Genomic DNA, 72089 nt, shown 5'->3' on the forward strand with positions numbered 1-72089 from the left:
TGTTGCTGGGCCCAGGTACTGCCTCCTCAGACATAGCAGCACTGTAGTTTGTCAGTAGTAATCCAAGCTGAATAGCAGGAGCTCTCCCAGTTGCTGACTCGAGGTCTGCCTCACTGTGGTGAATGGGGGTGGGAACTGGCTGCTTCCTGGTTGTGATGTCATCACTGTGCTCGAAATGCGACTTCCTATTTTCCTGATCTCGCGATTTTGCGATCTCGCTTTTTGCGATCTCGCAATTAGCGATATCGCTATTTGCGATATCGCAAATCCGACACGGATGTAGCCGGAAATAGCTATTTTTCTGCGATTATCGAAAATCGCTAACGGCTTTTGCGGCCGCGTGCGAATCGCTTTTTTTTCTTGCAAAACATCATGAATACCGTTCTGCGATTTCTCAATTGCGATTCGCAGTTAATCGCTAATTGAGAATTGCAGAATCCAGTTTTCATGAATCAGGCTGTATGTTCTCGCTTGTTCACTTTGCTTTTTAACCCCAGGGAGCTGCATGTCAGCAGCTTCCTGGGTGTAAAAAGCCATGCCAGTTCCCATAGGAGGTGGGAACCGGCCGGGACTACGGGGGAGTTCAAGCTTCCCCGTGATCCCTTAAGAGATGGCCATGCCCCTGGGGATGGGGTCCCGAAGGCTGAAAATGACCTGAAAGGGGGGCTACATGAAAAGTAAACATTTAAAAAGCAATGGCCATGCACCAGTGCATGGGGTGCAAGGGCCAAAAATGGCCTAGGAGGGGGGCTGCTTGGCTCCCTCCCTTAAAATATAAAATAAAAATTGGCCGGGCCCTGGGGGTTAGGTTCCCCTGGAGCAAAATTGGCCTGGGGAGGGGGGCCCAAGGGGGGCCCCCCTCCCCTTTAAAAAAAAATTATATAAGCAAAGGCCTAGCCCTCGGAGATGAGATCCTTGGGACCAAAATCAGCCTCGGAAAAGGGGCCACACCCCCCTCCCTTTTTGTTTAAAAAAAATGAAAAATGGGTCAGGCCCCAGGGGATAGGGTCCCCAGGCCCAAAAGGGTCAAGGGAAGGGGGGTCATGCAGCTCTCCTTCCTAAAATAAAAGAAAGAAAGCCAGCAACTCGCCTCATGCTCCGCCCCCTTTCCTCATTCGCTCTTGGTTAGAGGATGAAGTTCCCTTCGCTGCTGAGCGTTCCACTGTGTGCTGCATACCTTCAGTAAGCCGCACACAGTGGAATTGCTGAAAGATGGTCAGAGGCCATGCTCCTTTTACCATCACTATGCAAAAGCAACTCTTGACACACTGCTGGTGGGACGATGAGGTCCCCTTGTGTCCCGAGGACCTCAGGAGTAAGGTGGACTTCATCCCCCAAGCAGAAGAGCACCAGGAGGCATGTTTGCAGAATGGTGTAGAAAGGGGGCGTGGCCTCTGACCATCTTTCAACAATCCAGCTGTGTGGGGCTACTAGAGGTAACAGGGGGCTTGTTGGCCCCAGGGAACCTCAAGCAGCAAGGGGACTTCATCCCCCACCCAAGGATGCACCAGGAGGTGCGTTTGCAGAGTTTTGGAGAAGGGGGGCATGGCCTGCGTCCACCTCTCAGCTATCCTGCTGTGTAGGACTTACTGGAGGTAATAGGAGGGGTACTTGGCCCCTAAGGATGCCCTTGATGGCCAAGTACACTTCCTGTCTCCTCCAGTAAGTCCCACATAGTGGGATTGCTTAAAGGTCTTTGGAGACCATACCCCCTTACTCCACCACTCTGCAAATGCGCCTCCCGGTGCACTACTGGTTGGGGGATGAAGTCCACTTTATTCCTGAGGGACCTTGGGGTCCAAGAAGCCCTTTTGGTATCTCCTGTAAGTCCTAAGCAGTGGAATTCCAGAGGGCTGGTTGGAGGCCCAGGCCCCTTTCTCCACCACTCTACAAACGCAACTACTAGTCAAACAAGCATTTACAATGCAATAGGCCTCGCATTTGAGAGAGTTAGGGCTAATGGCGTTGTAAATGTAAAAGTTTTTTAACAATGTTTTTTGGAGTGGAGTGGATGTATGTTGTGTGTAGTGGAATTATGGGGTATGTTGTGCACTGAAATTATGTGGATACAAAGTATGTGGTATTTAGTGTATAGGAATTATAAGGAGTGGGACTGTTTGTTATGGAAAGTAATTATGTGGGGTGGTAACCTCAGGTTTAGTTTTCCTAGTTTCCATAGAGGCTAAACTATAAACTCAATAAAACACACAAAAAAGCAACCACAGAGGAGCGTTTCTGGACCTAGTCAGAGGTATGAGCGGGGCCACTGGAATTATGTGAATGCTCAGCCGCGCCGATTTTCGCATAGTTATACATTTTTAGCATTTGCCACATAATCCATCATCTGCTGCATAATCTGCAGATTTGAACCAAAAACCTTGGGGCATATTACCAAGCAATAGCGATAATTATCGCTATTGCTTGGTTAGAGACAAAAATATACCGCTGAGCTGCGGCGATTTTTATCGCAGATAAACCTTGGTATTACCAAGGTTTATCGCAAATGCGATAAAAATCCGCCGCAATGCCTGAATATCGCTGAAAAGTCAGCGATATTCATGCATTACCGAGCTAATGCTCTTAGCCATGTTATCCACCTCCCATTGGATAACATGGCTAAGAACTGCTCAGGGCGGCAGGTGTTAGCTTTTTGGAGATATTCGCGCTTAGCGCGAATATCTCCAAAAGTTGGTAATAGGAGATAGCGATGTTAGCGACTGGTTACAGTCGCTAACATCTTGGCACGCCCACTTTGCATATCATTAGTGATAAATATCCCTGACATGCAAAGTGGGGCCCAAGATGGTCGCTATCTCCTACTAGCTGTCGCTAACTGGTGTTAGCGACAGCTAGGTAATAGGGAGATCATTTTATCTCCGCTTTCTTGGCTTTTAAAGCCAAAAAAGCGGAGATAAACCCCCTTGATAATATGCCGCCTTGTTTCTAGCACAAACTTTCCCAAAAATGCAGCCACATATGTTACAGTGTGGTGGAAGGCCCTTTGCAAAGCTGGAACGGTCACTTGTCACTTACTGCTAAATGTGGTACTAATGGTGCGCAACCATTTGCAAAGCAATAGGGCTTGCATTGGTTAAATGTTGAGCTATTGCTTTGCAAACGCAAAACAAATGTGTCAAGCGCCTTCCTTTGTTTTTCTATTTACTGACTTTTATAGCAATAGCTGCACTCCACTCTTTAGATGTTTAAAGCTAAAGCGCAGTGAGTCGCCATAGCCACAAATGTCAATGAAGTTTCGGGCAGGGGAGTATGGCATGCAGCAGGAAGGATGTCAGAAATTTTGTGAGGGAGGGGGGGTAAGCAGAAGAGGCAACAGATGGCCCCCCAAAAAATATAATTAGTAAAGTCTGCTGGGAGGTACCCAGTTACACAAAGGTGGGGCAGACGGCTGACTGCTGCAGTGCTCCGCTCCGTTCCCGTTCTCGAGTGCCTGAGCTGGTCTTACGCGGCTCGCTATCATGAATTCTTAGCATTATTACGAATAGCTAAACAACTATACTATAGCCAAAGACAAAATTTTCGAACAATTCTTGCGCACATCTTGCCTGTTGTTACTTGCGGGCTTTCGGATACCACGGACTACACAGCTGCGCTCCGATGTGTGTTGACGAAGGCGTTCACCGCAGTACTGGGAGAGGGAGTTCCGAGGCCGGCAGTGGTGAACACCCTACGAGCAGGCAGCGCGCACCTGAGCTGCTGCACTGGAGACAGGCCGCCCTGGAGCTCCGTAGGAACAGGCGGTTACGGAGCCTCCGTGGAGACTCCCATTCAAGCTACACGAGCCGAGGCAGTAAGGGCGTGTATGCTCCCAGTGTTACACCGTGCCTTTCTACAGCGGATTTCTCCACTAGGTCACACGTAAGTGCATCGCTCGAGGAGGAGGATGAAGCCAGCTGCGACAGCGTCTATAAGGTAAAAGGCAAGAGTGGTGGGTGTGAATTGAGAGCCACAAACCTACCCCCCGGCTGCATGAATGCTGCAGAGCCTGACAAGAACCATAAAGGTAAAAGCGCAGCGAAGAGCCTGGAGAGGGCTAGTGCTTCCCGCAAAAGGAGGGGTAAAGGTGTTCTGTTAACTTCAGGGGAGAAGCTAGTAAGGGAGATAACAGAGGCTTCAGAGAGCTCCCAAAACTCCGCCAAAGTATCCCCTGACCTGAAGGCCCCGAGAACATCCTCATATCTTTCTACCGAAGTAAAAGCAAAGAGGGGAAGAAAACGTAACAAGGCAAAGCCTCTTCCTGTCCCCATCCCTAAAATTACCCCATCCCTGCGCTCTTACTTCAAAGTTATCCCACAAGTGCTGGAAATTGGACAAGAACATCAACGGAGGGATAGTACTTCAATTGAATTCAATCCAGGGACCAGTAATATGGCGTCAGTCGAGCATGACTTAGCCTCAGCCTCAGCGCTCACTAATCCTATAGACAGCATAGTCCAGCATGAAGAATTTGACTCTGATTTTGCATTACATTCTGCAGTACATCCCTGTTTGGGGGGAGACGGAGATCCACACAACACTCAGACCGGACAAGCAGGTCCAGTTGTTGAAGACACCGCTTCACGATCAGAGAAAGTTTTTGTTATAACATCGCTTGTTGCGTCCTCACTTTCAGAGAGTAGTTGCGAAGACCCTCCCAGTAATATAGCTTCGGATAACACTGAAAATAACTTGGAAGTGGGAGTACTTTCAGAGCCTTTTTTGGCTCCCAATCCTGCTTCTAATTCTGCTGATGGCGATCTACTTCCTCGTTTGGAAGTTAATGGAGCTTTAGACTCCAACTTAGCACCCATCTCAGTCGCCTCGTTGCAACAGATGTTTGCATCACTATCTGCTGAGATTAAACAAGGTTTTGTAGAGTCGGCCTCAAACCAAAGAGAAATCAGGAATTTTTGCGAGTCTCTAGATGAAAAGATAGTTAGTCTGTCGGTAAGAACTCAAGCCTTGGAAGAAACAGTGGGACAAATCTCTTTGCGAGCTGAGGGCACCCAGGAAGACATTTTGAAATTAAAAAGGGAAGATCTGGCCTTATCTGAGAGAATGGAGGTTTTGGAAAATAACGCCAGGCGCAGTAACATACGCATCCTGAACGTTCCTGAAGGTAGCGAAGGCACTGATATCAAGAGCTTCATTATCTCGTTACTAAAAGAATCTCTTAATCTCCTGCACTCTAATGAGGATTTAGCAACAGATATACAACGAATCCACAGGGACCCATTCAGGCGCAATCCGCAGATGGCTAAGCCGAGAAAAATTCTCGTTAACTTTCACACTTACTCCTTGAAGGAGCATATCTTGAACCTAGCCTTAAAGCAAAAATAACTAACAGGCAAAGGTTTTAACTTCCAAATACGTTCCGACCTGTCCAGATTCACCCTTGATAAACAGTGGGAGCTAGGCAGAAGAATGGACGCCTTTCGCAAAGTGGGTGCAACGGTGCAGATGGGCTTCCCCGCATCTCTTAAGATTATGTTGGACAATAAAATGCACAATATTCGATCAGTGCAGGCTGCAGACGAACTTTTAATGTCTTTAGGCAACAGGAAGGAGAAGGGGGCTAGCTGAGTGGTAAAAGATGCTTTATTCTCCAATCAATAAAAACTTCTCCCTAATGTAATTCCCCACTATTATAGGCTCAGGTTCAGGCTCAGGCTTAATCAACATAGCAGTAGGGGAAGGATTTTTTTTTTTTTTTAAAAACATAAATACTCACAGCATAAAAAAAAAAAGGAAGACTATAATATAGGTGTAGGCCTTTCTCTTAGATGTGATATTAAAAACAATAACCTATTAAAAATGAGGAAAAAAACCAAAAAAAACCCAAAAACATACACACAAAAATATATGCAAAATACATAATAATAATATTTGTAAGGCGAGTTATTGCGATATATTGAGAGGCACATGAGGCGGGGACGGGAAGAGCAAGGGGCACTTACTTCCGGAAACTTCCGGATAGTGAGTTCAAGGGTTTCCCATGGGAGGGGGGGGTTCAGGGGTCACTGGGGGGTGAAGGGGCGCAATAAAAATAGAAAAAAATATCCATTCTTGATAGAGCTCCAATCTTCGTATTTTTGTAAGTTTTTTCTCCCAATCTTTCTTACTTCTTGCTGGCAGAGAAACATGGAACTTTACAAACTGGCAGTCTTTCAATGTAGCCCCTATTCCCAGAACTATGAGTAGGCTCAGGATTTTATCCTGGAACGTCAATGGTCTCCGCACCAGACCCCGTGCTAATAAAATCATGCAGTACCTTCGAGACGCTGATGCCGAGATCATTATACTCCAGGAGACACACTTAATTCAAAGCGAAATGCTTGAACTAGCTAAGAGGAATAGGTGGATAGAATTTTTAATCTCAACATCTCAATCACTTAACACGCGGGGGGTTTCTATTTTTTTCAAAAAACCTACGAATTTGAAAATTTTACAGCAGAAAGTAGACTCCGGAGGGAGATGGGCCATTGCAGCAGTAGAGACAGGAGGTACGGCAATAACATTAGCAGGCTATTATGGACCCAACTGCGACGATCCTTCTGCACTAGAATCTCTATTTCAACACCTTTTAAGATTTCCAGAGCCAGTGATTATAACCGGTGATTTCAACATCACCTTGAACCCTCTACTGGATAAATCTCCTAATAGTAGACAACAAGCTTCCTCCAAATCTAGAAACTGCCTATTAGGTTTAATGAATCAATACGGATACGTCGATATTTGGAGGCTTAGAGAGGGCCAGAGGCAGGGTTTTTCGTTTAGAAATCTCAAGTATAGACACAGATCAAGAATAGATTTTATCCTAACTAGTAGAGCTTTGGTCAATTCCATCATCTTAGTAGACTATATTCCATCGCACCTATCAGACCATTCCGCGATGAAGCTGGAACTGGAGTGGGGTGGTAAGCCTCCCACTAGATTGTGGTCCTTTGATAGATCATTCCTCACATCAACGGATGATATAGAGTTTCTTCAATCAGAAGCGCGTGAGTTCTTCATTATCAACATGGACACAGCCCCAGAAGGTATAGTTTGGGACGCTTTTAAGTGCACACTTAGAGGTATCGTTAAGAATAGGGCGGCTCATAGAAGAAGGCAGTACATGGAAGAAGTATCTTCCATTGAGAATAGCATGTCTGCCGTTCAGTCCGACATTGATACCGGTAGAACTGTAGACAATCACGACTTATCTCTGAAACTTGCAGAGTTAGACGGACTAAAGAGTAGCTTGTCATCGGTCCTAGAGAAGCGTGTCTTACAGAAATGGGAGGCAAGCAAACTCTCTCACTTCCAGTACGGTGAAGGGGCAGGAAGATTACTGGCCTGGAAAGTCAAATCAGACCGGGTTCGAAATGACATTGCCTCCGTCACATCAGAAAAGGGCACCTTTTCAAGTGATGCAGAAATCAGGGAAACTTTCAAAACATTCTTTCAATCAATCTATCACGAAGATCTCAATGTCACACCTAATGACATTACGTGCTGGTTAGATGATATCTCCCTACCATCCTTGTCACTTGAACAGAGTAGGTTTTTGGAAGAGGAAATAAGTATTGCTGAAGTAGAGCAGGCTATAAGGGGAGCAAAAGGGGGCAAGGTCCCCAATTTTAGCGGCTTTATTTAACCAAATATTGAGGGATGGAGAAGTACCACCTGCTTCTTGGGACAACGCCTCAATAACCCTCATTTTGAAGCCAGGGAAGCCTCCCTCTGATTGTGGCTCGTATCGGCCTATTTCAATCTTAAATGCCGACTACAAAATTTTTGCCACTATATTGGCCAAACGGCTTGGCCAGGTTGCGCCTGACATATTACACTCCAACCAAAAAGGCTTTATAAGAGGGAGACAGTTATATGAGCTCACTTATGAACTGGTAGGATCCAAAGATGTGGCCATAAAAGAAGTTCTTCCCCTATCTATTCTCACGTTGGATGCCACCAAGGCCTTCGACAGGGTGAACTGGCTGTACCTGTTGGAGGCCTTGAAAAAATTTAACGTCGGAGATAAATTCCGCAGAGCAATCGACCTGCTATATTGCAGTCCTTCAGCTTCAATCTTGATCAACCGGGGCCTCACGGCGCCATTTAGGGTAACCAGAGGAACCCGACAGGGCTGTCCCCTGTCTCCCCTCCTTTTCGATTTATATATAGAGCCCTTCGCGCAAATACTAAGAGACAGCACACTTATCAAACCTTTTGCCTTTGGAGACTGGGAAAAAAAAGTGGCACTTTATGCTGATGATATAATGATTTTTACGACAGATATTATTGCAGCATATCCAGAAGTTGTAGACTTAGCTCTCAAATTTGGTAACATCTCAGGATACGAAGTGAACGCCTCTAAAACAGAGTCAATGTCTTGGAATGTCAACTTAATTACACACAATGAAACATCAAGACCTCAACTACGATATCTGGGGATAAATATTGTTAAAGACATAGACTTGATTGCCTCTTTAAATTTTGCCAAAATAGCAGCGCAGTGCCGGAAACATATGAGAGATTGGTCACACCTTCCGCTCACTATCTTAGGTAAGGTTAATTTGGTAAAGATGTGTATTCTGCCAAAGATCTCGTTTTTATTCAATTCAATTCCACTTTTTTTTATCCTAAGTTAATTTCAAAGCTGCAAAGCGCGATTTCTACTTTTATTTGGAATAGTAAGAGCCCAAGAATCTCTTGAAAGAAAATAAGACGCCGCAGAGAAAAGGGAGGGCTGGCGGGACCAGATCTTCAGGTCTACGCATGGGCGTTTCAGCTCACATTCTCGCATGTTAATAAAAACACCAGTAGTAACAGGGGTAGGCCACATGTTCTCTACTTTACTGAATTGTGAGGGAGTAGGACAGGGCAGTTTTTTGTTTAAATTCAAAGACCCCAAATTAAAAAAAATAAATAAATTGAAGGTATTGCAGGGGATAGCTTCCACGTGGTATAGAGTGAGGCACGCGATCAAATTGGGGTATTATTCAGAGAATGCTCCTATATGGGACCTACCCACTCCCCCAGCTTGGGCAGAAGACGCACTAACACAACCACTAAGAGAGGCCGGAATCATCACCTGGGGAGACCTGTTTATGGATGGATCTCTACTTCCTTGGGACTACATAACCAACAAAGTTGGGCCAAGCCTGTCGAGATTCAAATACATACAAATATCAAGCTGGTCTCAGACCTATAATGTACATCCAACTCGGATCAGCAGCTTACCTATAGGTGGCTACAGCGAACTAGTGATGTGCCTGTTGGACAGTCCCCCTGCAAAGAAGGAAATATCACTCTAGTACAATAAGATCATAGAGGAAACAGACAGTAAATTTTGCCTTCCGACATCATTATGGGCTGATTCAATGCCAGGAATAGACGTGGAGGAGCTTTGGTCAGCTTCTTGTGTGGTATTATGGGACTTGGTTAAATCTGCTTGGCTCCGTAGGAACCATCTTTTCACACTACACAGGGCTTACTATTCCCCGCAGAGGCTGTGAAAGTTCTCTTCGACAGGCCCGGTCTCATGCCCAAGGTGTGGACTAGCTGCTGCATCCGACATGCATATGTTTTACGAATGCCCAAAAATAACTTCATTCTGGGACTCTATAGGAAACAAACTGTCCTTGTCACTGGGTTCTCACATTTCTATTGATCTTGCCCTAGTTATTTTCGGCCTGAGGGGCAAAGCCCGTAATGCTGCTTCTAACTTGTTGTTTTATTCTATTCTGGCGGCGCGCAGGGAGATCTGTAGACACTGGAAAGACGCCCAGCCGCCCACCATACACGAATGGCGGTCTTCGGTCCTCCAGATCTCAAAACTTGATCTAGCCAGGGGTGGAAATCCAAGCAGGAGAGCTTTTTGGACACAGTTAGAGCAGTCGTACTGAGCCCGGGGTTTTTTTTTTTCCCCCAGGTCCTATGATTAATGCGGGCATTGCTTACCCTTGTTTCTATGGCAAGGAGCCATGGTGCTTATGGGGCCTCGGTATCTCGGGCACTATCTACCAACGAATAGCCCTAAGCAAGATTTTTTTAAGGCTTACGTGTATGTGCTGTTGGGAACTGGCCACCCCCCTCTCCTACGACATCCCTGCCAGCTAACGCTGAGGCAGTACAGTAGCACAGCCTGATTTCCTGCTCTGTGGCAATTTCTTGTCTTGATAGATTGGAGCCATGCACGCAAATGAGGATATAAAAAATTTTTTTTTTAAAAAGGTGGGGCAGATGGACAGTTTTGATCAACCAGCGTAAAGGAATATAGAAAGGCAGGCCAACAAACCGGATCACTGACATAATATCGACAGTCAAAATATCGAGTTGCAAAAATTTCGAGGTAGAATGCCAGAATATCGACTTCCTATCTACAAACAGGTAAGTACAAAAATATCAACTCCAAAATATCGATAGGAAAAAATATAGACAGGCAAAATATCGAATTTTTTAAATATCTTAAAAGTAATTTAAAAGTAATATAATAATAAATATAATTAATTTAAACATACTTAAAATACTTAAATAAACGTAAAATTAATAAATAATTAATTTAACTTAAAAAAAATAATATTAATTAATTTTAAAACACATATATATAAATATATGTATATATATACATTACCTACTGGCGGTCGCCAGTAGGTAGTTATAGTTAGGATTTTTTTCAATGCAAAATCTCAAAATTCTATTGTGAATAACTTTGGCGGCGGTTGACGAATCTGCCTGAAAATTTCCTCAAATTTGCCTCACGGAGCTCCGGTCCTTCCCTGAAAGTTTCGGGGGGATTCGTCAAGCGGGGGCCGAGATAAAAGGGGGGTCCTAAAACGTGTTTTCCCCATGTTAATTTCCATAGGGCGGCGACCTCACTTTTAGCCCGAAAGGCTGAATGGATTTCCACCAAACTTGGCAAAATTGTAGGGACTGGTAGCCCGATGTGCCTTTGCTATGTCTCAAGATATGTGCTCCAGTGGTTTTTACAAAAATTAACTTTGAAAAAATATATATTGGGCTACATTGGGCTATATATATATGTTAGAGCCTAAATGTAGCCCAATGTAGCTCAATATAGCCCAAAGATGGCCACCAGAGACAAAAAAAAACAAATGTAGCCCAAATATCAGCCAGATGTAGCCCAACTATAGCCCAATGACAGAATGTCCCAGAGTGTTCTAAAGAACAACTAGAGCGCTAACAGTCTTACTTATGACAAAAGTATGGCACACCTGAAGTCATCTTGATTGGAATAAAGTGGTAACACTTAATACATTTAATTTGAAAAGGAACAAAATGAGGGATATATATATATATATATATATATATATATATATATATATTACCTACTGGCTATCGCCAGTAGGTATATATAGTTAGGATTTTTTCCCTATGGGATTTTTGAAAATTCTATGTCTAATAACTTTGGCGTTTGTGGACGGAATCGGCTGAAATTTTCAGGAAAATGGCACATTTTGTTTCTGAGCAGCCCTTGAAAATTTGGGGGGTTTTTGTCGAGGGGGGCCGAGAAAAAAGGGGGTCCCAAAACACGTTTTTCCCATGTTAATTTCCATAGGGCGGTGGGACTCACTTTTAGCTCGAACGGCTGAATGGATTTGCACGAAACTTGGCAAAATTGTAGGGACTGTTAGCCCGATGTGCCTTTGCTAGGTCTCAATATATGTGCTCCAGTAGTTTTTGAGAAATTAACGTTTAAAACAAGATATATATCTGTAACAGCGCTCCAGGCTGCGCTCCGGTTCGCTTACTTTTCGCGAAACGGAACTTTGAGCGCAGAAAGCTGATTGGCTCTCCGGTGTCTGTCAACATTCTAAACAGTCCGGAGCGGCCGCCATCTTATCTCTCGGTAGGATCGAGAGAGAAGAAGAGGTGAAAAACGAAGGGGGAATTTAATGAAAGGGGGCAAGGTATACCCCTCTTGACCCCCTAGGAATGTTGTTGGGGTTATTAAAGGGTCCCTTGAGGAAAATAAAAAAAAAAATGATTTTTCACGGTAGAAGCGCTTCACGGGCCGCGAACTGGGCCGCAAACTGGTAGCGAAACGGGAATTCGCCATTTTGTGCTTCGTTTTAATTAAATTACTAGGTATAAGGGGGTGCGGGAGACGTATCCTAATCCCCTATGTTTCATGAGGGTGGCTGAGGAGGCTCATATATGTTGATACATCTCTTCCAGCGGCTGTGCGTGAGCTTTTTATTTTTTTTTGCTGAGTGACGTCTGTTAACGTTCGATTCGATGGAAATCAGGAAGTGTTGACCGCCAATTTGTCACTGCGATAAAATATTTTGTTATAAATGAATCCTTATTGATAAACATTGTCTGCGCCATCTTGCCTTTTTTCCAATGCCACAATTTTGTCGTGCACGGCAGCCATTTTAGATGCCAGGCTGGTCCCAGGCTATCACCTACCCCTGCGGATGTAGTTTATGGCCCCAGCTGTAGAGAATCCAGACATGCCAACCCTCCCGATTCAGGCGTGAGACTACTGATTTCAGTGCTAGTCTCCCGCCTCCCGATTTCTGCAAGCAAAAACCCGGGGGCATATTACCAACAACTAGCGATAATTTTTGTCTCTAACTTGTTTAGAGACAAAAATTATCGCCGCACATCGGCGATTTTTATCGCAGATAAACCTTGCTATTAGCAAGGTTTATCGCAAATGCGATAAAAAACGGCCGCAATGCATGAATATCGCTGAAAAGTCAGCGATATTCATGTATTATCGAGCAAATGCTCTTAGCCATGTTATCCACCTCCCATTGGATAACATGGCTAAGAACTGCTCAGGGCACTATCACTGACATGCAAAGCGGGGCCCACGATGGTCGCTATCTCCTTTTAGCTGTCACTAACTGGTGTTAGCGACAGCTTGGTAATAGGGAGATAATTTTATCTCCGCTTTCTTGGCTTTTAAAGCCAAAAAAGCGGAGATAAACCCCCTTGATAATATGCCCCATGATTCCTCGGGGGTTTCAGCTGACAGGGCTTGGTATTGTGTTACGTGGTAATTCTTCCAGGAAACGTCAGAGGGTCGATGCAGGGGTTCTAGAAGGGGTGATAAACCATTTAAGCCTCATAAACAAGCGCATGGTCTTTTAAAGATCTGTGAAGTACTCGGGGCGGCGGTGTGTGTGTGTCCTCTTTCAGGAGCGGGCGGGTGGGGGGGGGGGCAATGCCAGCAACTTCCAGGCTAGGCAGTGTTCAACACTTGCATCACCCTTTCTCTGCCTGCTATTGCGCTCCATGCTTCGGAAAGGTAAGAAAAAGAACGTGCATTTGAGTTTGAAATGTCCGATCCTGTAGCAGTACACTTGCAAAGCCCACACATGACAATAACCCGATTCAAGGCCCCATTCACCCGTTTTAAAAAAAATATATAACACTCCAACAAAGTAACATTATAAAACTTTATTAACTTTTAAATATAATGAACGGAACAAAAACTGTAAAAACATTTAAACATTTTTCACCCAAAAAAGCAACAATTGTCAGAAGCTGTCTTTTGTGCGAATAGTCCCAAGGCAGCACAACGTGCTGAGTTCTGGACGGCACCCAGGTGATGTCGCCTGGGTGCCGCACTGGTTTTGGTATCCTACAATGCTGCTCCGAAAATTGGCGTGGGGCGTCCCGGGTGGTGCGGGGGGAGGCCTCGTCAGTAGCGGTCTGTTGTGCGAATAGTCCCAAGGCAGCAGAACGCGCTGAGATGTTGATGGCACCCAGGTGATGTCCAGTAAACTGCCGCACTGGTTTTGGTATCCTACAATGCTGCTCCGAAAATTGGCGTGGGGCGGCCCGGGGGGGGGGGCGTGGGGGAGGCGGCGTGAACGGGCCTCCCCAGGTGGCGGCCATCCAGCTGAGTTGCGCCCGCTCTTGCGGCTACAGCGTCTCGCTCACCATGTTGTTGAGTTGCTCCCACTCTTGCAGTGCAGTGATAGGCGGCTGCCACATGACTCTTAAAATGGCGGACGGCTCTTCGGTTTTGGGCCTGGTCCACTAAAATGGCCCTGGGACACCTTGGAACTCGGACGCTTGCCTGCTAGGGCTTGGGCTCCATTCTCGAAAAGCTTCCCCTCAGCCGTGAAGATTCTACAAAAGTCTTGGGGGCCCTCGACTCCCGCAGGCTTCCGGTGGGGAGTGGCTGCCATGATTGCTCGCGGAATGACCACGACGGAGCCACGAGATGGTGGTGCTCTCATGCTGACGCCAGCTTCAGTCTGAAACATCCAGAAACAAGGTGGGGCTTTCATCGTTTGGGAAAAAAAAATGTTCTAAACCAATGAAAAGTGTTATTTTTAGGTCATATGACCAAGCCTTCCATCTTTAGGAAACCAAAAGTAAAATGAACCAATGAAAAGTTTTATAAACAAGTCACATGACCTGTTATGCGGCATAGGGCTACAAAAAGCGTAGAAAATCCGTTGGCACGTGAGGCGGCGTCAGTAGCGGACCGATGTGCGAATAGGCCGAAGGCAGCACAACGCGCTGAGATCCGGATGGCAACGAGGTGGTGTCCAGCAAATTGCCGCACTGGTGTGGCCATCCTACAATGCTGCGCCGAAAGTCGGCGTGGGGCGCCCCGTTGGCCTGTGAGGTCGCGTCAGTCAGTGGGGGCTGTGCGTCTCCCCCAAGATGGAGGCTCCTCGGCTGCAGTGCGGCGCCCCTTAGCGTTTCACTCGCCGTCCAACTGAGTTGCGTCCGCACTTGCGGCTACAGTAGGCCGAAGGCAGCACAACGCACCGAGATCCGGATGGCACCGAGGTGGTGTCCAGCAAATTGCCGCACTGGTGTGGCCATCCTACAATGCTGCGCCGAAAGACGGCGTGTCCAGCTGAGTTGCGGTCACTCTTGCGGTACAGTGACTCGAACGCGCCGAGATCCGGATGGCACCGAGGTGGTGTCCAGCAAGTTGCCGCACTGGTGTGGCCATCCTACAATGCTGCGCCGAAAGTCGGCGTGGGGTGCCCCGTTGGCTTATGAGGTGATGTCAGTAGTGGACCGATGTGTAAATAGGTCGGAACCAGCACAAGGCGCCAAGATCCGAATGGCAAGTCCTGGATGTTGAGTGCCATAGTTGAGAGTTCTGAGCAGTGCTTGTAAGACTGTCTGAAGCTTATTTGCACCTGCTGCAGCTTCACTTTTGCCCTGGTGTGGCCAAAGGTCGCACATGACATAGGCGGCCGGCTCCCGAGGTCCGGCGGAACTTTTTTCCTTTTCTTTTCTGCTTCTTGTCCTACAATCCGTTTCATCTGAAAACACGACCAGGTCCCTGAATGTGTGCAGGGGGACGCTATTGAGTGAATGAAAATGGCGGCTTGACACAAAGCTGACTCACGCGTTGCTGTTGATGCTATACAGACAAAAATTTGTTTTCAGTTTGTACATTCTTCAGGATTTTTTTTCCATCCAAGGCTGATTGAGAGTTTGTAGAAAAATGGCTTCAGATTTTCCACATACTACTCTTCAACATTCTTCCTAAATGTAACAATGTGAAACTCACTAGGAGAACGGCTGTTTATGTTTCCTTTCAAAATGCTGCCAATAATATTTTCTGAATGGAAGACACCATCTTGTAGCATAAAGGGCCGAAAGGGGTTCTGGTCTGGCCGATGGTTGGTGGAGACATTTTGACTATATCTTGGACCTGCCCGGCCTCGCCCAAAATGGTGCCGGTATAAATGGGACTCGTAACTCCTTGTTGTGTACTGGTTGAACAACCTTGATATCACGAGATATGAATGCAGTTTTGATGCTCATGGCGGGCGGGGACGAGAATTGATTGAATATTTCGACATCCCTATTGATATTAAGTTCTGATGTGTTATTGATTACTGTACTATTGAAAGTTCGAATTAACGTCACCCATGGTACTTGCACGCAAATGTATATCTAGATAACTTTTTTGTAAGTGGCCCTGTCGTATTTTAATTACAAAATGTACGTCCACCGATTCCGCAACTGTTAGACACCTTAGTTCTTGCAACCTAATGGCTCGTTCGTTACGTTCCTCCATAATGTAAATGTCTCCTCATCATATACGATTCCAGTTTGCTCCGTGGCCGGCCCACGTGGTTATAGGCCCGTATTTGTATACTGACATTTTCACAATAAAGGTTTTTAAAACAAAACATGGTAGTAGTATTTACATTGGTAAAGTTTTTACTTTTAGTCACTGTTTTCGAATCAGTAAAAGGCAAGTGAAATAAAGTAGTCCAATTACATGACGTATAAAAGGTATAATATGTAGGAACGCAGTAAAGATAAATGGTCAAGGGCAGTTGTGTTTTTCATTTCTGCAACATAAAGTGATCGATAAGAATCTGATAATCAGGCGTATCGGCGACTAAGACAGCAGGCCGAGTCTCTTTTACTCAACGGCTCCGTCATGGAACGAAGAAACGCCCTTTTTCTCGAAAAAGGAATATATTTTACTTGCAGGACAGTTGTAAATTTTCCGGGAAAGTACATTAGCCTGGAATATTATAACATATGTTTAAAAAAAAATAATGTTCGAAAACAATAAAAAGCGTAATTTTTAGGTCATATGACCAAGCTTTTCATCATTAAAATAACAAAAGTAAAATGAACCAATGAAAATTTTTATTAACAAGTCACATGACCTGTTATGCTTACGTTACGCGCTGCGCGCCGCGCCTCGGATCACTTCCGGGTGCGCTAACGCGGCGTGTCATATAACGCATTACGCGACAACGTAGGTCAAGAATATAGTCAAAATGTCTCCACCAACCAGCGTTCGGAACACAACCCCTTTCAGCAGTCCAAAAAGTTCTGTTAAATGACAACAGAGGGGACAGGCAACAAGAACCATCAGTCAAAGAGGGGAGGGCAAGTTCTTCTCTTCCGGGTCATGTTGGGGCGCTACCGGAACTGATCGAATTGGTAGTCTACAGTGTTTCTGGATGTTTCAGACTAAAGCTGGCGTCAGCATGAGAGCACTACCATCTCGTAGCTCCGTCGTGGCCATTCCACGAGCAGACATGGCAGCCGCTCCCCACCAGAAGCTTGCGGGAGTCGGGGGCCCCCAAGACTTTTGTAGAATCTTCACGGCTGAGGGGACGCTTTCGAGAATGGGACCCAAGCCCTATCAGGGAAGCGTCCGAGTTCAAAGGTGTCCCAGGGCCATTTTAGTGGACCAGGCCCAAAACCGAAGAGCCGGCCGCCATTTTGAGAGTCCTGTGGCAGCCGCCTATCGCTGCACCGCAAGAGCGGGAGCAACTCAACTACATGGTGAGCGAGACGCTGTAGTCACAAGAGCAGGCGGTAAACAGCTGAATGGCGGAAGAGGCACAGTGTTGCAAAAGCGGGCGGAATGGCAACTGAAACGGTAAAGGGGCGCCCCACTACAGCGTGTCTTCAGGTCAAACGGATTGTGGGACAAGGTCCAGAATAGAAGAGTCATCAAAAGGCAAAAAGTTCCGCCGGACCCCGAGAGCCGGCCGCCTATGTCGGGGGCGATCTCAGGCTACACCGGTGCTATAAGACTTGGGGAGGGGGTCGGAGCCAAGTGTCTTCTCCGAGTCCATGGCCATCACACCGCCCCTCGGGGGCCTCCGTCAAGCTGTTTAGGAAGGTTTCATATCACATTGTTTTCAAATGCAGTCAGGTCCACAAACGACACTCACTTACTTTGAGAATAGTGAAGCTGCAGTAGGTGGAAATAAGCTTCAGACAGTGTTACAAGCGCTGCTCAGAACTCTGAACTATGGCACCCAACATCCAGAACTTATGCCATTTGAGAATGGCAGTGACATTGAAGCAACTCAGGGACCAAAACCATTAACGTACTTTCACGTATGAAAATCTTACTTGGGGAGGGGGCAGGAGCGAAGCGCCCCCTCCCAGTCCGCGCCACCACACCGTATGTAGAAAATCTGAAGCCATCGTTCTACAAAGTCAACCAACCTTGGATTGAAAAATCTAGAAAAATGTACAAACTGAAAACCAGTTTTGGTCTGCATAGCATCAGTAGCAACGCTTGCTATCAGAGTGCATGAGTTTCATGCTCGATCGATTGAGCTAGCCGGATCGGGCAATAAAAAGTATAAAATAGTTATGTAAATAGTTATTTAATAAAATGTTTTACCCTGTTTCTTTGCTGGTGTGTTGTCTATATTTTTAATATTTGCATAGGGTTTGTCGTTATTTTGGGCGGGGTGGGTGACGGAGTCGAGCTGTCTTGCAGCCCTCATGGTGTGGAGCTAAGTTCATCTCACTATTTTCGTATTTCTCATGAAGGGTTGTTCCTAATATTTCTATTTTAGCGAGGTCAAAAAGAGATCCAATTAGTGGCCTACTGATTTTGCTCGATTACTTTTATTTTTTTACACGATTTTTCACTATCTGCAAAGACTAAACAGAGTATTGCGACTTTGTGCTTGTTTGTAAATAGAGAATGAACCAAAGAGAATCAATTGTAAAACAGTAAATGCTTGGATAACAATCAATCAAATGGAGAGACAAGCAGGTACGACGGATTACAACGGGGGTAAAGGTCTGCGTTAACTACCGTTCACTATCTGCAAAGAGAGAGTACTACTAAGAGAAAAGAGGGGAGGGGGGGGGTGCAGCGTTCAAAGCACATCAGCGTGCATAAATACGAAAATGTTTTTATCTATCACGTACTTGACATTTTAAAGCTTTTCATATTTGCTATTAAAAAACCATTGAAATTCACTGAAAAAACCATAGGTTATAGTCGATATATAGTTAGGAATTTGCATTTACAAAACCTTGAAAATTCAATGAAAAAACCATTGGTTTTAGGCCATATATAGTTAGGGATTTGCATTTACAAAACCTTATTTTACTCGCATAAAACCATTGAAATTCCATATATAGTTAGATGCGCTAACTATATATCGCGCACCCGCAATCCACTGCTGATGATGTCACATATTACATCATTCATGACATGGTCAGTGACATCACTGATGACATCACTGATGACAACTCAAATGACATCACTGATGACATCTCAAATGACATCACTGATGACATCACTGATGACAACTCAAATGACATCACTGACAACATCACAGATGACATCATTCATGTGTTAATACGATGAACCTCTACAGACTCTGATATATCCTTAGATACACTCAGTGAAAACAGACACTCACAGACTGTCACTCATCCATGGAGTTACTCATACACCTAGACAGTCATGCAAAGAATCAAACACACCTCCAATTCCTCAACTATACAGTTATACACACCTTACTTATTGAAACATATACTAACACATATTTACTCTCTTATACAATCCTTGATACATGTTCACAATGATCCATACAGCCACTCACACATTCACTGGCTCTTATGCACAGTTATTTATATATGTTAACTCTCACATGTACTGTGTTTTACATATGTACTTACTTTGACATGTAGCACTGAGATATCCATTCACTCACCAATACACTCATGCACACAGTCAACCGCCCATATAGCTGTTTCCACATGCACTCTTGAACTCATACACCTAGTGAATCAACTGCTTACACATCTATGCACAGAGTCACACACCTCCCAGCCACCCACACACATACTCAGTCTCCCATACAAATACTTGAGCAACCAATCAATAACCCATATAGTTATTCATATAGCTACTGATCAACACATGCAGCAGTTTACAGAACAACAGATATAATGATGCACAAATTAATACAGTTTAATCACTAACCCATGCACTCAGTGAGACACATTTAATCACTCCCTCATACAATCAGTCATGCACCTACTAAATCCTTCATCCAGACATTTATACATCCACTCATTCTTCAATATGTAAGACATATTTTAACTTTACAGAAACATACAGTCACTGGATGTTGTCATCAGTGATGTCATTTGAGTTGTCATCAGTGATGTCATCAGTGATGTCACTGACCATGTCATGAATGATGTAATATGTGACATCATCAGCAGTGTATTGCGGGTGCGCGATATATAGTTAGCGCATCTAACTATATATGGAATTTCAATGGTTTTATGCGAGTAAAATAAGGTTTTGTAAATGCAAATCCCTAACTATATATGGCCTAAAACCAATGGTTTTTTCATTGAATATATATATATATATATATATATATATATATATATATATATATATATATATATATATATATATATATTCACTGAAAAAACCATAGGTTAGAGACCATATATAGTTAGCTGGACATTTTATTGACAAAAAACCAATGAAATTCCATATATAGTTAGTTGCACTAACTATATATCGCGCACCCGCAATCCACTGCTGATGATGTCACATATTACATCATTCATGACATGGTCAGTGACATCACTGATGACATCACTGATGACATCTCAAATGACATCACTGATGACATCACTGATGACATCTCAAATGACATCACTGATGACATCATCTAGTGTCTGTGTGTTTTTGTAAAGTTTAAATATGTTTTACATATTGAAGAATGAGTGGATGTATGGAAGACTGAGTGTGTGTGTGGCTGGCTGGGAGGTGTGTGACTCTGTGCATATCAATGTGTACTTGTATCAGTGATTGTATAAGAGAGTAAGTATGTGTTAGTATATGTGTGAAAAGTATGGTGTTCTGTGTTTAACTGTATAGATGAGGAAATCGAAGTGTGATTGATTCTTCACAGGACTGACTAGGTGTATGAGTGCATATGATAGTGTTGTAATAATGAGTGACTGTATGTATGAGTGATTGTATGGGTGAATGAGTGAATGTGTGTGTAGACGTAGGAATCAGTGAGTGCGTATGTAGTAACTGGTATTGGTGTGTCATGATGTCATCAGTGATGTCATTTGAGATGTCATCAGTGATGTCATTTGAGATGTCATCAGTGATGTCATCAGCGATGTCACTGAAGTATGGTGTTCTGTGTTTAACTGTATAGATGAGGAAATGGAAGTGTGATTGATTATTTACAGGACTGACTAGGTGTGTGAGTAACTCCATGGATGAGTGGCAGTGTGTGAGTGTCTGCATAGGTGTATGAGTGCATATGATAGTGTAATAATGAGTGACTGTATGTATGAGTGATTGTATGGGTGAATGAGTGAATGTGTGTGTAGACGTAGGAATCAGTGAGTGCGTATGTAGTAACTGGTATTGGTGTGTCATGATGTCATCACTGATGTCATTTGAGATGTCATCAGTGATGTCATCAGTGATGTCATTTGAGATGTCATCAGTGATGTCATCAGTGATGTCACTGACCATGTCATGAATGATGTAATATGTGACATCATCAGCAGTGGATTGCGGGTGCGCGATATATAGTTAGTGCAACTAACTATATATGGAATTTCATTGGTTTTTTGTCAATAAAATGTCCAGCTAACTATATATGGTCTCTAACCTATGGTTTTTTCAGTGAATTTTCAAGGTTTTGTAAATGCAAATTCCTAACTATATATGGTCTATAACCTATGGTTTTTTCAGTGAATTTCATTGGTTTTTTAAAAGCTAATATCTATAGCTGTAAAATATATTCTTTATTACGTGACGTATCACGTAGCCACGTGAGACGCCTCATGACGCGTCGCATAACCGTGACGTATCGGTTCTGCAGCGCAAACAAAACCCGTAACGTAAGCGTGCCGGAGCACGCTTACAGATATATATATTTTTTTTAACTTTAATTAGACAAAATCCACACGTGCACATATCTTGAGGCCTTGCAAAGGCACATCAAACAAACAGTCCCTACAATTTTGCCAAGTTTGCTGGAAATCTATTCCCTTAATTTTTTTTTTACTGTTTCTCTTGGTTTTCCCCTTGTTACGCTTACCGGGACGCTACCCGGTACGTGAACCGGACGCTCCAAAAACACAAGATGGCGGACTCCCGTTACGCTGCCGGTTAGCTGCCCAGTTCGCGTACCGGGAAGCGCCTCTACCGCGAAAAATCGCGGGGACTTTAATATCCCCCTCATAAATCCTAGGGGGTCAGGAGGGGTTTACCTTGCCCCCTTTCCTTCATTTCCCCCTTCTTTTTTCACCACATCTTGTCTCTCGAACCTACCGAGAGACAAGATGGCGGCCGCTCCGGACTGTTTACAATGTTGACAGCTACGCTGCCGGTTAGCTGCCCGGTTAGCTGCCCGGTGAGCTGCCCGGTTCGCGTACCGGGACGCGCCTCTACGGCGTAAAATCGCAAAATTTTTTGCCCCGCGGGGCACTTTAATATCCCCCTCATCAATCCTAGGGGGTCAGGAGTGGTCTACCTTGCCCCCTTTCCTTCATTTCCCCCTTCGTTTTTCACCACATCTTGTCTCTTGATCGTACCGAGAGACAAGATGGCGGCCGCTCCGGTTTGTTTAGAATGTTGACAGACACCGGAGAGCCAATCAGATTCGCTTCGCGAAGTTCCGTTACGCGTCAGGTACGCGAACCGGGGCGCTAACCGGAGCGCTGTCACAGATATATATATTTTTTTAAACGTTAATTTCTCAAAATCCACTGGAGCACATATATTGAGACATAGCAAAGGCACGTCGGGCAAACCATATCTACAATTTTGCCAAGTTTCATGTAAATCTATTCAGCCGTTCGAGCTAAAAGTGAGTCCAACCGCCCTATGGAAAAATGAATGGGAAAAACGCGTTTTGGGACCCCCCTTTGTTCTCGGCCCCCCCTTGACGAAACCCCACCAAATTTTCAGGGGCTGCTCAGAAAAAAAATGTGCCATTTTCCTGAAAATTTCAGCCAATTCCGTCCACAAACGCCAAAGTTATTAGACATAGAATTTTCAGAAATCCCATAGAGAAAAAATCCTAACTATATATACCCACTGGCTATCGCCAGTAGGTAATATACATATATAAACATATGTAATCTGCATATCTATATAAATATAAATGCATGCATACATATACATATATGCATACATATGCATGTTATTTACATGAAAGTTTTAAAAACACTAATAAAAGCAAAGCTAAAAAGCCACCTCATTACAAACAGAATGGCTTTAACTTAAACGAGGGCGAGATCTATTGCATTTTCAATGCTTGTTTACTTTGGTTCTATCAAGAAGGCATTCAGATGTGTCACACATTTGCCATAAATTCTGAATGTTAGCACTCTAGTTGCTCATTAGATCACTGTAGTAAAGCTAGTGCTCACCAGGGAAGTCTGCTGCTAATCATGGTTTGCAGCCATTTTCCCGCATTTTTTATCCCGCAGACTTTCAGTCCGCATACCATTATCCCGCAAGGTCATTGAGCTCGCATACCATTATCCCGCATTTTTTCAAAACGCATGTGCATTTATCGCGCATGCCTTTACAAAGAATTACGTTTTAAAGGCATGTATGGTAAATGCATTTGCGTTGTGAAAACCACGATGACGAGAGAGGTAAGTGGGTTTGTGTTAATTTTTTCGTGGGTTAGTGATTGTGTAGTGTAGTGTAGTGTTGTGTAGTGTAGTGTTGTGTTAGTGTAGTGTAGAGTTGTGGTGGTTGTTTAGTGTAGGGTCATGCTGGGGGTAGTGTTTTAGGGTTTAGGGTTGTGTTGTAGTGTTTGCGTAGTGTAGGGTCATGCTGGGGGTAGTGTTTTAGGGTTCAGGGTAGTGTTGTAGTGTTTGCGTAGTGTAGGGTCATGCTGGGGGTAGTGTTTTAGGGTTTAGGGTTGTGTTGTAGTGTTTGCGTAGTGTAGGGTCATGCTGGGGCTAGTGTTTTAGGGTTTTGGGTAGTGTTGTAGTGTTTGCGTAGTGTAGGGTCATGCTGGGCGTAGTGTTTTAGGGTTTAGGATAGTGTTGTAGTGTTTGCGTAGTGTAGGGTCATGCTGGGGGTAGTGTTTTAGGGTTTTGGGTAGTGTTGTAGTGTTTGCGTAGTGTAGGGGCATGCTGGGGTGTAGTGTTTTAGGGTTTAGGGTAGTGTTGTAGTGTTTGCGTAGTGTAGGGTCATGCTGGGTGTAGTGTTTTAGGGTTTTGGGTAGTGTTGTAGTGTTTGCGTAGTGTAGGGTCATGCTGGGGGTAGTGTTTTAGGGTTTTGGGTAGTGTTGTAGTGTTTGCGTAGTGTAGGGTCATGCTGGGGGTAGTGTTTTAGGGTTTTGGGTAGTGTTGTAGTGTTTGCGTAGTGTAGGGTCATGCTGGGGGGTAGTGTTTTAGGGTTTTGGGTAGTGTTGTAGTGTTTGCGTAGTGTGGGGTCATGCTGGGGGTAGTGTTTTAGGGTTTTGGGTAGTGTTGTAGTGTTTGCGTAGTGTGGGGTCATGCTGAGGGTAGTGTTTTAGGGTTTAGGGTAGTGTTGTAGTGTTTGCGTAGTGTGGGGTCATGCTGGGGGTAGTGTTTTAGGGTTTAGGGTAGTGTTGTAGTGTTTGCGTAGTGTAGGGTCATGCTGGGGGTAGTGTTTTAGGGTTTAGGGTAGTGTTGTAGTGTTTGCGTAGTGTAGGGTCATGCTGGGGGTAGTGTTTTAGGGTTTAGGGTAGTGTTGTAGTGTTTGCGTAGTGTAGGGTCATGCTGGGGTGTAGTGTTTTAGGGTTTTGGGTAGTGTTTGCGTAGTGTAGGGTCATGCTGGGGGTAGTGTTTTAGGGTTTAGGGTAGTGTTGTAGTGTTTGCGTAGTGTAGGGTCATGCTGGGGTGTAGTGTTTTAGGGTTTTGGGTAGTGTTGTAGTGTTTGCGTAGTGTAGGGTCATGCTGGGGGTAGTGTTTTAGGGTTTTGGGTAGTGTTGTAGTGTTTGCGTAGTGTAGGGTCATGCTGGGGGGTAGTGTTTTAGGGTTTTGGGTAGTGTTGTAGTGTTTGGGTAGTGTAGGGTCATGCTGAGGGTAGTGTTTTAGGGTTTAGGGTAGTGTTGTAGTGTTTGCGTAGTGTAGGGTCATGCTGGGGGTAGTGTTTTAGGGTTTAGGGTAGTGTTGTAGTGTTTGCGTAGTGTAGGGTCATGCTGGGGGTAGTGTTTTAGGGTTTAGGGTAGTGTTGTAGTGTTTGCGTAGTGTAGGGTCATGCTGGGGGTAGTGTTTTAGGGTTTAGGGTAGTGTTGTAGTGTTTGCGTAGTGTAGGATCATGCTGGGGGTAGTGTTTTAGGGTTTAGGGTAGTGTTGTAGTGTTTGCGTAGTGTAGGGTCATGCTGGGGTGTAGTGTTTTAGGGTATTGGGTAGTGTTGTAGTGTTTGCGTAGTGTAGGGTCATGCTGGGGGTAGTGTTTTAGGGTTTAGGGTAGTGTTGTAGTGTTTGCGTAGTGTAGGGTCATGCTGGGGTGTAGTGTTGTAGGGTTTTGGGTAGTGTTGTAGTGTTTGCGTAGTGTAGGGTCATGCTGGGGGTAGTGTTTTAGGATTTAGGTTAGTGTTGTAGTGTTTGCGTAGTGTAGGGTCATGCTGGGGGTAGTGTTTTAGGGTTTAGGGTTGTGTTGTAGTGTTTGCGTAGTGTAGGGTCATGCTGGGGGTAGTGTTTTAGGGTTTAGGGTTGTGTTGTAGTGTTTGTGTAGTGTAGGGTCATGCTGGGGGTAGTGTTTTAGGGTTTAGGGTAGTGTTGTAGTGTTTGCGTAGTGCAGGGTCATGCTGGGGTGTAGTGTTTTAGGGTTTTGGGTAGTGTTGTAGTGTTTGCGTAGTGTAGGGTCATGCTGGGGGTAGTGTTTTAGGGTTTAGGGTAGTGTTGTAGTGTTTGTGTAGTGTAGGGTCATGCTGGGGGTAGTGTTTTAGGGTTTAGGGTAGTGTTGTAGTGTTTGTGTAGTGTAGGGTCATGCTGGGGGTAGTGTTTTAGGGTTTAGGGTAGTGTTGTAGTGTTTGTGTAGTGTAGGGTCATGCTGGGGGTAGTGTTTTAGGGTTTAGGGTAGTGTTGTACTGTTTGTGTAGTGTAGGGTCATGCTGGGGGTAGTGTTTTAGGGTTTAGGGTAGTTTAGTTGTTTAGTGTATGCTAAAGGCATATTCGTTCTAAAAGTTTTCGTTATTTTAATTTGCGGCCTAATAGTACATGCGGGATTTTTTTTGCGGACTGATGGTATGCGGGATTTCGTCATATATTCGCTAATCATACTTTCTATGGCAAAATGAACCCCCTCATTTTGTTCCTTTTTAAATTAAATGTTTTAAGAGTTACCACTTTATTCCAATCAAGATGGCTTCAGATGTGCCATACCTTTGTAATAAGTAGGACTGTTAGCACTCTAGTTGTTCTTTAGAACACTCTGGGACAATCTGTCATTGGGCTATAGTTGGGCTACATCTGGCTGATATTTGGGCTACATTTGGTTTTTTGTCTCTGGTGGCCATCTTTGGGCTACATTGGGCTACATTGGGCTACATTTGGGCTCCAACATATATATAGCCCAATGTAGCCCAATTTATATTTTTCAAAGTTAATTTTCGTAAAAAACACTGGAGCCTATATCTTGAGACATAGCAAAGGCACATCGGGCTACCAGTCCCTACAATTTTGCCAAGTTTGGTGTAAATCCATTCAGCCGTTCAGGCTAAAAGTGAGGCCAACCGCCCTATGGAAAATTGCATGGGAAAAACACGTTTTGGGACCCCCCTTTTTTCTCGGCCCCCCCTTGACGAAAACCCCCCAAATTTCCAGGGGCTGCTCAGAAACAAAATGTTCCATTTTCCTGAAAATTTCAGCCAATTCTGTCCTCATAAGCCAAAGTTATTCAACATAGAATTTTCAAAAATCCCATAGGAAAAAAATCCTAACTATATATACCTACTGGCTATCGCCAGTAGGTAATATATATATATATATATATATATATATATATATATATATATATATTCACTGAAAAAACCATAGGTTTCACACCAGTTATAGTTAGGAATTAGCATTTAAAAAACCTACTAAATTATACCAGTTATATTTAGGTGGAAATTTTACTCGCATAAAACCATTGAAATTCCCACGTTATAGTTAGTTGGACTCACTATAACTTGCGCGTGCAATGCACTGCTGATGATGTCACATATTACATCACTCATGACATGGTCAGTGACATCACTCATGACATTACTGATGACATCTCAAATGACATCACTGATGACATCATCCAGTGAATGTGTATCTTTCTGAAAATAAATATTTTTTATATATGTATATCTAAAGGTTGATGGAAGAATTAATGGGTAAATAAATGTCTAAATGGATGTTTTTTGTGTGTAAAATTGATTGGTTAACTGACTTATCAAATGTATCTTAGTGAATACATATATTAGCGAGTAATGTTTAAATATTTAAATATCTGTGTCTGTGTCTCACTTTGTGTATAAGTGGCTGCATGGGTTGGTGAGTTGCTACATGAGTGTGTATATGGGTTATTAGTTGTTTTTTTGAGTATCAGTATCAGTGTCTGTATGGTTCGGTGGGGGATATTACTTAGAGCACAGATGCATGAATGAGTGACTCACTATTTGTATGTATTTTGAAGACAGCATGTGTGCAAGACTGTATGGGTGGATGATTGTGTGTATGGGTGGGTTTGTGAGTATGTGTTTTTATAATTGATTGTTTAAGAGAGTAAATATGTTTCCGTTTCTGTAGAAGTATGTGTAGTGGTGTGTATATAGCAGTATAATCAAGTAAATGTTTTTTTTTTTTGTAAAATTTTTATTTTGCATAGAACAAAAAGAACATAGAAGAGAAGCACCGAGGTGCCGCACATGTCCCCACGCAGGGGGAATAAACCAAATTAAAATGATGGTGATGCCACACCGCAAAGAGAAAACCAAGCCAATCAGTCCAGGTACCTGCGGGAAGAAGAGCAATAGGTAAACAAGCAGCCCTCGGCGCTGAGCCTTATGAAGTCAGGATGTCCCATAGCAAGCAGGTCTGCAGGCTATTACAAACCATTCAAATGCACCAATCGGCTCGGACGAGCATCTCGGTGTCAAAGGAGAAAGAAAAAGAGGAAAGAAAAATGCAACTCCCAATCCCCCCCCCCCAATGACGGTGACACACACTTACCACATTCATTCAGAAGCTGCTCTAAATTTGGAAGAGGTGCAGAGATCTCAAAGATGCTGGGCAAACAGCCGACGGCAGGCCTTTAGATAGGAAGGCAACCAAGGGACCCCACACATGTGTGAAATTCTTGTAATTACCAAGGAAGATGTCCGCCATTCTTTCTAAGCTTAAAAGCTTCCAAAGCCTTGCGTGCCAAAGAGATATCGCTGGTGCCTCCTTTCGCTTCCACGCTGCTGCCAACGTGAGCTTGGCCGCCCCTAAGCACAACCATAGAATCTTTTTATCAGAGCGCGTCTGGTGTTCAAGACCGGGGTCTCGCAGACCCAACAGCACTGAGGCCACAGAGGGATATATGATGTTACAACGCATACTACTACAACGCATACCGTTACAACGCATCTTTTACAACGCGAATACTGTTACAACGCATGTTTTTACAACGAGTACTATTACAACGCACAATAGTACTTAATTAGCAAAAATACCATTACAACGCAACATAAAACAACGTATACCATTACAACGCATATATATATATATATTTATTCTTTGTAAAATAAAATCTGGCACGGGATGCAGGGAAAACAGGGGTTTTGGGTGGGGAAGTGTATTAAAAATCGGCAAGAAAAACTACCATATTATTACGAATGCCAATTAATTATTTAATAAATTATTACTCGAGTATTAAATAACGCATATATATATATAATTTTTTTTTTTTCCTTTGTAAAATAAAACCTGGCACGGGATGCAGGGAATATAGGGGTTTAGGGTGGGTAAGTGTATTAAAAATCGGTAAGAAAAACTACCATATTATTACGAATGCCAATTAATTATTTAATAAATTATTACTCGAGTATTAAATAACGCGTATATATATATATATTTTTTTTCCTTTGTAAAATAAAATCTGGCACGGGATGCAGGGAAAACAGGGGTTTTGGGTGGGGAAGTGTATTAAAAATCGGCAAGAAAAACTACCATATTATTACGAATGCCAATTAATTATTTAATAAATTATTACTCGAGTATAAAATAATGCATATATATATATATATATTTTTTTTTCCTTTGTAAAATAAAACCTGGCACAGGATGCAGGGAAAATAGGGGTTTAGGGTGGGTAAGTGTATTAAAAATCGGTAAGAAAAACTACCATATTATTACGAATGCCAATTAATTATTTAATAAATTATTACTCGAGTATTAAATAACGCATATATATATATATATATTTTTTTCCTTTATAAAATAAAACCTGGCACGGGATGCAGGGAAAATAGGGGTTTAGGGTGGGTAAGTGTATTAAAAATCGGTAAGAAAAACTACCATATTATTACGAATGCCAATTAATTATTTAATAAATTATTACTCGAGTATTAAAATTAATACTCAAATACTTACATTAATACTCCGACTGATAAAAATTATATCATTTTACATAATTACATTTTTTAAAACTAAAACAAACGTACCTTTATTAATATACACGATATATAATTTTCTAGATATTACAAACAGATATATTGGATTCATGGACGCCATTTTGAAAAGGTATAACGAAATTTAGTCCTACTATTATTTCAATGAATAAATACCACAACACATTAGCCGAAATGGATGCCAAAATGGCTGACATAACGCTATATAAAGTACTTATAATTAATTTTTAAATTATACGTTTACACAGAAATAAATGTACAATTAAAACTAATTCTAGCGCATATTTTTACAATTAAATTAGAGTTACTAAACCAAACTTATAAATAGTAGCCAGACACCATTTTGAAACTAGTTGATCCTCAACTACCAGAGAGAGCAGACGTGCAATCTGATCCTCTGACCTTTTCACCCTGTCATACCAGTTAAACTAACTGACCTACTGAGTAAAACGATTTACAACGATTTACAAGTAAGTAACGTTTACCGAAAACGTTAACTAAATAACTACTTTTAATTATAAATGAATATAGAACAAAATATTAATAACTATCTTTATTATTTAAAATATAATTAGATGTTATGAAAAAATTACTGAGAATTAATAGACATAAACGAGAAAGAAATACATTTCATTAAAATACGACCAATATATATTGTCACATAGAATTACATTAAATAAGTTGCAAAATAAAACGTCATTTTATTTAATTACGATAATAATAAATTAATATTTATTAATTATATTTCTCATAGAATTCACTTTAAAACCGGAGAAAACGAGACACCTAAAAATTACATTTTTTTTGAAAAAACGAACCGTTTTTCAAAGTTAGAAGAAGGTACATCATCATTATTCATTAAACAACTTTATCATTCATTACTTGAAAAAGGTCGCATTACAAATAAATATTGCAATTTTTTGTTGACAGAACTATTACTTCTAAATTACATTCCGGATCATAAGTGCCCCAAAAAAGTTTTTCGACATCCTTTAAAAAGGTAATAAAAATATTTTCGTAACAAAGCAAATACAGCATTTTGATTCCAAAATAAATGCACTAGAAACGAAAAAAATATATATTATTTTTTGTATGTTTCAGATAGAAAAACCAAATCTTGAAAAATAATTAGAAACAAACTCCAAACTGTGAAGAAACGTATATCAAAACCATCATATTAAAAGGTAAATTCGAAATATTGCTAAAAAATATATGTTATATATGTAAAATATGTTGAGTGTGTAACATTGAACAACATTAAATCTATTTAGATACTCAAAAAATGTAATTTACTATTCCAACTCCGGATAAGTGCAGCAGTAGGGAAAGTGCAGGATAATCCAGAGGTAGAAATTACTATCCCAACTCCATGTAAGTGCAGCAGTATGGAAAGTGCTGGATAGTCTAGACATGTAAATTACTATTACAACTCCATGTAAGTGCAGCAGTAGGGAAAGTGCTGTTTAATCTTTAAGAGTAAATTACTATTCCTACTCCGGGTAAGTGCAGCAGTATGGAAAGTGCTGGATAGTCTAGACATGTAAATTACTATTACAACTCCATGTAAGTGCAGCAGTAGGGAAAGTGCTGATTAATCTTTAAGAGTAAATTACTATTCCTACTCCGGGTAAGTGCAGCAGTAGGGAAAGTGCTGGATAGTCTAGAGATGTAAATTACTATTACAAGTCCATGTAAGTGCAGCAGTAGGGAAGTGCTGGATAATCTTGAAGAGTAAATTACTATTCCTACTCCGGGTAAGTGCAGCAGTAGAGAAAGTGCAGGATAATCCACAGGTGTAATTTAGTATTACTACTCCGGGTAAGTGCTGCAGTAGGGAAAGTGCAGGAAAGTGTCGAAGTGTAAATTACTATTCCTACTCTAGGTATGTGCTACAGTAGGGAAAGTGCAGGATAGTCTACAGGTGTAAATTGCTTTTCCAACTCCTGGTAAATGCTGCAGTAGGGAAAGTACTGGACAGTCAAGAAACATGTAAAATAATATACCAACTCCTGGTAAGTGCTGCAGTAGATAAAGTGCAGGATAGTCTAGAGGTTTAATTTACTATTCCAACTCCATGTAAGTGCAGTAGTAGGGAAAATGTTGGATAATCCACAGGTGTAAATTACTATTCCTACTCTGGGAAAGTGCTGCAGTAGGGAAAGTGCAGAAAAAGTGCAAAAGTGTGCATTATTTCTTGAATTAAAAAACATTTAAACTTTAATGAAATAAAAAGTCACTTTCTTCTCAAGTTATAACTCACACATTTTTTACCATACATTTCTTTTTAAAGGACACAGCCCAGCAAGATCTTCCAAAAGATATACTAAAACTAACAAGAAGATCAGACACCCATTTCAGCAAAGAAAACATCCAATTCGAAAAGTAAGTGAAAATCAGTTTTCATTATACACATATGAATAAAGCATGAACACAAATAAATGCAGTATAGTGTAAAGATAATGATAACTATTCCAACTCCGGATAAGTGCAGCAGTAGGGAAAGTGCAAGATAGTCTAGAGGTGTAAATTACTATTCCAACTCCTGGTAAGTGTAGCAGTAGGGAAAGTGCTGGATAATCTTGAAGAGTAAATTACTATTCCAACTCCGGGTAAGTGCAGCAGTAGAGAAAGTGCAGGATAATCCACAGGTGTAATTTAGTATTACTACTCCGGGTAAGTGCTGCAGTAGGGAAAGTGCAGGAAAGTGTCGAAGTGTAAATTACTATTCCTACTCTAGGTAAGTGCTACAGTAGAGAAAGTGCAGGATAGTCTAGAGGTGTAAATTACTATTCCAACTCCAGGTAAATGCTGCAGTAGGGAAAGTACTGGACAGTCAAGAAACATGTAAAATAATATACCAACTCCTGGTAAGTGCTGCAGTAGGTAAAGTGCAGGATAGTCTAGAGGTTTAATTTACTATTCCAACTCCATGTAAGTGCAGTAGTAGGGAAAATGCTGGATAATCCACAGGTGTAAATTACTATTCCTACTCTGGGTAAGTGCTGCAGTAGGGAAAGTGCAGAAAAAGTGCAAAAGTGTGCATTATTTCTATTTTTCTTGAATTAAAAAACATTTAAACTTTAATGAAATAAAAAGTCACTTTCTTCACAAGTTATAACTCACACATTTTTTACCATACATTTCTTTTTAAAGGACACAGCCCAGCAAGATCTTCCAAAAGATATACTAAAACTAACAAGAAGATCAGACACCCATTTCAGCAAAGAAAACATCCAATTCGAAAAGTAAGTGAAAATCAGTTTTCATTATACACATACGAATAAAGCATGAACACAAATAAATGCAGTATAGTGTAAAGATAATGATAACTATTCCAACTCCGGATAAGTGCAGCAGTAGGGAAAGTGCAAGATAGTCTAGAGGTGTAAATTACTATTCCAACTCCTGGTAAGTGTAGCAGTAGGGAAAGTGCTGGATAATCCACAGGTGTAAATTACTATTCCTACTCTGCGTAAATGCTGCAGTAGGGAAAGTGCAGGGTAGTATACAGGTGTAAATTACTATTCCAACTCCAGATAAATGCAACAGTAGGGAAAGTGCTGGATAGTCAAGAAAGATGTAAAATAAAATTCCAACTCCTGGTAAGTGCTGCAGTAATTAAAGTGCAGGATAATCTAGAGGTTTAATTTACTATTCCAACTCCATGTAAGTGCAGCAGTAGAGAAAGTGCTAGATAATCCACAGGTATAAATTACTATTCCTACTCTGGGTAACTGCTGCAGTAGGGGAAGTGCAGGAAATGTGCAAAAGTGTGCATTATTTCTATGTTACTTGAATTAAAAAACATTTAAACTTTAACGAAATAAAAAGTCACTTTCTTCACAAGTTATAACTCACACATTTTTTACCATACATTTCTTTTTAAAGGACACAGCCCAGCAACATCTTCAAAAAGATATACTAAAACCAACAAGAAGACCAGACACCCATTTCAGCAAAGAAAACATCCAATTCGAAAAGTAAGTGAAAATCAGTTTTCAATATACACATATGAATAAAGCATGAACACAAATAAATGCAGTATAGTGTAAAGATAATGATAACTATTCCAACTCCGGATAAGTGCAGCAGTAGGGAAAGTGCTAGATAATGCACAGGTGTAAATTACTATTCCAACACCAGGTAAGTGCAACAGTAAGGAAAGTGCTGGATAGTCAAGAAACATGTAAAATAATATTCCAACTCCTAATAAGTGCTGCAGTAGAGAAAGTGCAGGATAGTGTAAAGGTGTAAATTACTATTCCAACTCCTGGTAAGTGCAGCAGTAAAAAAAGTAGAGGATAGTCTACAGGTGTAAATTACTATTCTAACTCCAGTTAAGTGCAGCAGTAGGGAAAGTGCTTGAAAATCCACAGGTGTAAATTACTATTCCAACTCTAGATAAGTGCAGCAGTAGGGAAAGTGCAGGATAGTGTAGAGGTGTAAATTACTATTCCAACTCCTGGTAAGTGCTGCAGTAGGGAAAGTGCAGGATAGTGTAGAGGTGTAAAATAATATTCCAACTCCTGGTAAGTGCTGCAGTAGGTAAAGTGCAGGATAGTGTAGAGGTGTAAATTACTATTCCAACTCAATGTAAGTGCAGCAGTAGGAAAAGTGCTGGATAATCCACAGATGTAATTTACTATTCCAACTCTAGGTAAGTGCAGCAGTAGGGAAAGTGCTAGGTAATCCACAGGTGTAAATAACTATTCCAACTCCTGATAATTGGAGCAGTAGGAAAAGTGCAGGATAGTGTACAAGTGTAAATTACTATTCCTACTCCAGGTAAGTGTAACAGTAGGGAAAGTGCTGGATAGTCAAGAAACATGTAAAATAATATTCCAACTCCTGATAAGTGCTGCAGTAGAGAAAGTGCAGGATAGTGTAAAGGTGCAAATTACTATTCCAACTCCTGGTAAGTGCATCAGTAAGAAAAGTAGAGGATAGTCTACAGGTGTAAATTACTATTCCAACTCTAGATAAGTGCAGCAGTAGGGAAAGTGCAGGATAGTGTAGAGGTGTAAATTACTATTCCAACTCCTGGTAAGTGCTGCAGTAGGGAAAGTGCAGGATAGTGTAGAGGTGTAAAATAATATTCCAACTCCTGGTAAGTGCTGCAGTAGGTAAAGTGCAGGATAGTGTAGAGGTGTAAATTACTATTCCAACTCCATGTAAGTGCAGCAGTAGGGAAAGTGCTGGATAATCCACAGATGTAATTTACTATTCCAACTCCAGGTAAGTGCAGCAGTAGGGAAAGTGCTAGGTAATCCACAGGTGTAAATAACTATTCCAACTCCTGATAAGTGGAGCAGTAGGAAAAGTGCAGGATAGTGTACAAGTGTAAATTAATATTCCAACACCAGGTAAGTGCAACAGTAAGGAAAGTGCTGGATAGTCAAGAAACATGTAAAATAATATTCCAACTCCTGATAAGTGCTGCAGTATAGAAAGTGCAGGATAGTGTAAAGGTGTAAATTACTATTCCAACTCCTGGTAAGTGCAGCAGTAAGAAAAGTAGAGGATAGTCTAGAGGTTTAATTTACTATTCCAACTCCATGTAAGTGCAGCAGTAGAGAAAGTGCTAGATAATCCACAGGTATAAATTACTATTGCTACTCTGGGTAAGTGCTGCAGTAGGGAAAGTGCAGGAAATATGCAAAAGTGTGCATTATTTCTATGTTACTTAAATTAAAAAACATTTAAACTTTAACGAAATAAAAAGTCACTTTGTTCAGAAGTTATAACTCACACATTTTTTACCATACATTTCTTTTTAAAGGACACAGCCCAGCAACATCTTCAAAAAGATATATTAAAACCAACAAGAAGATCAGACACCCATTTCAGCAAAGAAAACATCCAATTCAAAGGTTCAAAGGTTCAAAATATACTTTATTCGATATTCAGCAAAGAAATATCATATAAGCGTAAAAGTTCATAAAATATCATACAAACATACAATTACAGAAATAATTTAAAACAAGCAATATGGTCAATTCATTAAAATAAGTAAATGGCAACCATTTAAAAAAAGCAAGATCTGGAGAGCCAATCTTTAGAGTGATTAAGAGTTAATTAGAAAAGGAGCAATCAATTAGGCCTTGATGCATAAGGAAAAATAACATAGCATGTACGACAAGATACATATATACAATTGTTAAGAGCATAATTGGCTTTTTCCATTTTACATGTCTGGGTATAAGAATGATAAACACCTGGTGGCCAGAGTCCCCTTTCACCAAGTGTTATTGTTCATTACTCTGGGGCCCGGGTAAAAATCAAACAAGTCCCAAGTAGAAATAGGGCCGTGACCGGTTTTTGGTTGGGAAAGTCTTAAAAAGGGGACAATGTTCCTGTGTATAAATCTGATCAATATCAGGTCTCCCGAAATGTCTTTAGGCAATCTGCCTAACCACCCCACCCTCCTGACGCTCACAATTCCGCCATCTAGGGTGGGCGGCAGCGGTCTGTTGTTGTTAAGCCAAAAGATGGTCTTATTTAGCAGCTCCTCGCTTGTTTCGTGATTGCCCTGACCAAGTTCGGGCACCCCGGAAAGAACGGACACGTAGGGGGCAGCTTCAGGGGGTAAATTAATTCTATGCCTTCTTGGCTGTGGATATCTAGAGGCTTTAAAAGGAGCACTATTATGGTTAGGAGTGTTATTATGGCCCCTTGGGAAGGGTATACTCAGGGCAGGGTCAATTGTTCGTGCTTTTCTGAGTTCAGTAGGAATTGGCTTGTCCGGGTTTATACAGAGCGTAGAACGTGGGGAGACAGCCGAATTTACAGTTGGTGGGTGAGTCATTTTTACTATTTGTTCCACACTGGACAACCTGTCTCCCAACTCCTTAATTTTAGTGACCAGGGGTAACAGAGCAGCATTCAACAATCGTTCAAATTCGGCCAATAGGGTCGATTGAAGGGGGGAAACAGGATTATTTAATGTAGACCCTGGTTTATGTGGCGTTAAAACAATTGGATTGGCAGGGAGGGATGAGGAGCTACAACACATTAGATTGGCATTTGAAGGAGTTTCCTCGTTGTTAAACAGGATTAAATCAGGGGATACAGGAACAGCTTGGGTGGTACAGGTTATGAGATCAGTGTCTTTGCCCACTCTGGGGGGGGTTAATATATCAGGGACATAGTTAGTGCCGCACACGGCATTAAGCTCTTCCCAAAAAGACATCATGGGAGGACTATGTAGGGCCCGATGACGACGCTGGACGATTGAACATAAATATGTATACGGTATTATGTCTCTGTACCTCTTATGTTGGAACCAAGTGGGGTGGCCCGCCCCGTCCTCCTCAGGTCCTCTGAGGGCCACAGAGGGCCCGCCCTTTGCCCAGGCTTAGCCCGGCGGTCCCGCGCGCGTCCCGCGGGGACAGGAGGTGTTCCGCTGTTTGTAGGCGCCTCCTGGCGCAGGCAGTCACGTCCCAGGTGCGCCTCTGCGACCGGGGCACCTGGGAATTGTAGTCTGGGTCTTGGATTGCCGCTCCCTCACGGCGCTCGGTGGGGTGTGTGCTCCTGAGGGCGTGTGAGTGCCCCGGGAGTCTGCTTGTCCGCCTCCCTTCAGCCACAGGTCAGAGATGTCCCCCACGGAGCTGTCGGTGCTCCGCTGTTTGTAGGCGCCTCCTGGCGCAGGCAGCCACGTCCCAGGTGCGCCTCTGCCACCGGGGCACCTGGGAATTGTAGTCTGGGTCTTGGATTGCCGCTCCCTCACGGCGCTCGGTGGGGTGTGTGCTCCTGAGGGCGTGTGAGTGCCCCGGGAGTCTGCTGGTCCACCTCCCTTCAGCCACAGGTCAGAGATGTCCCCCACGGAGCTGTTGGTGCTCCGCTGTTTGTAGGCGCCTCCTGGCGCAGGCAGTCACGTCCCAGGTGCGCCTCTGCCACCGGGGCACCTGGGAATTGTAGTCTGGGTCTTGGATTGCCGCTCCCTCACGGCGCTCGGTGGGGTGTGTGCTCCTGAGGGCGTGTGAGTGCCCCGGGAGTCTGCTGGTCCGCCTCCCTTCAGCCACAGGTCAGAGATGTCCCCCACGGAGCTGTCGGTGCTCCGCTGTTTGTAGGCGCCTCCTGGCGCAGGCAGTCACGTCCCAGGTGCGCCTCTGCCACCGGGGCACCTGGGAATTGTAGTCTGGGTCTTGGATTGCCGCTCCCTCACGGCGCTCGGTGGGGTGTGTGCTCCTGAGGGCGTGTGAGTGCCCAGGGAGTCTGCTGGTCCGCCTCCCTTCAGCCACAGGTCAGAGATGTCACCCACGGAGCTGTCGGTGCTCCGCTGTTTGTAGGCGCCTCCTGGCGCAGGCAGTCACGTCCCAGGTGCGCCTCTGCCACCGGGGCACCTGGGAATTGTAGTCTGGGTCTTGGATTGCCGCTCCCTCACGGCGCTCGGTGGGGTGTGTGCTCCTGAGGGCGTGTGAGTGCCCCCGGAGTTTGCTAGTCCGCCTCCCTTCAGCCACAGGTCAGAGATGTCCCCCCATTCGAAAAGTAAGTGAAAATCAGTTTTCAATATACACATATGAATAAAACATGAACACAAATAAATGCAGTATAGTGTAAAAATAATGATAACTATTCCAACTCGGGATAAGTGCAGCAGTAGGGAAAGTGCTGGATAATGCACAGGTGTAAATTACTATTCCAACACCAGGTAAGTGCAACAGTAAGGAAAGTGCTGGATAGTCAAGAAACATGTAAAATAATATTCCAACTCCTGATAAGTGCTGCAGTAGAGAAAGAGCAGGATAGTGTAAAGGTGTAAATTACTATTCCTACTCCTGGTAAGTGGAGCAGTAAGAAAAGTAGAGGATAGTCTACAGGTGTAAATTACTATTCTAACTCCAGGTAAGTGCAGCAGTAGGGAAAGTGCTTGAAAATCCACAGGTGTAAATTACTATTCCAAATCTAGATAAGTGCAGCAGTAGGTAAAGTGCAGGATAGTGTAGAGGTGTAAATTACTATTCCAACTCCTGGTAAGTGCTGCAGTAGGGAAAGTGCAGGATAGTGTAGAGGTGTAATATAATATTCCAACTCCTGGTAAGTGCTGCAGTAGGTAAAGTGCAGGATAGTGTAGAGGTGTAAATTACTATTTCAACTCCATATAAGTGCAGCAGTAGGAAAAGTGCTGGATAATCCACAGATTTAATTTACTATTCCAACTCCAGGTAAGTGCAGCAGTAGGGAAAGTGCTAGGTAATCCACAGGTGTAAATAATTATTCCAACTCCAGGTAAGTGGAGCAGTAGGAAAAGTGCAGGATAGTGTACCAGTGTAAATTACTATTCCTACTCCAGGTAAGTGTAACAGTAGGGAAAGTGCTGGATAGTCAAGAAACATGTAAAATAATATTCCAACTCCTGATAAGTGCTGCAGTACAGAAAGTGCAGGATAGTGTAAAGGTGTAAATTACTATTCCAACTCCATGTAAGTGCAGCAGTAGGGAAAGTGCTGGATAATATAGAGTTTAACAATAATATTAGTGATGCAATAGGAAAAGTACATACAAATCTTGTGGATACATTTTTTTAATCAAAAACGAAATATTTTTTTATCTTTCTTTTCAGAAAATGTCTACACATCCAACAGCAAAATATATCTCTTCCAGGAAAGGAAACCAATTACTTAATCACGCAGGTTACATTTATTGTAAGGATAGGTTAAGTAATCCACGGATTCATTGGAGATGTGTGCAATACCATACAACTCGTTGCAGCGGCAGAGCGGTTACGGTCAATGATATTATTGTAAGAACAACTGACCATAACCACTCTGCCTCTGCAATGGAAGTTGATGTTAGAGAAACAGTTAATGAAATGAAAGCTATTGCAAGCACCTCCAATGAATCCACAGGATCTATTTTAAGACAGGTTGCACAACATGTCCCTACTCATGTGGCTAGTAATATTCCAACTATTCATAATTTGCGAAGAATTATACAACGTCAAAATCAGGCAAGTAATACTGTAGTAAATACACCACATAACTTTTCTGATATCAATATTCCTCACGAACTTACTATTTCTTTTGCTAATGAACCTTTTCTTCTGCATGATAACGAAAACCCTCTGAAGCGTATTTTAATTTTTAGTACACCACGTAACCTTGTGAAGCTTGAAACTAGTGAAATTTGGATGATGGATGGGACGTTTAAAAGCACGCCCCATCCATTCACCCAAATTTATACTATTCACGCAAAAATTAACAACAGTATAATACCCCTAGTGTATAGTTTGCTGCCTGATAAGACTTCTGCAACTTACACAGAATTTTTAACTGTGATTAAGTCCAAAACTAAACAAAGCCCTAGGAAAATAATAATGGATTTCGAATTCAGCATGATCAATGTGATCACCAAAATGTACACGGATACCCAAATTCAAGGGTGTTTTTTCCACTTTTCCCAGGCATTCTGGCGTAAATTACAGAAAACACCCTTAGTTACAGAATACTCAACGGACAGCAAACTTCAAGTAGAATTAAAAAAATTAACAGCTCTTTGTTTTGTCCCTCCTGAAAGTGTAGACGAGTACTACACTGCCATTACAGAATCTGATTATTATTTAGCAAACGAAGATAAATTGGCACCAATTCTAAATTATATGGAAGACACATGGATTGGACACCTAGGCAGATCGGGTCGCAGGAGGAAGCCACGTTTCCATGTGGAGTGGTGGAATTGTTATTCGAGTTGCCTACAGGGAGAGGCTAAAACAAATAATGCCATTGAGGGATGGCATAACTCCTTCAATCATTTAATTGGAAAACCCCACCCTAATTTCTATTCATTTCTTGAAACTTTGAAGAAGGAGCAAAGCTTTCAAGAAATGAGACTTTCACAAACTCTCACAGGTAGTCTAAACTCACGGATTACTCAAAGAACAAAGGATATGTCAGAACGACTATTGGGACTTTTACAACAGTTTTCGTTGTGTGTGGCTCTAGATTACCTTGAGAATCTTGCTAACATCCTTTCTTTTTAAACTGTTCTTCACATTACTTTCCTGCTTTTATCCAAATGTAATCTCTTTTTAAATTAAATTGGCAATTAATATTTTTTCTTAAAAATGTTTCTAAATTTGATATTGGGTCACCTTTTTTCGAATTTAAGTAATTTTTTATCACCTATTTTTTATTAAACGCCTTACATAAATGTAATATTTTTTAAATAATTTTATTAAAACTTTTTGATAATTTGCAAAATAAATATTTGCAACCCTCATTTTTTCACATTTTTACTAATTATTTGGAAATTACTTTGCAAATGTAATAAATGCATTTTATTAACTTTCAAAACTCTTCTTTCTAAACTACTCCATAAATTTGTTGATAAAACTATGTATTTAAATAAAATATTGATATTTCCATGAAATTACAAATAAGTGCTAAATCTTATTTCATAATGTTCAGAATTTTTATTTTAAATTCTTCTTTATTGACACGAAAATACATCATACATATATTAATCTCCTTAATTTTCTACAACAAAAGAAACACAATCTGGCCTTTTCAATATTAAAATCCAATCTAACCAGATTTTCTAAATCCAAGTATAATAACTCCAACAAAAACCATCTATATATACACTTCACCTTATTTTTTTATTAACCGTGAACATTAATTCTGCCTTTATATATAATAAAGCAAAAAAGAAAGAAATGTGGTTTCATTTGCTTTAAATTTAACAATTGCCAGACAAAACAGAATTATAATTAAATTTTTATTTCCAAAATAAATAGTAAACAATATAACCAATCAAAATATCACTTTTTCGCAAATCTTTCAAAACTTTGAATCTCCAAGAAATACAATTTTTTCCCAAAAAAGACGAATAAAACATTGGAAATATCACTGTTTACATTCGTATAAGGTTCCAACCAACACAATTTTTTCCCAAAAAAGACGAATAAAAAATTGGAAATATCACTGTTTACATTCGTATAATGTTACAACAAAGAGAATTTTTTTCTAAAAAGCACGAATAAAACTTTGGAAATATCACTATTTACATTCGTATAATGTTTTATCAACAATTACGTAAACTAACTTTCTCAAACTCTATTTTTCTAAACGTTAATTTCACTCGAAAATGCATTTAAATACATTTCATACAAAATAATATGTTTTGTTTATTAGATACAATATAAAACACTTTTACATCATTAAATTAAACTAATTATTTCATTAATGTAATTACCGATCTTCCCCACGCCCTCCGACCCAACATAGGAATATTCTAAAAATACGAGTAGCGACATGTTGTTTTAATAACATTTTTTTCAATTCCAGCAACCTCTACTTAACTTATCCTTACAATAAATGTTAATCTTTATTTAATTTACAATATTATTTAATATTTAAGTGGTTTCCTACCTGATCAGCGTCCTGCTGCTTCCTGCTGCTTCCTGCTCCGGTACTCCACAAAATGGCCGATGACGCACGCGTATCCGTAAAGACGTCAGAATATGCTGCAACAATAAAGAAAGGACTACTGTAGATTTACAATTAATATATTTTTTGCAATAAAGTGATTTATGTTATATATTTACATATATATTAAAAATGATCAAAAATATACATTACATTTCCAAAAAACAGAAGTTTTTTTTAATATATTTTTTGAAAAATAAAATAAAATTTTTACTTACTAAAGCACTGTTTGTTCGTTTTTATTTAATTAATGCATTGCATATTATCATTAATAATTTCATGTAAAAATTGTACTGTCTTTTCTTACCTGTTTTCTTCTTTCATTTCCGTTTTTTTCTGTTTCTTTCCTTTGCTTTCCTTTCCTTTGATTCCGGACCGCAATACATATATCAAGGTATCATGAAAATGAATGTAGGACAAATGAATCCATTGAAAACAATGTTAAACCGTGGGAACCATAACATTATAATAATTGTTTCTCAAATATATTATTTAAATTAAATTTCTAATTATAAACTTATTAAATATTAAACATTTTCTTATATACCCAATATAATTTTATTTAATTTTAATCTGTATACTTTTTAAATAAATATATTTATATATATTAAAATTCTATAATACCTTTTTAAATACTTAAATTAATTATACATGCAATAAATATTTTATTTATACATAAAATATATTTTTTAAATAATTTTTACATATTTAAATTACTTGTATAATACCCAAATTAATACTCAAAAAATTAAAAATATTAACTTGATTAAATGTTTTATTTACTAATTTTTTAAAAAATAAATTAAAACTATAATACCCATATTAATACTCAAAATTAATATGAATACAATAAAATTATTAAATAACTTTTTAATAATGTAATTAATTATTTTAAACCCAAATTTATACTCACATTTATAACTAATATTAATATTTTATATTTCACATAATTATATTTATACTCAATTTACATTTACCATATTAATTACTAATAACAAAAATAATTATAAATACTCAAATAATTTATATTTATTTAAATTAATACTACATAAAAACATTTTTTCTTTTTATTACTTACTAATAAAAAAATAATAATATTAAATTAAAATATATATTACTAAATAACTTTATAATTAATAAAAATCTATAATAATAAAATTAATACTCATATTATTTATACATACAATAAATTTATTTATTATACATACAATATAATTATTAATTAATTATTACATATTTGAATTAGTACTATAATACCCAAATTAATACTCAAAGTAATAATTTATATTAACTTAATAAAATAAAACTCTATTAAAATAAACACATCTTTTATTAACTTATTTTACCATATTTAAATTAATACTATAAAACCCAAAATAATACTCAAAATAATTAATTAATTAATTATATTTTATACTACATTATTAATAATTATATTATTATTAATACAATAAAATTAATAATTAATTTTTACATCTTTTAAAAATAATTTTTACATATTTAATTTTGATCTTCAAATAATTATAAATACTATATTTATATATATTTATATATATATATATATTTTTTTTTTATATATTTTAACAAACTAATACTACATAAAAACATTAAAAAAATACAAACATATTCAAAATGCGTTGTAAAAGTACCTGCGTTGTAACAGTACCTGCGTTGTAACAGTATGAGTTGTAAAAGTATGCGTTGTAATAGTATCTGCGTTGTAAAAGATGTGTTGTAACAGTACTGCGTTGTAAAAAATGCGTTGTAACAGGTGTATACCCCACAGAGTCCTCTATAGGGTATTGAAGGATATCTTTGATATGTGAGAGAATTTCGTCCCAGTAAGGCCTAATCACCGGGCAATCCCACCAAATATGGCGGAAGTCCCCCAGGAGTCCACATCCCCTCCAGCACTTATCCGAGGTAGCCGGATAGATACGGTGGAGCCTAGTCGGGCATAAATACCATTGAGTGAGAGTCTTTAAGTGAGCCTCCCTAAGATGAATCGAGTGGTTAAATTGGGTCATATCCCTCCAAAGCGCTGACCATTCATTGTCGGTAACATCTCTCCCCACTATCTCCTCCCACTGCTCCATATAACGTGGTCTAGGTGACTGTTCGGATTTAAGCAGCAATTGATTTAGGAAGGAGATGACTCCCTTCATGGTAGACATCCGCAGCAAGAAAGCCTTGAACGCCGATGGAGGTCTTGTAGCTGCCTCCAGCACCCCTGCAGACGTGGCCCAGTGTAGCAATTGGACATGCCGATACCTATCAGTCTGTGGCACCTGATAGTCCCTTATACAGTTAGCAAAGGTCCAAGGGTCAGAGCCATGAAACAGGTGAGTTAGTGCCCTACATCCACCCTCCCTCCATGCGTCAAAGGGCCCCTCACTAAGCGCCGGCGGAAAAGGCCGGATTGAAATTCAAGGGCGTGAACAGAGATGGGAAGGTCGTCCACCGCTCATCAGTAGCCAGGGTATCCCAGACCTTCAGCGTAGTACCCGTGGGAGTACTAATGTAGGCGTTCAAGGGGCGATCCCTCTTCGGTTTCCAGGCCAGATCCCAAATGGACCGGCCAGCCACACTCCGGTCCATATGCAACCAATGTTTTTTTGAAAACTGCTGCGACCATTCCACCATTACCCTCAATTGGGCAGCCTTATAATAGAGATGCAGGTCCGGCAGACCCACTCCACCCTCCGACCTAGGCCGGCGTAAGACTGTGAAAGAGAGGCGGGCGCGGCCCCCTTGCCAGACAAAGCGCAGTATCTGCGTTTTAAGCTGCCGGAAGTAGGCGCTATCCAGCGGAATAGGCAGGGCCTGGAACAGGTACAAATATTTGGGGAGAAGGACCATCTTGATCGCGTGTATCCTACCTAGCCAGGACAGGAATTTAGGTTTCCACCTCTCCAATTCGGCCCGGGTCTTCGTCAGGAGGGGTGGGAAGTTGTCCGCAAACCGTTTGCCCACCGTCGGAGTCAGGTGGACTCCCAGATAAACAATCGATCCAGTTGCCCATGCCAATGGTGTCAACGTCCGCACATGAGCCACGTCAGTTTGTGAGAGAGTCAAATTCAAGATATATGATTTGCCATAATTCACTTTAAATCCCGCCACTTCCTCAAATTCAAGTAGAATTTCCCTAATGCAAGGCAAGGAACCTGCCGGGTCCACCACCGAAAACAGGATGTCGTCCGCGAAGAGCGAGATCTTGTGTTGCTCTCTTGTGAACGGTATGCCTCTCACGCCTTCATGTTCCCTCACCGCCACCGCTAGAGGCTCAATACTGAGCGCGAACAGCAGGGGGGAGAGGGGACATCCCTGTCTTGTGGCCCTCGAGTGTGGGAAGAAGGCCGACAACTGGCCATTCACTGCCACTCTCGATTGTGGGTTGCAAAAATTAGCCTTTACCATAGTGATGAATTTGTCAGAAAAGCCAAAAGCCGTCAGCGTATTAAACAAAAAGCCCCAATCAACTCAGTCAAAGGCCTTCTCCGCGTCCAGGCCCACAAGCACAGCCGGAATACGGAACCTGTCTGCCTTTTCGATGAGATGAACCACTGTACGAGTATTATCGTGGGTCTGGCGCCCTTTAATAAAGCCAGACTGGTCTGGGTGGATGATCGCCGGCATCAAATCCTGTAAGCGGCATGCCAGGATCGCTGAATATAATTTTGTGTCGATGTTAAGTAAGGCTATGGGGCAAAAGGAAGCACAGTGCGCTGGATCCTTTCCCGGTTTCGGCAGGACCGTGATCACCGCCTCGGCCAGAGTCCCTGTGGAGGTTCCGGACGACGCCATATTGTTAAAGAGAGCCACTAGAAAGTCACACAGCTCAGTAGCATATGTCTTGTAAAAAACTGCGGTGTAACCATCCGGACCCGGGGCCTTGTGTCACTTCAGATTTTTGATAGCGGAGAGAACTTCCTCTCTAGAAATTGGCGCCTCCAATAGTGCATTCCATTCTTTAGAGATTCAAGGTAAAGGCAAACGCTGCAGGAACTCTCTTTGTGTTTCTGCTCCCAAGTTATGTCCCGTGTACAACTCGGCGTAAAAGCGTCCAAAAATGTCCGCTTTCGTTTCGTCCCGATGTTGCAGCACACCTGCAGTGTCTCTGATCCCTCCTATATATTCTCGCTCTCTCCTATCTCGCAGTTGCCGCGCCAAGTGCCTGCCCACCTTGTTCCCGCATGAATAGGATTGTCGCCCCAGTCTCAAGAGCATAAGCTCGGCCCTATTGGCGTAGTGCGCCTTTAATTTGCCCCTCACCGCCGTCAGCGGATGGAGGGTCACCCTCGAGGGGTTGAGTTTGTGAGCTTGTTCGAGCTCGACCACCTCAGCCTCCAGGGCCTCACGTTCCTTCCTCCGCAAGGTGTTGAGCTGCGAGTTGAGGCCCAGACACGTGCCCCTGATCGACACCTTAAAGGCGTCCCACGTGTCCTGAGGGAGCGGTTTGGCTCTAAAAGTGCTGCAGAAGTCCCCCTGGCATAGCGGAGTGGTTTGGTGCTGTCGGTGGAGCGGAGAGGCATCAGGGACGACCACGAGACCGACTGAACTATGAGGCCTGCAAGACCTCGGTCTCGCTTGGTTCCTGGCGGCCGCTATTGGAAGAGGGCAGGCCTCCTGAGATCCCACCCAGGACCGCCAACGCTGATTGAAAGTAGAGAAACGCTCCATGCCGGCGAAGCGGTCGATCTAGCTTCCGGTGCGACTCGGAGTGCTCGACGTTTCTGGCCTGTGGCGTGGAGCGAGTCCTCGAGGCATCGAGGCGGAGGTTCAACGGCGCCCAGCAGAGATCATCGAGGGGAGGCCCGGTGACGCCCGAGTACCGGCGGGGCTGCACACGCTGAGTGCGGCTGTGAAGAATCGGCAACAGGTGGGGCCCCGAGCTTGACTGGTGGTGGAGAGTGGTGCCAGACCAGCGGTGGTGACCGGTGGGCCCGGGCGAGAGCGGATTGCTTGTGACGAGGACGCGGCCTATGTGATAGCAGCGACATTCCTGCCTGGCCGCCACGGGACTCGGGCCATCAGTACACTTGTGCATCAGCCTAGGCGCCCGTGAGCCTACAAGCACATGCGGAACGGAGGCCTGGGCCGCTGTGTGGGTCGTGTGAGTAATTCGGAAGCTCGGAAGAGCGTCTTACTCCGCCGCCATCTTGGCCACGCCCCGAGTAAATGGTTTTTTGATAGTTTATTTGAATGTGTGAATTTGTGTGTGAGTAACTATATGGATGAGTATTAGTGTGTAACAGGATGTATAGGTGTATGAGTACATATGATGAGTAAGTACATGCATGAGTGACTATATAGAACTGTTGGTGAATGAGTGGATGTGTATTTAGATGTTGGAATTACCTAATAAGCTGTTGTAATTGCTATTGGTTTCTCCTTTTTTAAGAAAATGTTAGTTTCTATTTTTGAATGTGTGTGTCAAAAGGTTATTTTATGCTGATAGGAGGTCTGCCACTTTGTCACAAGGATGTTGTCATCAGTAATGTCATTTGAGATGTCATCAGTGATGTCATGAGTGATGTCACTGACCATGTCATGAGTGATGTAATATGTGACGTCATCAGCAGTGCATTGCACGCGCAAGTTATAGTGAGTCCAACTAACTATAACGTGGGAATTTCAATGGTTTTATGCGAGTAAAATTTCCACCTAACTATAACTGGTGTGAAACCTATGGTTTTTTCAGTGAATATATATATATATACATATATATATATATATATATATATATATATATATATATATATACATATTATTAACAAAACATATACAATATTTTTTGCTTAGGATAGCGAGAGGGTTACATTTACTATTCACACTCCAGAGAGTGCAACAGTAGGAAAAGCGTTGGATAGCGTAGGGGCAAAAATTACTATTCCCACTCAAGAGAGTGCAACAGTAGGGAAAGCGTTGGATAGCGTAGGGGTAAAAATTACTATTCCCACTCCAGTGAGTGCAACAGTAGGGAAAGTGATGGATAGCGTAGGGGTAGAAATTACTATTCCAACTACAGAGAGTGCAACAGTGGGGCAAGCGTTGGATAGTGAGAGGGTAAAAATTACTATTACAACTCCAGAGAGAGCAACAGTGAGGAAAGCGCTGGATAGTGTAGGGGTAAAAATTACTATTCCCACTCAAGAGGGCTCAACAGTAGGGAAAGCATTGGATAGCGTAGGGGTAAAAATAACTATTCCCACTCCAGAGAGTGCAACAGTAGGAAAAGCGTTGGATAGCGTAGGAGTAAAAATTACTATTCCCACTCCAGTGAGTGCAACAGTAGGGAAAGCGTTGGATAGCGTAGGGGTAAAAATTACTATTCCAACTCTAGGGAGTGCATCAGTAGGGAAAGCGTTGGATAGCGTAGGGGTAAAAATTACTATTCCCACTCCAGTGACTGCAATAGTAGGGAAAGTAAATACTTCATATATACATATAAATAACATAAATATTAATACCAATTACAAAATAATTAAAGTAATTTACAATTTTATAAAACATATTAATTAATCATTTAAAATTACAAATAAAAATTAAATATTAATAAAAATTACCTAGTAATACTAATTATTTACCAATTACCAATAAACTAATTTACAATATAAAAATAAATAAAAATTAGACATAAAAAAATATTTACAAAATGTAATTACTTACAATTAAATTACTTCCCAAGCTATTCCCCTATAAACACACAACCCACTACAGAAAATAAGTAATAAAATTAACATATTTATCAATTAATCAATTACAATAAATTACCAATTATATTTTAATTAATTACCAATTAATAATTAACAATTAATTTCAAATAAATACCAATAAATAAATTAACATATTTAATTAACTATAATTAAATTACTTCCCCCCTATTCCCCTATAAACCCACACCCCGCTACAGAAAATAAATTCCTAAAATTAACATATTTATCAATTAATCGATTAATATTAATTACCAATTATATTTTAATTAATTACCAATTATTAATAAATTAACAATTAATGCTAAATAAATACTAATAAATAAATTAACATATTTAATTAATTATAATTAAATTACTTCCCACCCTATTCCCCTATAAACCCACAACCCGGTACAGAAAATAAATTACTACAATTAACATATTTACTAATTAATCAATTAAAATTAATTACCAATTATATTTTAATTAATTACCAATTAATAATTAATTAAGAATTAATTCTAAATAAATACCAATAAATAAATTAACATATTTAATTAATTATAATTAAATTACTTCCCACCCTATTCCCCTATAAACCCACAAACCGCTACAGAAAATAAATTACTAAAATTAACATATTTACTAATTAATCAATTACAATTAATTACCAATTATATTTTAATTAATTAACAATTAATAATTAATTAACAATTAATTCTAAATAAAAACCAATAAATAAAATAACATATTCAATTATTATATTTAAATTACTTCCCACCCTATTCCCCTATAAACCCACAACCCGCTACAGAATTATATTACACAACAATTAAAAATTAATATTAACTTACCTTAAATTTGATATTTTTGTTGTCTATGTTATGTCTAGTCGATATTATGACCATTCTATAGTTTTTGATTCGATATTATGTCCATTCTATTCGATATTAAAATTTTCTAGTCGATATTTTGGTTGTCTATATTATGTCTAGTCAATATTTTGTCTATTCTATATTTTTTACTCAATATCATGTCTAGTCGATTATTAAAACTCAATACCCAACAAACAAACTAAAAGCCCTGGTCATGTTGAATGACCATTTTCTGAATACAGCATGTCTTGAAGAGACAGCAGAAGCGCTGCTTAGGCAAGACCCAAAAAGGGCAAGGTGTCTGGTACCTAGTACACAAGAAAAATGTGGGGTACCTACGGACTTCTGTCCTATAAGGCTAGGTATACCCAGGGTTTGGGAACATACATATTAGAAACAGGCTCTACCTGTGTGATGCTTCCAGGATGTACACAGTAATCCGAGCTTTGGAAAAGATTAAATATTTAGAAATGTCAATAAAACATTACATCACATGAATAGACGTCACCAACAGTAAGGATGTCATGTAAACATGAGCAGGAGTCCAAGTTACATGGAAGGCAGGGGTACAATGAACTGAAATGGAAAAGAAGAACAAAAGAAGAATCCCTGAGCTGGTTAAAATAACCCACTGGCACTGTATGGAGCTAAAAGCAAAACAGAATTTAATTGATTACAGAGCTGGTGCACAGACTCCCTGAAAACCTACAGTGAGACTCTACAACCAAAAACAAAGAAGGAAAAAGTGCAGTGTGTGGGACAGAAATGAGAATACTAGGAGCTGATAATGAAAAGTGAACGCACAGGGTGACTGATGTAGGATGGGATGGCAGCGGCACAGAAAGAAGCAAGTGAGGCACAGAAAGAGACAAGAGAAGTGCAGAAGGAAGCAAGAGAGGTGCAGAAAGAGGCAAGAGAGGAGCAGAAAGAGGAAGAAAGGTACCGAAAGAAGCAAGAGAAGTTCAGAAAGAAGCAAGAGAGGTGCAGAAAGAAGCAGGAGAGGCGTAGAAAGAAGAAGAAAGGTACAGAAAGAGGCAAGAGAAGTACAGAAAGAGGCACTTCTCTGACGTCTATCTGCGCCTCTCTTGATTCTTTCTGAACCTCACTCTCTTCTTTCTGTATCTCTCTTGCTTCTTTCTGTACCTCTCTTGCTTCTTTTTGCACCTCACTCTCTTCTTTCTACACCTTTCTTGCTTCTTTCTGCACCTCTCCTGCTTCTTTCTTTACTTCTCATCATTCTTTCTGAGCCTTTTTTCCTCTTTCTGCACCTTTCTTCCTCTTACAGCACCTTTCTTCCCCTTTCAGCACCTTTCTTCCTCTTTCTGAACTTCTTTTGCCTCTTCCTGTACCTATCTTGCCTCTTTCTGTACCTCTCTTGCTTCTTTCTGCACCTCTCTTGCTTCATTCTGCACCTCTCTTGCTTTTTATTGCATCTCTCTTACTATTTCTGCACCTTTCTTCTTCTAACTGCACTCTTCTTGCCTCTCTGTGCACCTCTTTTGCTTCTTTCTGTACCTCTCTAGACTCTTTCTGGGCTTCTAATGCATCTTTCTGTACTTCTCTCACCTCTTTCTGTACTTCTATTGCCTCTTTCCACAATTCTCTTGCTTCTTTCTGCACCATTCTTCCTCTTTCTGCACTTCTCTTGCTTCTTTCTGCATCTCTCTTGCCTCTTTCTGCACCTCACTTGCTTCTTCTATACCTCACTCTCTTCTTTCTGCACCTCTTGCTTCTTTCTGCACCTCTCTTGCTTCTTTCTGCACTTCTCTTACTTCTTTCTGCACCTTTCTTCCTCTTACAGCACCTTTCTTCCTCTTTCAGCACCTTTCTTCCTCTTTCTGAAGTTCTCTTGCCTCTTTCTGTACCTCTCTTGTCTCTTTCTGCACCTCTCTTGCTTCTATCTGCATTTTTCTTGCTTCTTTCTGTACTTCTCATGCTTCTTTCTGTACCTCTCATGCTTCTTTTCACACCTTTATTCCTCTATATGCATGTCTCTTGCCTCTTTCTGTACTTCTCTTGTCTCTTTCTGCACTTCTCTTGCTTCTGTGCTTCTCTTGTCTCTTTCTGCACTTCTCTTGCTTCTTTCTGTATTTCTCTACTGTCTTTCTGCACCTCTCTTGCTTTTTTTGCATCTCTCTTACTATTTCTGCACCTTTCTTCTTCTAACTGCACTTCTCTTGCCTCTCTCTGTACCTCTTTTGCTTCTTTCTGTAACTCTCTTGACTCTTGATGTGCTTCTCATGCATCTTTCTGCACTTCTATTACCTCTTTATGGACTTCTATTGCCTCTTTCTACACTTATCTTGCTTCTTTCTACACCATTCTTCCTCTTTCTGTACTTCTCTTGCTTCTTTCTGCACCTTTTATGCTTCTTTCTGCACCTCACTTGCTGCTTCTATACCTCACTCTCTTCTTTCTGCACCTCTTGCTTCTTTCTGTACCTCTCTTGCTTCTTTCTGCACTTCTCTTACTTCTCCCAGCACCTTTCTTCCTCTTTCAGTACGGATCCCTTCCCCTTTAGGAATGGTTGTAAAACATTTTCTAAGTGAAGACAGTGGTCCCAGGGACCACTGCCTGCTCTTAAAAAATGAAAAGAAAACTCTAAGGAAAACGAGCTGCATCTAAAAAATAAAAGATTGCTTTATTTAAAAGCAATCACAGACCTGGTGGTCTGGTGGGGTCAACCGACCACCATGTCCATGATTTCTTCTAAATAAAAATGTTGCGATTCCTAGACGGTCACAAATTGATATCAACCTCATTACTATTAACGAGGTAGGTTGATTTGCGATCCCCTAAGAATCGGTATATGGAGTTTCATACATTAGAAATTGCCATTACCTAATTGCGATAACATTTCAAGTAGGTAATCACAATTTCCAATTCTGCTACATGTGACTGTTAGAAATGGGATTTCTAGTTGGCTAGGGTTTGCGTCTAAGCCAGACAGCAACCACCACTCTAGTCAGGGTAATGGAGTTACACGCTGAAGATAACCCCTGCTCACCCCATTGGTAGCTTAGCAACAGCAGTCAGGCTTATCCCAGAGGCAATGTGTAAAGCGTTTGCTCAACACACACACACACAGCAGTGACACACTAGGCACACCACAAAAGAAACTCCACACAAGGTTCTATAAAAAATAGCCTTTGTATTTCTCATAAAACACATTAGAATGTAATCACATATATACACTGTGCCACCTGGCCATTAGTATGACTTTACAGGGATTATATACATTACAGGGCCCTTCAATGATGACATCTCAAATGACATCACTGATGACATCATCCAGTCAATATGGTTTGCTTTGTTATTTAAATATGCATTATAAATATAGCAATTTGCATTGAAGAATGAGTGGATATATATAAATAAATATTTGGATGGAGTATTTAGTAGCAGTGTAATGACTGTTTACTTGACCAATTTATAGTGTCTCACTAAATATAGTGGATAGTGACTAAACATCTCCATCACTTTGTTAGTTGTTGTGTAAACTGGTTCTTAATTGGTTACTAGCTATGTGAAAGTCTATACTAGTTATTGATTAGTTAACTGAGTATTTGTATGCGAGAGTGAAAGTGTGTGTGGTTCGGTGGGGGGTGTGTGACTGTCCAAAGATATGTGAATAGTTGATTTAGTAGATATATGAAGTTAAAACTTCATGTTCTAACAGTTGTTTGGGTGAGTGAATCTCTTTATGGGTGTGGTGATGAGCAAATATATTTCTCAATGGTACATGTCCAACAAACTAGAAAAATAAAAGGCAGTGTATGTGTCAATTGTTGTATATAAATAAGTATACATAAGACTCAATGATTGTGTGAGTGACTGTATGGATAACTGTATACTTGTAATAATGATTTTATAATTCACTAAGTATGACTTACTACATGAATGAATAGATGAAGTGATGTTTGTATAAGTGTGTAGCTAAGTAAATATATAAGTATGATCCATTGTTTGCATAAGAGAGTAGGATGACTTCATATGTGAATAGGATGTGTGCTGGTGTGTAATGTCGATATAGGTGTATAAGTATTTTTGATAGTGTTCTATTGTTCATTGACAGCATGTATGAGTGAATCTACAGGTAAGTGATTAGATGTATGTATGCATCTATGAAGCACTGAGTGGGTTTTTTGATACTTGTATTGCTGTGACAATAGATTCAAATATGATATTCTGTATTTTACAAAGAGTGATGAAAGATTTTACTAGTGTATGAAAAGGTGTATGGGATTGTCACGTGGATGATGTCATCAGTGATGTCATTTGAGATGTCATCAGTGATATCACTGACCATGTCATGAATGATCTAATATGTAACATCATCAGCAGTGGATTGATGGTGCGCGAAATATAGTTAGTACAACTAACCATATAGGAGCAATTTCAATGTTTTGTATGAGTGAAATGTCCAGATAACTATAACACCCCTAAAGCTGATAGTTTTTTAAGTGAATTTCAAAGGTTTTTTAAATGCTAATTCCTAACTATATAAGGCCTGAAACCTATGGTTTTTTCAGTGAATTTCAAAGGTTTTTTAAATGCTAATTCCTAACTATATAAGGCCTGAAACCTATGGTGTTTTCAGTGAATTTGCAAAGTTTTTTAAATGCTAATTCCTAACTATATAAGGCCTGAAACCTATGGTTTTTTTCAGTGAATTTGCAAGGTTTTTTAAATGCTAATTCCTAACTATATAAGGCCTGAAACATATGTTTTTTTCAGTGAATTTCAAAGGTTTTTTAAATGCTAATTCCTAACTATATAAGGCCTGAAACCTATGGTTTTTTAAAAAGAATTTGCAAAGTTTTTTAAATGCTAATTCCTAACTATATAAGGCCTGAAACCTATGGTTTTTTCAGTGAATTTGCAAGGTTTTTTAAATGATAATTCCTAACTATATAAGGCCTGAAACCTATTTTTTTTAGTGAATTTTAATGGGTTTTTTAAATGCTAATTCCTAACTATATAAGGTCTGAAACCTATGTTTTTTTCAGTGAATTTGCAAGGTTTTTTAAATGCTAATTCCTAACAATATAAGGCTTGAAACCTATGTTTTTTTCAGTGAATTTCAAAGGTTTTTTAATGCTAATTCCTAACTATATAAGGCCTGAAACCTATGTTTTTTTTTAGTGAATTTCAATGGTTTTTTAAATGCTAATTCCTAACTATATCAGGCCAGACACCTATGGTTTTTCATTTAATTTCAAAGGTTTTTTAAATGACAATTTTTAAATCTATTAATTGTTATGTTTTTTTATACTGATTTACTACATTTTTGCAGACAGGTGTTCAGAGGGCACGCCCCCTTTTTACAACACTCTGCAGCGCAACCCCTGGCGCATTTGCAGAGGAGGAACTAACTTGCATACAGGTGGTCCCTGGGGGACAACTAGCCCACCAGGAGCCTCCAGTATAAGCCAGTGGGCTGCATTGCAGAGAGGTGTAATGAGGCCACACCCTTTTTTACACCTTTCTGCAACGCAGCCCCCGGGCATGTTTGCAGAGGGGAAACTAATTCCCCTTGCATACTGGGGTCCCTGGGGGGCAACTAGCCCACCAGGAGCCTCCAGTATGAGCCAGGTAGCTGCTTTGCTTTGCCCCGGTGGGGAGCAGTCCCCGGGGCAGTGTGGGGGGGGATTGGGCACCCCCCACACTTCTTTATCAATATGCCCCCGCGATTTGGTCCCCCTGGGGGGTTATTTTTAAATAAACATACCGGGTTTTTAAAAAAAAACATTTTTGGCCTTGGGGCTCCTTGTGGGACCCCCTGAGCAGGCCTAGGGGGTCAGGGTGCTTCTACCCTGCCCCATTTTTTTTCTACACATTTGTTTTTCTGCTTTCTTGTGCCTCGGTCTACCTAGCACAATATGGATGCCAACACTTCCTAGTTAGAAGTGTTGACAGCCAATGAGCATGCTGCTTTCTCAGGAAGCATGCTGATTGGCTGCCACTGTCTGCCAACACTCCAAACCAGGAAGCCATCTTGTGCCTCAGTAGAACCAAGGCAAATATATATATATATATATATATACACATATATATATATATATATATTACGCTCGACTCTCCCAAAGTCCAAAAGAAAGAGGCAGCACTCGCGGATCAAAGTCAAAACCAGGGTTTAATCAGAGGGAAAAAGAAAAGCACAGACGCGTTTCGGCGTGAGCCTTCGTCAGTGTGTCATTCGTCCACATCTAACAGTCCATGTTATAAACATACACACAAACCATAGGCATTGTCATGGACATAGGACTACAACCCTTGCGCCACTGTGGGCGCCATCTTGGAATGGTGTTCTCTCCAAGGGTCAATACTGATTTAAACATGAAGTGATCATGGTTAAAAATAAAGCCGTGGATCGGCAAGTGTCCTATGACATGTATCTACAATGCTAAGGTAGTCATATTAGTGCAAAGAAAACATACAAGAAGTCATACAAATTCTCAGGCACATGAAAGCAAAAAGCAAAAAACAAGATGAATCAAAAGGAATCAAAAATGATAAAAACGGTACCTGTCCTATAACAGTCAATGAACCAAATGTTCTGTCATAATTCATCACGGTTCATAGATAATGCTGTTTACAGGATATATAGCCGGAAAAAACTCTTTTATATTCCTAAAGCTTGCAAAGGAAAGGTGTATTTACACTATTTACAGGAATGAAGTAGGACTAGACCATTTCTACGTGTGTGTCGAAGTAAAAATGACATTGAAAATTACATTGAAAATTATGATTGTTTGTCAAGGTGGATATCCTAAAGTCACAAACAGACTTATACTTTCAAAATTATACCCTTCATCCAGTTATTTACAAGTACATATACAAACGAAATCACACGTTTTACATATATGGTGTATGTATATGTCAGTTGGGGAGGAGTTTCTCTGGGTATATTGACACATCCATGGTAGTCCATACTCGATTCCATCAGGGGGCAAGGGTGTACATGTGTTGCAAATTCTACATGATAGTTCAGAAAGCATATATACAAATATAGAGGTTGTACAGAAACTCATAGGTCTGGTTCAAAGATCTTATGATTTGAAGACTGCCACCCGAGCAGATTGGGAAAGATGTTATTGATCTTACAGAGTACATATATATGAAGGTTGTCCCATGGAGCATACCTGTTCTAGTTGGATTTTCATCACAGTGTATATGGCTTCCTATGGGAATGTACACTCTACTCATCCCATATCGTTACTTGCCCAAGTGATATGCTAATTCCTCCCCGCTATTGAGCCCACCGGGTTGTTTCGTGGAGAGATCTACAATATATCTGGACTCTAGTCTGCGGAGTCGTCTCAGCCTGTCACCTCCCCTTACATTTGGTGGGACCATATCCAAACCAAAGAATCGGAGTAATTTACGGTCTTTGCTATGCTCCTCTGCAAAGTGCCGGGCGACCGGATATGAGGTGTCGACTTTCTCGATCGCCCGTTGGTGCTCCAGGATCCTCAGTTTGAGCTCCTTGATCGTACTGCCGATGTAGCGTAAGCCACACGGGCAGATCAAGCAATAGACCACAAACTGGGAACTACATGTAATGAAGTGCTTTATGGGCACTTTCATCCCGGTATCTGGTATTTCAAATGATAGCACCCGTTTGCTGCCACTGCAAGCCTTGCAATGGCCGCAAGGAAAGAAGCCTGCCATCCGCTTCAAGGAGTTTTCTTTAGGTGATGGTTTTCTAAGATGGCTTGAGACAAGCATGTCACTGAGCGACCTAGCCCTGCTGAATGTGATTAAGGGGTAGGCGGGTAGGTCATCTGCAAGAACACTATCAGTCTTCAAAATGTTCCAATTCTTAGCTAGCATTGTTTTCAGATCCCCCGCTCCCTTAGAATAAGGAGTGATGAGTCTGAATTTACCTTCACTTTTATTAGAGTTTCTGTTCCTACCAACTATAGGAGTTTCCGTGGCCAACAGTTGCGATCTCTGCATCTTCCTTACTTTTTTGAGAGTCTTAGAAAGTAAGGTAGTACCATACCCCCTCATGGAAAATCTTTCTATGCACTCCGAGGCAGCCACCTCGAAATCGGAATCCTTGGAGCAGTTCCTACGGATCCTTAGGAGTTCTCCGTAGGGAATGCTGTTCTTGAGTGGGGTGGGATGACTACTGCTGGCAAAGAGTGTGGAATTACCAGCAGTGTCCTTTCTATGCAGGGTGGTATGCATCTGATTGTCTTCAATGTACACTCTCAGGTCTAGGTACTCCGCTCTCACCGGACTAACCGAGCCTGAGAAATGCAGATTGAGATCGTTGTTATTAAGGATCTTGATAAATTCCTCTGCTGAGTCCATCCCTCCATCCCACACAATGAACAGGTCGTCGATATAACGATACCAACTTATTACCTGCCCTGTCTCCGTCCCTGCCGTACAGCTCCTGGGTACCTGCTCCTCCCACCAGCCCACGAAGAGGTTCGCGTAGCTGGGGGCAAAGCAGGTACCCATCGCCGTCCCAGAGGTTTGAATATACATCTGGTCCTCAAAGAGGAAAATGTTGTTTGTAAGGCAGAACTCAATGAACTCCGAAATCATTTGGTTGTGGCATGCATATTTCATTGGACGCTGACCTAGAGCATGTTTTATGGCTTCCAGACCCTGCCCATGATCTATACGGGTGTAGAGGCTGGTTATATCTAGCACCATTAGCAGGTATCCAGTATTCCATGTCATTTCCTGGATCTTGGTCAGGAAGTCTTTCGTGTCCCTTATATACGATTCCAGTTTGGTTACTAAGGGAAACAGAATGTTATCCACGAAGCGTGACATGTTCTCGGTCAAGCTCCCAATAGATGAAATTATTGGTCGTCCCGGAGGTTTTTCCATGTCTTTATGAAGTTTCGGGAGATGGTAAAAAGTTGGTAGCATGGGGGTGTGGTTTCTGAGAAAGAGATTTTCGTCCTTCCCGAGCATATTCTGGTTGTACCATTTCTGTACTAAGGCATCGTATCTCATTATGCTGGTTTGATATACCGCATTTGTGCATTCCCTATAATAGGTGTTATCTGCAAGTTGCCTTAAAGCTTCAGCTCGGTACAGTTCTCGACTCATAAGAACCACGTTGCCCCCTTTGTCAGAGGGCTTGATGACAATAGATTCCTCATTCATCAGCCCCTTCAAAGCTTGGCGTTGATCCTCAGTGATGTTATTGGTAGGGATTGACGGTTTGGATTTTCTGTAAGCGGTCAGGTCTCTTTTCATTGCCTCAGTGAAGACGTCTATTGCGTCCCAGGGTGTTTGTGGCATGAAGGTCAAAGCAGGCTTGAAAGTGCTCTCCTCTCTTTCCTGTTCGACCCCTTGAAGAACTGCCCGTTGGGCAATAGTCAGGTTCATTTGTTCTTGTTGCAAATCCTGTTCCAAACGTAAGTCCTCCAGTGCCTCGATAGCTGGTAGATCTTTGGCACTTAATATGTCCGTTTCATTGACTTTTAGGCCTCTCTTGGTGCTTCTCAGGTGTGGGCGCATTTTGAAGTATTTATGTAACTTCAGCTTCCTAGTGAAACGAAATAAATCGATTCTAGTCTGTGTATACTGGAGGTCATTGGAGGGACAAAACGTGAGACCCAGGCTCAGAACTTCCAATTCCGCCTCCGTCAATCGTTTGTTGGTCAGATTCACTACAGTTAGGTTGGTTTGGTTGATTTGGTCGGTACCAGTTAATGATTTCATAGTTCCTATTTCTTGGCAGTTTGGCGGCTCGTCCAACGGGATGTTCTTACGTTTCCTCTGCCTGTTTTATATATATATATATATATATATATATATATATATATATATATATATATATATATATATATATATATATATATATATATATATATATATATATATATATATATATATATATATATATATATATATATACATATATGGAAAACCACAATCCTCTCACTCCAACTCCTCGGATAATCAGGTACAGACCACACCGTGCTGAGAGTTCAATAAGTGCCTTTTATTTCGTGAAGATCTGCATGACGCGTTTTGGCCGTGTTTCCACGACCTTGATCACATGACACGCTAGGGCCCTTTTCAATTAATATAGTGTCGGCAATTACCCACCTCCCATGTCAGCCAATTGCAGCATACAATGAAACTAAACAACATACTGAAACGATCGGGAGATATACATTTCAAAGAAAGACTTTCTCTAAATGAAGAAAAATCCAGCCTGCTGTTGGTTGAATTCATACACACAGTCAGTGCAATTTCACCATAGTGGACAAAACAGCAAACACTACCTGATCAAAAAAAACATAGTATACTGAAATCCAATCAATAAAAGTAAGGCTGATGTGATAAAATATAAATAGTGCAAGTGCTAAGTGTTAAAAAAAATGAAAGAGACTTAACCTCTTTTCACAGGGCCTCTATTGACTACATAGTCAGGGCAAGGGTAAAAATATTTTTTTTTATGTGATGAACTAGGGGAGACTGTAGCGGTTTAGCCCATATTTAAATGTGCATTTACAATCCTGATAGAAAATGTGTATGACTCACAGTAGGGGACACAACCCTATTACCTCTTACCCATACAGATGCTTCAAAAATGCTCCAAAAACGAATGTTACCCGCTGCCATGAATAAATTGCTATGATAGCGACAATCAATTGAGTTTAATTGTGGTCACAATCCCATAGTAACTATGTCCCTCGTTATCACTAACTAGTCATTAGTAATAGTGTAACCCGCCCTCATATTCTGTGTCGAGGCCCATTTATCATGACCAAACTGGAAGATAATGAGCATTAATACTGTTCAATACTAAAGTGCAAGTGCAATAAATATATGAATACATTAAATGAGGCCTTGGATCTAAAAACAGTAAGGAGCAGAGAAGCGGAACTACAACATGGGATTTAAAAACACATATTATCCAATAAAGTGCAATTGCACTAGTGAAAATGAGAAGAGCAGCAAACAACCTCCAAGGACAGAATATAGGCAAGAGCATGTACAAATAGAAAATGTTTTAGCAGAAAAGGTCTGATGGCGCAAAAGAATGGATAAAAATGTAGCAACTAAAAACAGTCTAAAAATCGAGCAATGAACCCTAGTAAAAACCAAGTGAAAACTGACAGGTCAAAGTCAGGTTAAAAGCCCAGGCGCAAACTGGCTAAAAGAACGACTAAAAGAATGCCAACACTAACATCCCTCCTTAAAATAAGAGTACATACATGGTAAAAGTGTATATAAATGTGTAAAGCAGGAATCTCATAAAAAACTGTGCAAATCTTCCCCCGTATTGAGTCCATTGGGCATCTTGGTGTCTAGTAGTAATATCAAATGGGATTCCAATTGTCTCAGTCTCTTTTCCCTTTTGCCTCCCCTTAGTAGTCTGGGTACCGCATCGATAACAAACAAAGTAGCTCAACTCATTCAAGTTGTTGTGGTGAACTAACTTGAAATGTCGCGCTACAGGATAATTTGGATCCGAGTTCACAATAGCACGTAAGTGTTGTAAAATATGTGAAAATTCCTGTAACTACGTGCTATCCACATATTTCAACTTACAAGAACATTCGAGTATGTATACCGCATGATCAGTCTTGCAAGTGAAAAGGCTTTTTTTCGGTTGGGGTAAGTTTAAAGGCATTGGTGAACTCAGAAGTAATGGTACCAAACTTACATGCCCTATACGAGCTGCACTTAAAGAACCCTGTACGTTTGGATAGCCAAGTACTAGCAGTGGTTGCCTCAGGGCTAGTTCTAACCAGGGCAACCCTCATAGAGAGTGATCGTCTAAAAATAATCTGAGGCAGGTTAGGCACTAATTGGGACAAGGTAAAATCAGTTTTCACAATTGGCCAATTCTGATAGATTACTTTTCTTGATTCTGTCTTGGCTGCTAAAGGTAGTTATTAGCCGTACAGGATCCATATCATGGGAAGTGTTAATATTACTGAGATTTGGTCTATACATGTTTTTGTTGGTTACCGTCCCCAAATATTCATAACGGCTCAAGTTGTTAGCTTTAACAAGTGGTGTTTTGAAGTTACTACGCTTGTCCCCTCAGGCTAGGAATCTTTGCATGGAGTCATCCTGGCAAACCTCAAGGTCAGCATCAGAACTACAACTCCGCCTTCAACTGAGAAATTCTCCATAGGTTATGCTCTTTATGAGATGATGTGGGTGGGAACTCTGGGCATGCAGTATTGAGTTGCCCGCTGTACTTTTCCTGTGGAGCTTGGTTTGTATTGTGTTGTTCTCTATATATAGCCCTACATCAAGAAATTGGACCACATTTGTACCAATATGGGCAGTAAACTCTAAATTGAGCATGTTAACATTCACACATTTCACAAATTCATTGGCTGATTCAATTGACCCCCTCCAGATGACGTATATATCATCAATGAATCGCCACCTAATGACATGAGTTTCGTACAGCTCACTGTGGATGTACCTGAGGACATGCTCCTCCCACCAGCCAACGTGCAAGCACGCATAGCTGGGGGAGAAGCAAGCCCCCATGGCTACACCCCGCAGCTGCTGAAAGAATTCATTATTGAACATGAAATAATTATTGTTCAAAGATAGTTCAACCATGTGTAACAGCATGGATTATGTTGGTAAAAATGGATACTTTTTTTTCCAGATAGAATTTAACTGCATTAAGTCCACCATTGTGCCGTATGCTAGTATATAATGAGCATATGTCCATAACTATAAATAGGTAGTCCTCTTGCCACACAATGGATTACACAATGGATAAAAAAATGCCCAGTATCTTTGATAAAGGAAGGTAGTTCTTCAACAAATTTGTGTAAAAAATAGGCAACATACTTCAACATCACTTCAAATAAACTTCTTTGGGCTGATATGATGGATATTCCAGGGGTGGGCACCACTTGTTTATGTACTTTAGGGATGAAGTAGAGAACCGCTGTGATGGGAAAATCAACTTTAAAAAACTGTACTCATTTTTGTTCAGTAAGCCATCCCGTCTCCATTGCCGAAGTTCTTTGTGCACCAAATCCTTCAATTGTCCCATGTTCTTAACTGTGGCTCTTCTATAACAACAGGCATCATTGAGGTGACGATATGCCTCTTCTAGATATTGAGTATTACGCCACAGTACAACGTTTCCCCCTTTATCAGCACTAGTTACAATTATATCAGCATTCTCATTCAATTTCTTCATAAATGTTGAGAGATTGCATGTCTATATGAGCGATGTTTCATGGTTTTCAACACTTTACGATTGAGAGCTTTGAGATCATTGATGACACAGTCGCTGAAGATGTAGATAGCATCTTTTGGCATGAGAGGGATAAATGTAGACGCAGGGCAAAATGGACTGACAGATGGAGAGTAACCTGTAATACCAAGATTGGACAACTGTTTTTGTGTAGTGCAAACATTATCTTCTGAATTATCAGCAAGACCATGCATTGTTTTCAAAGTGAAAATATCAGTTACTTGTAATAACATGCTCAGTTTGCCTGATGCCTTTTCATTTGAAGCAACAATCATAGCTTTGCTCAATTTGAAGTGTTTGAGTAATTTCAATTTCCGGATGAATTTAAAGACATCGACTCTGGTTTGAACATATTTGAACTGATTGGGAGGACAGAAAGACAAACCTAGTGCTAATATTTGCATCTCTGCGGCCGTGAGATTAACGTTGGTTAGATTCATGACGGTGTTATCAGATGCCACTTGTTATACATTTATATAACCTACTGGCCAGCAAGACCTCTTTTTGTTAAATGGTGTAAATCTGTTCAGTAGTTGGTGAAAAATTTAAAGATTTCTCAGTTATACAAATGAGGCCGCGGTGGATCACCAACCCCTTCAGATGTCGTGCCTGGAGTCTGATTGGCTGCCGACACTTCAAACCAGGAAGTGTTGACAGCCATCTTGTGACTCGATTGAACTGAGTCACAAGAAAAAAAAATGCCAAAAAGAAAAAAAGGCAGTAGAGTAGAGAGACCCTCACCCCCTCCCACCTTCCTGGAGTCCTAGGTTGCCCTGGGAACAGCCACACCCCAAGGCCGTCTCTGCTCTTGCCATGCCTTAGGAAACAGTGTGCTCCGCTTTGAGCAAGTGACAGCATTTTGCTCTTGCTTGCTTAATGCGGAGCATACTTTGCTTTTACACACAAGGAGCTGCATGTAAAAGCAATGCCGGCTCCTGGAGGAGGCAGGGACCAGCAGGGATGGCAGAGACCTTAAGGCTTCCCCCGGGGTCCCCAACAAAGTAGCCTGGCCTTGGGGGATGGAATCCCAAGTGCCAAAATCAGCCTGGGAAGGGGGGACGCTCAGCCCAACTCCTTTTTTCTAAGTGAGTAGGCCCTGGAGGATGGGGTCCCCCGCTCTGAAAATGGCCAATGGAAGGGGGGCCTGGGGCCAAAATCAGCCTGGGAGGGTGGCTGTGTGGCCCCTCCCTTTAAAAAAATAATTCAAAAAAGGGGGAGGCCCCAGGGGATGGGATCATTGGGGCCCTAAATAGTGCAGGGCCCCCTTCATAAAAAAATTAACCCACTCCCATTCTCCATCACTCTGAAAATGTACCTCTCGGTGCACTGTTGGTGAGGGCTGAGGTCTGCTTGCCTCCTGAGGGCCTCAGGACTAAAGAGGACTTCTTCCCCCACCGAGGAGTGCATCAGGAGGCATGATTTGCAGAGTGGTGGAGATGGGGGCATGGCCTCCAACCAACTCCCAGCAGTTCAGCTGTGTGGGTATCACTGGTGGCAACAGGAGGGCTGGTTGGCCCCTAAGGGCCCTCAAGAGCCAAGGGGACTTAAACTAGTAACTAGTAGAGTGCCAGGAGTTGCTTCCGCAGAGTGGTGGAGAAATGGGGCATAGCCACTAAAAACCTCTTAGAAAACCCTCTGTGTGGCAATTGCTAGAGGTAACAGGCGGGGTGGTTGGCCCTCTAGGTTCCTCAATAGCCAAGGGTACTTCATCCCCCTACTGGTAGTGTATGAGGAAGTGTGTTTGCGGAGTGGTGGAGAAAGGGGGCATGGTCTCTTACCACATCTCAGCAATCCTGCTGTGACCTGGGAATGACTGGAGGTAACAGGAGGGGTGGTTGGCCCAGAGGAGGTCCATGGGGGCCAACTATCCCTCCTTATATATCCACCACTCTGCAAACATGGCTTGTGGTGCACTACTGGTTGTTGCATGAAGTCCACTTTATTTCTGAGGGGCGTTAAGGGCCAAGAAGCCCTCCTGGTACCTTCTGTAATTCAAAGCGGGATTACTGAGAGGAGGTCAAAGGCCCAGCTCCCTTTCTCCACCACTCAGCAACTGCAACTGCTAGTTAAAAAAAACTTAAAGTTTCACAGAAAAAATTACAAAGTTTCCAAGGATGTCATAGCTAGGAATTAGCATTAAAAAAACAAAGGTTACAGGGACTTTATAGTTAGAAAATAAAACATAAAAAACTTAGAAATTCACTAAAAAAAATCAAAGGTTGAAGGGACGTTAATGTTAGGGTCAGATTGTACTGATACAAAACAAGTGAAATGCAGCTGGTATAGTTAACTGAGTTATAGTTAACTGAGCTAACTATAACTCACAGCACACAACACACTGCTTATGACCTCACATATTACATCACTCATGACATGGTCAGTGACATCACTGATGACATATCAAATTATCTCACTGGTGACATCATTCAGTAAACCACTGACACCACACTCACACCCCCATATAACCTTTCATACGCCCACTACAACTTCCACACTACCATTCTCAAACTCCTTCACACACCCACACTTACACAGCTACTCACTGATTCATAGATCAGCACACACATATACTCAGTCACCCATACAGGCACTCATATACCCACTTACTTACTGATACAGCCATTAACATAGCCACTCATTCACAATACAGACACTCAAACTCTAAGTCAGTCACCCATAGAGCTACTCAAACACATAGTGACTCAACCACAAAGTAAATCAAACAGCCACTTACCAATAAAGTTTCACCCACACCCACATACCTACATATACAAATACTAACACATACTCACTCACCTTTGTACACTGACAAAAGCATGCTCTCACCAATATAGCCACTCTCACATTCACTCACTCACCCATACAGTTACTCATATACCCCATCACTCACCTATACTGCCTTTCGAATATAGTTACTCACCCATATACCACTGAAAAATCTACTCAACCACACAGCCATAAACATAATCACTCACCCATACAGCCCCTTAAACACAGTCACTAACCCATAATGTCTCTGACTCACCCACTCATTCTTCCATACAGGCTGTTACCGACCCACTCACCCACCCACACAGACAACAATACAAGCATACAGGTAAGCAGATAACCAATCAATCACCCATATAGCCACTCATATATCCACGCACATGCATACAGACAATTAGAATCCAACTGACAGACTTATCCAGACAACCTAGTCAGTGACCCATAAATTCACTGAAACGCCTAATTACTTACTTATACAGTCAGTCACACACCCATTGAATCATCTATACAGGCACTCATACACCCACTGATTCATCAATACACCTTGGTATATATATATATAACACTCATAAACATTTTTAACATTCTCACAGTCACTGGATGATATCATCAGTGATGACATCCGTGAATTCATTTGAGAGGTCATAAATGGTCATCAGTGATGTCACTGACCATGTTGTGAGTGAAGTAATATGTGAGATCATTAGCAGTGCCTTGCAGGGGTGCCAGTTATAGTTAGCTGCTATAACTGCTGAATTTCTCTGGTTTTGTATGAGTGAAATGTCAGCCTAACTATAGCATCCCTGAAACCTTTGTTTTTTCCTTTGAATTTCTAATTTTTGGAAAAAATTATATTTATTTACTATAATGTTGCTGTATCCTTTGTTTTTTTTAGTGAATATATATATATGCAACTCTGCGTTTTGGACTCCGGTCTGTGGGGTGGGGACGCGAGGCTGCACCTTGAACTTCTTGTGCGTGTCTTGTCCTGAGTTGATCCCAACCCTCGCTATTTTTGGACATTTGCACCAACGCCCCTCAGCCACACTTACCTGGGAACAACTACTGCATCCTGGGTCCTGTAGTCCGCGGATTTCCCGGACCGGCTGTAAATTTCACTTGAGGGGCGGAGCTGATCATCTGCACCTATCGGTGTGCGGTGGGATGTATTTTAACTGAAGGACTTCTGGGACTTCCTTTTACCGACACTGCAGGCGCTGACGACGGCCAATCCGGCCGAAATGCATTCGCCATTTCTACTTGAATAAAAGGTGTTGCCCTGTAAATCCCCTCTGAGGCTCCCGCTCCTTTCTTTGAGAGGAGATTTCTCTTCATTCAAATTCACGCGTGTGCCAGAAGTGCGTTCAGGAGCCCACTCACTACCTGTGGCTTGGAGACTCTGGTTCCAGTTCCGGCTGTTCCTGTTTCTTCACGTTAGTGGATTTCTCCAAGCCCGCCGGATGTCCAAGTGTACTGATGCGGCTTAATGAGGTATCTTGCCTCTGCCGGGTGGGTTGCATTGTTCTCCCGCCCCTGCAACTCTGCGTTTTGGACTCCGGTCTGTGGGGTGGGGACGCGAGGCTGCACCTTGAACTTCTTGTGCGTGTCTTGTCCTGAGTTGATCCCAACCCTCGCTATTTTTGGACATTTGCTCCAATGCCCCTCAGCCACACTTACCTGGGAACAACTACTGCATCCTGGGTCCTGTAGTCCGCGGATTTCCCGGACCGGCTGTAAATTTCACTTGAGGGGCGGAGCTGATCATCTGCACCTATCGGTGTGCGGTGGGATGTATTTTAACTGAAGGACTTCTGGGACTTCCTTTTACCGACACTGCAGGCGCTGACGAAGGCCAATCTGGCCGAAATGCATTCGCCATTTCTACTTGAATAAAAGGTGTTGCCCTGTAAATCCCCTCTGAGGCTCCCGCTCCTTTCTTTGAGAGGAGATTTCTCTTCATTCAAATTCACGCGTGTGCCAGAAGCACGTTCAGGAGCCCACTCACTACCTGTGGCTTGGAGACTCTGGTTCCAGTTCCGGCTGTTCCTGTTTCTTCACGTTAGTGGATTTCTCCAAGCCCGCCGGATGTCCAAGTGTACTGATGCGGCTTAATGAGGTATCTTGCCTCTGCCGGGTGGGTTGCATTGTTCTCCCGCCCCTGCAACTCTGCGTTTTGGACTCCGGTCTGTGGGGTGGGGACGCGAGGCTGCACCTTGAACTTCTTGTGCGTGTCTTGTCCTGAGTTGATCCCAACCCTCGGTATTTTTGGACATTTGCACCAACGCCCCTCAGCCACACTTACCTGGGAACAACTACTGCAACCTGGGTCCTGTAGTCCGCGGATTTCCCGGACCGGCTGTAAATTTCACTTGAGGGGCGGAGCTGATCATCTGCACCTATCGGTGTGCGGTGGGATGTATTTTAACTGAAGGACTTCTGGGACTTCCTTTTACCGACACTGCAGGCGCTGACGAAGGCCAATCCGGCCGAAATGCATTCGCGATTTCTACTTGAATAAAAGGTGTTGCCCTGTAAATCCCCTCTGAGGCTCCCGCTCCTTTCTTTGAGAGGAGATTTCTCTTCATTCAAATTCACGCGTGTGCCAGAAGCGCGTTCAGGAGCCCACTCACTACCTGTGGCTTGGAGACTCTGGTTCCAGTTCCGGCTGTTCCTGTTTCTTCACGTTAGTGGATTTCTCCAAGCCCGCCGGATGTCCAAGTGTACTGATGCGGCTTAATGAGGTATCTTGCCTCTGCCGGGTGGGTTGCATTGTTCTCCCGCCCCTGCAACTCTGCGTTTTGGACTCCGGTCTGTGGGGTGGGGACGTGAGGCTGCACCTTGAACTTCTTGTGCGTGTCTTGTCCTGAGTTGATCCCAACCCTCGCTATTTTGGGACATTTGCACCAACGCCCCTCAGCCACACTTACCTGGGAACAACTACTGCATCCTGGGTCCTGTAGTCCGCGGATTTCCCGGACCGGCTGTAAATTTCACTTGAGGGGCGGAGCTGATCATCTGCACCTATCGGTGTGCGGTGGGATGTATTTTAACTGAAGGACTTCTGGGACTTCCTTTTACCGACACTGCAGGCGCTGACGAAGGCCAATCCGGCCGAAATGCATTCGCCATTTCTACTTGAATAAAAGGTGTTGCCCTGTAAATCCCCTCTGAGGCTCCCGCTCCTTTCTTTGAGAGGAGATTTCTCTTCATATATATATATATATATATATATATATATATTACCTACTGGCGATAGCCAGTAGGTATATATAGTTAGGATTATTTCTCTATGGAACTTTTGAAAATTCTATGTCTAATAACTTTGGCGTTTGTGGACGGAATCACATTTTGTTTCTGAGCAGCCCTTGAAAATTTGGGGGGGTTTCGTCAAGGGGGGGCCGAGAAAAAAGGGGGGTCCCAAAACGCGTTTTTCCCATGTTAATTTCCATAGGGCGTTTGGCCTCACTTTTAGCTCGAACGGCTGAATGGATTTGCACGAAACTTGGCAAAATTGTAGGGACTGTTAGCCCGATGTGCCTTTGCTGGGTCTCAATATATGTGCTCCAGTGGATTTTGAGATATTAACGTTTTAAAAAATTTATATATCTGTGACAGCGTCCCAGATAGCGCTCCAGATCGCGTACTTTTCGCGTAACGGAGCGTTGCGTAGCGAAGCTGATTGGCTCTTCGGTGTCTGTCAACATTCTAAACAGTCCGGTGCGGCCGCCATCTTGTCTGTCGGTAGGATCGAGAGACAAGAGGAGGAGAAAAACGAAGGGGGAATTTAATGAAAGTGGGCTAGGTAGACCCCTCTTGACCCCCTAGGAATGATGTTGGGGTTATTAAAGGGTCCCGTGGGGCAAATAATAAAAATTTGATTTTTCGCGGTAGAAGTGCTTCTCGGTTCGCGAACCGGGTTGCAAACTGGTAGCGAAACGTGAATTCGCCATTTTGTGTTTCGATTTAATTAAATTACTAGGTATAAGGGGGTACGGGAGACGTATCCTGACCCCTTTTGTTTTCTGAGGGTGGCTGAGGAGGCTCATATATGTTGATACATGTCTTCCAGCGGCTGTGCGTGAGCGTTTTTTTTTTTTTGCTGCGTGACGTCTGTTAACGTTCGATTCGATGGAAATCAGGAACTGTTGACCGTCATTTTGTCACTGCGAGTAAATATTTTGTTAAAAATAATTGTTATAAATTAATCTTTATTGATAAACATTGTCTGCGCCATCTTGTCTTTTTTGCAATGCCAAACTTTTGTTGAGCACGGCAGCCATTTTAGATGCCTTGACCAGACCCACTCTCTGCACGCCGCCGATCCTCAGCATGGCTCTCCACCCTCGCAAGCATCTCCCCCACGCACTAGTCACCCCCGCTCTCTCTCTCATGCATGGGCCAGAAACCTCCTCCCATGTGCGCTGCTCTTCCCTGAGAATCACACCCTGTGCCCACCCGACACCACCCTTTCACCCTATTCACTACCGCACCCTCTGACACTCCTCTTCCTCTGTGTCCGATTGTCCAGGCCGGTCCCAGGCTATCACCTAGCCCTGCAGATGTAGTTTATGGCCCCAGCTGTAGAGAATCACCCCTCTTCAAAGGAGTTACAGTAGATCAAGGCCCCCACCCGATGAGATCCGTCACACCACACGCGTTCCTACTATCTGATAACCATCCTGTATTGTGCTTGGGGAGGGGATTCTCACTGTGAAGGTGTGTGGGACCGAGCCTGAAGCGGAAGATTCCAGGGATGCCTCTTTGTACATCAAAGTTTTTACAATTATGTGTCACATTAAAATAAAATAGCACTCCAACAAAGTAGTAGGATTTTAACACTTTAATAACTTATAAATATATAGAACGCAACAAAAACAGTAAATACATTTAAACATTTTTTTGAAAAAAGAAGCAACAATGGTCAGTAGCTGTGTTTTGTGCGAATAGTCCCAAGGCAGCACAACGTGCTGAGTTCTGGACGGCACCCAGGTGATGTTACCTGGGTGCCGCACTGGTTTTTGGTATCCTACAATGCAGCTCCGAAAAACGGCGTGGGGCGTCCTGGAGGGTGCGCGGGGAGGCCTCGTCAGTAGCGGTCTGCTGTGCGAATAGTCCCAAGGCAGCAGAACGCGCTGAGATGTGGATGGCACCCAGGTGATGTCCAGTAAGTTGTCGCACTGGTTTTGGCATCCTACAATGCTGCTCCGAAAAACGGCGTGGGGCGCCCCGGGGGGGGGGGGGGGATTCGGCGTGAACGGGCCTCCCCAGGTGGAGGCTCGTCTGCTGTACTGGGGCGCCCCTTTACCGTTTCAGTTGCCATTCCGCCTGCTTTTGCTACACTGTGCCTCATCCTCCATTCAGCTGTTTATCGCCCGTTCTTGCGGCTACAGCGTCTCGCTCACCGTGTAGATGAGTTGCGCCCACTCTTGCGGTGCAGCGATAGGCGGCTGCCACAGGACTCTTAAAATGGCGGACGGCTCTTTGGATTTGGGCCTGGTCCACTAAAATGGCCCTGGGACACCTTGGAACTCGGACGTCCCCTGAGCCTTGAAGATTTTACAAAAGTCTTGGGGGCTCCCGACTCCTGCAGGCTTCCGGTGGGGAGCGGCTGCCATGATTGCTCGCGGAATGACCTTGACGGAGCCACGAGATGGTGGTGCTCTCAGGCTGACGCCAGCTTCAGTCTGAAACATCTAGAAACAAGGTGGGGCTTTCATCGTTTGGGAAAAAAAATTTTTTAATCCAATGAAAAGTGTTATTTTTAGGTCATATGATCAAGCCTTCCATCATTAGGAAACCAAAAGTTAAATGAACCAATGAAAAGTTTTATAAAGAAGTCACATGACCTGTTATGCTTACGTTATGCGCTGCTTTAAAAAGCGTAGAAAATCCGTTGGCACATGAGGCGGCGTCAGTAGCGGACCGATGTGCGAATAGGCTGAAGGCAGCACAACGCGCCAAGATCCGGATGGCACCGAGGTGGTGTCCAGCAAGTTGCCGCACTGGTGTGGCCATCCTACAATGCTGCGCCGAAAGTCGGCGTGGGGCGCCCCGTTGGCCTGTGAGGTCGCGTCAGTCAGTGGGGGCTGTTTGAGAAAGCAATGTGATGCTGTGCGTCGCCCCCAAGATGGAGGCTCCTCGGCTGCAGTGGGGCGCCCCTTGGTGTTTCACTCGCTATCCAGCTGAGTTGCGTCCGCACTTGCGGCTACAGTAGGCCGAAGGAAGCACAACGCGCCGAGATCTGGATGGCACCGAGGTGGTGTCTAGCAAGTTGCCGCACTGGTGTGGCCATCCTACAATGCTGCGCCGAAAGTCGGCGTGGGGCGCCCCGTTGGCCTGTGAGGTCGCGTCAGTCAGTGGGGGCTGTTTGAGAAAGCAATGTGATGCTGTGCGTCGCCCCCAAGATGGAGGCTCCTCGGCTGCAGTGGGACGCCCCTTGGTGTTTCACTTGCTATCCAGCTGAGTTGCATCCGCACTTGCGGCTACAGTAGGTCGAAGGAAGCACAACGCGCCGAGATCTGGATGGCACCGAGGTGGTGTCTAGCAAGTTGCCGCACTGGTGTGGCCATCCTACAATGCTGCGCCGAAAGTCGGCGTGGGGTGTCCCGTTGGCCTATGAGGTGGTGTCAGTAGCGGACCGATGTGTGAATGGGTCGGAACCAGCACAAGGCGCCAAGATCCGGATGGCACGGAGGTGGTGTCATAGTTGAGAGTTCTGAGCAGCGCTTGTAACACTGTCTGAA

The sequence above is a fragment of the Lissotriton vulgaris genome, chromosome 7 (assembly GCF_964263255.1).
Source record: "Lissotriton vulgaris chromosome 7, aLisVul1.2, whole genome shotgun sequence".
NCBI lineage: Eukaryota > Metazoa > Chordata > Amphibia > Caudata > Salamandridae > Lissotriton > Lissotriton vulgaris.